Here is a 72,089-nt window from a genome sequence, read left to right as displayed (position 1 = left end):
CAACATCTACAAAAGAAATTTTAAAGAAATGCCTGTAAATAATCAGATATTGTGCACCAAGATCACTCTTGGTGATTGGCATGGGAGTCAGCCATAAACATGCAAAAGGTTTTGATCAGTCGGGGTCTGAGTTTTTAGATCCCTGCGATCACTAGAACAATCTGGAAAAAGCAAGTGGTTGAACATTTCTCTCCCTAGCTTACTGCAAGAGCTGGATACTATACTTACTATGTAGTAAGCCCCTCTTCTGCAGTAAGACAGAGATTGGAGAAACAGGGAGAGAAGTGCTCAGTAAATTCTGGAGACTGGTGAAGTTCTGAACACCCAGACTACTACTGAACTAAACTTTTGAAAAGTCTCTGTAATATTCAAAGAAAGTCCGAAAGTGTCCATTAGTGTTGAATAATCCTCAAGTTTTTATCGTTGGGAGTACTGCATGCTGCTCGGTTGCTTGTGTCCACAGCCTTAATACAGTGTATCTTTCAAAATTGGGCCTTCCGTACCAGCAGAGAGATCCTCTACTAATCCATAAGGTCGGGTCTCCATGGATACGGAGACACAGTCAGATGATGTATTATCATCTAACAGCATCTCCATATCCATGGAAACCCGACCTTCCGGATTAGCAGAGGATCTCTCTGCTGATACGGAGGGCCCGATTGTGAAAGGTATGCTTTAAACCACATAGGTGGGGAAGCCGGGGAAAGTATACTTACCGGAGCGTTCTTCTACCTGTCTTTACTGTCACAGCTTAGCCAATCGGCTGCTGATTGACTGAGAAGCAATAGTGAAGACAAATAGAAGATTGGAGCAGTAAGTATAATTTCGCAGCTCTCTCCCCTCCACCCAAACCAACAGAGCACAGTCTAGTCCACAGGGGGTTAACTTAAACCCCTGGGGGCCAGACTGTCACTTTCAGATTAACCAGGTACCCTCCGAGAAGGGGCACCTGGTTAAATACTTGGGTCTCCCACTGTTTTCAATGGGGCTTGAGCATTCAAGCCTTGAAAAATACTTGACTCTAGTAATGAGCATTTGCATTTTCTGTTACTCGCTCATCTCTATCCATTGGTGATAAAAAGTAAACGCTGAGGTTTTAAAACCCAGAATCTACACTACAAAAATCTAAAAAGCATTGGCTTTGTGAGACAACTCCTGTCTAGAGTAAAACCAGAAATGTTTGCTAAATCAACTAAAATGTAAAAATCTTTTGGAGACAACCTGTCAAACTTTCCTATGTATGCTTTAAATTTAGCTTTAATACTTGCAGCTCATGGCTATAACTGCAGGGAATGATATGATGTAACGCGTCTAATGATGAAGAAGGGAACATTAGATTCTACTATTTTAGTCATCCCTGTGATCTCTCCTACTTTATCAATCTATTTTGGCAGAAGTTCCAGTCATTAAATAGAAAAACAGGATGTGCAGCTACATATACTGTATGGTGTCTTGTTGACATGTACACATCATTAGGCTTAAAGCAATTTCAATGGTTTGTGCGGCTGTGACAAAAAGGAATCTGTGACACTGACCAATATGTTTATCTGCCAAGGCACATCGATAAATTCATTCATTACAGGAAGTTTAGCGTGGAGGAGCAATTCAAGGGAAAGTGAATATTTCATTGACAGTAGAGTTCTAATTAACTGGTTACCATAGAGACCAATTCGTAGTAGTCATCATCACTTTGGTAAGGGGATAGTCATGTCCTAAGGTGTTAGAGCAAAAAGAAAAAAGATCTATTGAGCAATGGAATAAATGCAGGCTATGTTAGATAATATCGAACCAAAAAAACGAAACATTTATGTTCTTCTATTGTTTCATGGTCCAGATCTAAAGCATATTTGCCCATTGTAGATGCTTTCAGCTGTAAACAAAGGTCAACATGGACAACCAGTCTTTGGCTACTTAAACTATCCACTGTAATCTGCAATACAATGAGCATTCTGACACCTTTATACCATAGCCAGTAGTAATTTCTATTATTTGTGTTACATCAGCACTTATGTAGGATTTGGCTGAATCTACGATTTGGACGTCCATGATGCTGTTGCATCCCGCTGCGAGTATGTAAATGTCGGCCCCCTTAATCTCCCAACGCCCGGAGCATACTTTACCTGCTCCGCGCTCTGGCTGCATCTGACGCTACCGGCTCCTGGAGGTCCCACCCAGCCAATCAGTGGCTGTGGCGGGGCTGTGCACTGATTGGCTGAGGGGGACCTACAGGGACCAGGAGCCTCAGATGCAGCCGGAGCGTGGAGCAGGTAATGTATATGCTCCTGGCGGTAGGGGGGTTAAGGGGGCCAGCATTTACATACTCCCAGCGGGATGAAAATCCCGCTGCAAGTATGTAATGTCATTAAAAATAACAGTTTGGTATCTGCAGCAGATGTCCCAATCTTAAATCCGCTGTGGATTTAGTTCGTAACAAATCTAGTTAAAATAACAATAACAAATAAAAGATCAAGGGGGTGTGTTTCCCCGAAACATGTAGGCCTACGTTTTTATCTTTTGTAACTTTTTATATGCCTCATAATAAAGACAACAAAACTTTTTTTGGACGCTGTGGATCTTCTCCTCCTTCTTACTATTATTACAGAGTTGTATAACTTTGAAATGTGTGTTATTCTGTGAATAATTTCTTAGCGCCGCACTACCCCTTTAAATTAGACTCCTCAGATATACCTGGGTGCGGCCTTATCAAAAATGTAATGTGACAGCTGTCTGTAAGTATCAACCAAGACACATAAAAGCAACTTCAGTGTTCAAGCTGATCTACTTTATTAAGTGAAAATCTCAGTTCATATCTTTACAATAAAGCTTAAAAAAATATTAGGAGAACCCCGTTTAGCCGCAACAAAAAAAGTTAAAAAAAAAAAAAGTCCAAAAAAAGTCCCATCACTGTCCCAGAAAAGAAAAGTCTCATCACTGCACAGTTTTGTAGAAAAATGTTGGCGACTCATTGGGATTCTTGGTGACCAAGACCGTGCACCCCAGTGCTGATGTCTGGTCCTTTAATTATGGGCAAGGGCAGTACATGTCTGTTACTGCCCTTTGGGTCAACATTCCCCCAGAAGACCATCAGAAAGTTCCTGTGTGCCATTTTCTTTGTTCACTGTTGAATGCCACTTTCTGGCTTTGTGTATTTGTGATGTAAGATGAAAAATTATTAAATAAAGAATGTTAAAAAAAAAAAGAAAGTTAGCTCATTCTTGCCACTGTCACCTCCCCGGTGCTTTAGGGGGCCAGTTCTGCAAAAGTTTTGCCTCCGCCAGCTTGCAACCATCCGCCGCTTTAAATGCAGTCCAACCTGCCCCGGTGTCTTACCATGGATGTCAGGCTGTCAGCTTTCAGGCTGTCCTCCATTTTGTGAGCCTGGGTGAACAGAGCCACAGTGGGCAGGAGCTCCTCCGGACCATCAGGTAGGAGATATATGAATGGCTGACCCCACGTCAGCTAATGGGAAGTGTTGTAGCCGACAATGGGAGGAACATTGTCTCTGCAGTGCAGCAGGGAGGGCTAAGTCATACCCACCTTGTATGGCACATGTAATAAAACTCATAGTGCACAGGTTTCTTCGAACATTTCCTGCCAATTGTTGATGCCTTTTGAGGACACAACTCTGTTTGTGAGCAGGCATGACTATGGGATCAACAACATTATCCCACTCGTCCGTGTTCTGGAACGTGCGTTAAACAACATCATCAGCGAGGATTCCCAGGCCACCACTCCAAGGCTGAACATCCTCCTCCGTCAATTTTTCTGTTCTGTTCTCAACCATACTGGCCTGTGTGCAATCAGGTACTGCCTTCTCCTCCTCCTCAAATTGTCTGTTCTCAACCATACTGGGCTGGGTGCAATCAAGTGCTGCTGCCTCCTCCTCCTCCTCCTCCTCCATAAATTGTCTGTTCTCAACCATACTGGGTCAAATACAGTACTACTACTGCTGCTGGTTCTACTGTCAAATGTCTGTTTTCCACCATACTGGGTCCAAGGAACTTTGTGTCCTATGTCTTACACCTTGGCTAATTTTTTTTTCACTATTTTTGCACTTTGATTTTTTTCCCCTTTTTTCATTGTAATAGCAACTGCAACTAAACAAAACTATACCCTATCAGACTCCCACTATCGTAGCTGCAATTATTCAGCCGTTATAGCAAGGTTCGTTTTAGGTTCGGTTCTTACGAATCCGAACTTCACGAAAGTTCGCCGGATCGAACCGAACTTTTCAAAAGTTGGCTCATCCTTAGTTTCTACGGTATATTATGATGGCTCAGTGTAGAACAGAAATGGGGAACCTTCGGCCCTCCAACAGTTGCAAAACCACAATAACCATCATGCCTAGAAAGCCAATGCTTTAGCTGGATTTATAGTTTTGCAACCACTGGAGGGTCAAAGGTTCCCCATTCCTGGTGTAGACAATGAACAATGTTTATCATTATAGTTTTTACTAAATAAATTGTCCTCTTCGTATATGTTATCAACAAGGCATTACCAAGAAATCATTTCCAATTTAGGCATACAGATTACTTCTACATAGATTACTATAGAATGAAGAACATGTGCCCACGTGACATAAATTATGGCTAACTATGGCAGAGATGACATATTTCAGTCCAGTATATATGCGTGCAGCCTACAACTGAGACTCATTAGCAATCTTCAAACCAATGCAGGAGATTGTCCTTCATGACTGCAACAGATTGCCATAAAATAATTTCAGCCGTCTCCATTGTTTCCAGAGATAACACATCATATCCCTAAACTCAAACAGATTTCATGCAGTACAGGGCTGAAGCCTTGACCTCTGCTCTGAGATAGAAATTAATGAGCTGTAAAGCATCTCCCGGCGGTTCTCCCGTATCTGACTCTAACTCAAATTAATAACACCCCCGGTCGTGAAAAATAAATTGGCACACATAGCCGCCTAATGCTTAAAATGCATATCTGATCTTCTCATGCCTACAAATAGGAAACAGGGCTTTCAAACAGACAGCATTTACCATCACACAATTCCTGACACATAAGGGCATGTCATTAGTTATTATCAGAACAGAAAGAAAACGTAAACCATTCGTAGCCTTATATTGTTGTATATTTCCTTTGTGTTTTAAAAATGCTAAATTTTTCTAAATACTTTAAAAAACTTGAAGATAAAATAACTGAGCATAAATGTATTTTAATTTATTCATAGATCAATAGTACAAGCAAATAATAGAAACATATGTAATATATCTTATCAGAGAAAAATGGTTTTTTTTTAATTTCCACACTGTTAAATTTTCACAGACCTAATTCTGTGCTGTGTTTACAACTAGCAGAGACAAGCAACTTATAGAGAGATTTGGTTACATGCTACCAATATAAGTCTATGGACAGATGAGGTGTGAGAAGAGGGATGAGTGGAGAGACCAGAAGTTGCAGAGACACACTGAAAGACAGCAAATACAAGTGCTTAGTAAGGTAAACTGCATTCCACTGTCTTCCATGCTGCTGCTGCTTCCTAAAATGTACTATAGAGGTATAGGAGAGCACGATGACCTCTTCCCTGTGTTTCCTGAAAATAACAGGTATACATTAAACTTACATCATAGGAAATTGCTTTAAAGAAATCCATATTGCCAACTATGCAAGAAATCTATTGCAACAATGTGACTTGTCAAGGCTTTACAGCAACATGGTGCTACCTTTCAGTTGTTTCCTCACACGGAATCATTTGTACTCACAAAGATAGTAATGCCATGATATTACACCCCGTGACAATGTGAAGTACCATATTGCATATTTACCAGCTACCATTTATACTTTGGAGTCTGAATCATTTTTATTGGGTCTCAGTGCTCTTTCCTTTAAATATACTACCAAAAAAAACAAAGTAACAGCATCTACTAGACATCTACTGCATCTTCTAAGTTTAAACCCATTCAGGGGTCTTTGTGAAGCATGGACACTGTATGGTTTGAAATGTTGCAATACATTTTGCTATAGAAAATTAAAGTTGTATAGCAGTTTTATGCTGCCCTATCTATGGGTAGCATAACCTAGTGACAAAAAAACTGAGTAGAATAATGTACAGTATCACTTACATTTTAAGTAATTCTCTCCATTATGTGCATGTGCTCAGCAGTCTTTGGTATTCATGAGCATCACTGGACTCTGATTGGCAGTGGTCTACCTATACTGTGTATAGGAAAACAGTTGTCAATCAGCAGCTGGAGGGCGGAGGGTGTGGTGCGGCACAAAGCCCATATCCTGCATATCAGGAGATCTGCTAAAACGAACAATTTTTGTTATAGATCGATCTGTTCAAAATTTCTGCCCCATTTAAGGTACCATAAACCTAGTGACAGATTCCCTTTAAGCCCTGAAATGTCAACCAGAAAAAATAACATAACTCCCACCTCGTTGTGATCTAGTTCAATGGACAGTCATGTAAAAATCAGAAATAGGTGTTCACTACGTACAAGCTACAGTTCTGAACTAGACAGTCAGAAACAAAAGAATCACAGGAATAGGCTATTCACTCTGCACCTACTGTAACACATGAGTTATCAATCACTTAAAAAGTTTGCTTTGGATACAGTAGTTTTAATACAGAGAAAGGAAGTTCTGAACAAGCAAAGAGAGTATAGAAAAAGGGAAGCAGAGCGGTGACTGTATTATACGCCTATTTAAACACTCTTCACAACAACATCACAATGCAAATACAACCAACACATAACAAACAGAGCAAAGAATCTGCTGTTTATGGAATGCTACTCTGCGGTTTACAGATAAAATGCTGTCCATTTACCTCAGTGTTCTCCTACATTTACAGTATGTTATTTACAGCTATTGTCGTGAAAGACATTCAATGGGTCACTTACTATGTGCACAGAAAACTTACGTAAAAGTGATGATATGGGGCTTGTCTGCGCATATTGTACAAAAGGTGTGATGGGAAAATTGTATCTGTCATGCTTAACATGAATGTCCAGAATGCTGGGATCTTCATAGTGGTCATGGTAACATCTTTCTTTGCTTAGAAAAAGTTTAAAGTGGGTTTTCTAGAGGTACAATATTGATGGTCTGTTTTTAGGAGAAGTCAAGATATTCACAGTGAAAGTCCATCGCCTTGTTCCCTGGTTATCAGCCAATTAAAGATTTTCAGAAACCTCTTTAAAATATAACTTCCTGGCTCTGCAGCTGCCACTAGAGTAAGGGTCCTATTCCACAGGCCGAGGAGGGCCAGATCAACGATGTAAACGAGCGGCGATCTGCTATTCCACGGCCCGATGATCGTTGAGCGAGGGCTGCAAGGACATCGTTACCGATGTCCTTGCAGCCCTTGCAGCATCATACGTTACCTGTCAGGTCTTCTCCGCGCTGTCTTCATCCCCGGGTCCCGCCCTCTCTATCTTCAGAATGGCCGGTCAGCTGACAGGCCTCACTCAGCCAATCACAGGCCACGGTGGTCCCGGTCTGTAATTGGCTGAGCGCTCCGTCAGCTGACCGACAATTCGGAAGGTAGAGCGCGCGGGACCTGGGGATGAAGACGGAGCGGAGGAGAAGACCTGACAGGTAATGTATGCTGTTGCTGCTTGTCAAATCGTCGGTCGCCCGCCGCGCACCGCTATTCAACCGTAGCGATGGCGGTGGGGGAACGATGATTTTAGGTCTGGCCCTAAATGAACGATCAGCCGATGACACGATCATCGGCTGATCGTTCTCTCTATTTCACCGAACGATAATCGGCCGAATCGGGCCAAATGGGGCCGATCTGGACGATTATCGTTACTGTGGAATAGGGCCATAAGCCAAGCAGTTTTTTGGTGTGTTTTGTGGTATTATTACTTTTGTGTCCAACAGTATGCAGTATGCTCCTAATCAAAGGATGTTTTTTTAAGAAAAAAAATGTACGTGGGATACATTGCGTATGAATAAAGTGGAAGAAAAGTCCACATCCCACCGTGTGCGTTTTTTTTAAATAATTCGGACGCAGCAGTGATTTTTGGCCGAATTTAAAAAGGCCAAGGCACAGAAGGCTCGATCAAAGGATGTTTTTTTAAATGTATGTTGAGCAATGGGATACAATGCATACGAAAAAGGGGAAGAAAATTCCATATCCCGCCGCTGTATTGCGTTGTATTTTTTTTATTTTATTTATTTTAGCCATTTTCTTCTATGATTAAAGAGAACCTGTAATAACTTTCATACTGCCTGAATCACAAGTTATAAGGCTATGTGCACACTATGTGAGAGACCGGCCGTTCCGTGATCCGGCCAGGTCACGGAACGGCCGGTCTCTGCAAAGATCATTCCGGCCGGTACTTAAGTACCAGCCGGATGATCTTTCCGGCCGCAGTGTTCTGATACGGGCACATGAGCACGCGCCTGCATCAGAACTTCCCATAGCGCACAATAAAGCAACCGGCCGGAGCCGCTCGCTTCATTGTGTGAACTGACAGATCTTTCTACGGCCACTATTCACTGAAGTGCGGCTGCAGAAAACTGACATGTCAGTTCTTTGCAGGTCCGTATGGGATCCCGGCTGGAGCGTATATGATGTGTATACGCTCCTGCGGGATCCCATAGAACAATAGGCAGTGTTACATCCTGCACAAAGTACGTCCGTTGTTGCCGATGGCAATTGCAAAAATCCAATTAAAAGTCCGGCTATCGTCTTTCTTCCTTATTTAGTTATTGACTGGAAAGGAACTCCGTTTACCAGAAGGAGGAGATAGGAAAGAGATAAAATCCCACTCTTTAAATTTTACTTTACAAAGTGTGTGTGTGTGTGTGTGTGTGTGTGTGTGCACTAGTCCATTGGTTTGATATTCAGTGAATACACTAAATTCCTGCTCTGGGTATATTTGTATACAGTCCTTGTTGATGGCGTATTAATATTACATCCCAAAAAACACTTTTTCTGTCACTGTATTTTGGTCACAACTGGAAAACGCCTATATCTGTTCCCCACCTTATATATGATCTTTTTATATCAAGTATATAGTAAGAAATTAAATAAGGCAATAACATAACTAGGATAGGTCATATAGTCTGTGTAAAGCATTTTCAGATGTCATATTTATTCCAAGCATTTTTGTCTTTTTTTTTTTTTTTTGTCTGCTGAAAGGTTTGAAGGAATCCGGGTTATGAAGATACTCATTTCTTTTCAGATTAGATTAGGGACAGTTATCTGCTGAATCAGGCCAATTTGGGCAGCTATCTCTCTGTGTAATAAAGACAACAAGCCGATCATCGGCCGATCATTGTCCTTCAGCATATTTAGAAAACATCAGCCGCCAGCCACACATCACTACATGTAATAGTGATGCAAGGCTGATGGCTGATGGCAAGGTAAAGGGTAAAAAAAAATTAAAGAACATGCTTACCTGTCCACACTCACACCAGTGTCCTCGCTGACCACAGCCGCTGCTTATGCTTCTGTCTGTGAAGTGAAAGGCCGCTCAGCCAATCACTGGGTGAGCAGCCTGTCGCTTTAGAGATGGCTTCAGAAGCAGCAGAAGGGCAACTGCAGTGAGCAAGGAATCCTCAGCATAGGCAGAAGGACACTAGAAAAACCTGGAGAGGTAAGTATAATTATGTTTTTATATACTTTCATCAGCAAGGGCTACACAGACATGATTAATGATGTCTATGCAGCCCTTGCTGCACGATCATCAGGCTGTGTAATAGGCTCTGTAAGTGAGTGCTTATCTAGCAGGTCAATGCTCGCTTACACAATATATCGGACTGTGTAATATAGCCCTAAAGGGGTTTTCCAGTTCAAAATATTAATAACTTACTATCAATATTCGAATGAGGTGTTGTTGACCCCCTAATCAGCTTTTTTGAATAGTGGCATTAGCAGGTTACAGCTCAGCTCCTGTTGCACTAAGTGGGAGCTAAGCTGCAGTAACCCGGCACAGTCACCACACAGTCAATGGAAACAACTGCTTCTATTCCCGATCATCCCCCCTCACAAAAAAAATGGTTGATTAGGGAGTCTATATTGACCGTCTATCTTGAGGCTAGGTCATGAGTATTTGGAAGAAGAAAACCCTTTTAAGGGTGGCTCCTAATAAGACACTGTAAAATGTATGATTCTTAAATGGAACTTCAGAATATTTTTCTGATGTACAGTAGTGGATTCTAATATAAGGAGGTAATCTGATCACACATAATTATAATATATCCACAGGGAGTGTCTCTGACCACCTCCGTTCACTTTAATTGGAGTTAAAAAAAAACAGATCAGAAAGCTTTCCCAATTGCCATTGAAGTGAATGGAGACACAAACATAACACTATATTGGATGCAGAGGCTGGAGGCCACCTCAACAGGCAGGAGAGGGATCAGAGAATTTTCCAATCGCAGAGGTAGACCATTTATGTATACCTTGTCGATACGCCATACTGTAAGTGTCTGTCATGGGAATATCCCTCTAAGAACTAAAATAGTTTAAAAGAAATCTTTAGTGGAAATGTTCTATTCTGAGTAAATTGGCTTCAGCCTTCTGGGAGCAACTGACCAGGACCCTTCTCTGATCAAATAACATCAGTTAAATGGATTATCACAAGTGTGTGATAAGAATTATGAACTTCCATGTCTCATGAAATGAGGGACATGTAGTCCTGATCACAATGGTGTGTTAAGGTCATAGTCAGGGACTCTAATCTTATATTTTACAGCGTTTTTTAAAATTAAAGTTTCTCTAGCAGATTGGATTCTCCTATAGACCTTACCCAGGGGAACATCTCAATCACAGTCCATAAATGATAGGTGAATAGACAGAATTGTATCTTCCCACGATAGCTTCCAGTCTGTTATTCTCAATAGGTTTTTTACTGGTGTTTGTTCCGTAATGTTAAAAATGTTTAATCCTGGGGAAAAGATTTATAGACTAACCTGTAAAGTTGCAACCTATTGATTTAGTACTTGTAAAGCCTGTGAAGCTCATTTACAATGACCAAAGATTTATCTTGCCTTTTCTTGGTGTGACTTTGTCGTATGTAATCCATATTTCTTCTGAAGGGCATTCATTTAAATTATAATAAAATGACGGAAAATGGATTTATAATTTGTTACTCATTTAGATTCTGTTCACACAGAAATTTGTTTCAGTGGGGGGCGTACTCTTTAATCTGCTATTTAATTCTATTCAGAGTCATACAGTAGAAGGGACTGCTATAAAATGAGCAGCAAGGGATACTCTGCATGCCCCACTGCTGACTTAAAGGGGTATTCTGGTGGGGAAAAATAGTTTTCAAATCAACTGGTGTCAGCAAGTCATACAGATTTGTAAATTACTTCTATTTAAAAATCTCAAGCCTTCCAGAACTTATCATCTGCTGTATGTCCTGCAGGAAGTGGTGTATTCTTTTCAGTCTGACACAGTGCTCTCTGCTGCCACTTCCATACGTGACAAGAACTGTCCAGAGCTGTAGAAGTTTTTTATGGGGATTTGCTACTGCTATGAACAGTTCCTGTCACAGTGTAATTTATTCAGACCTCTAGTAAAAATAAACATGTAAACTTGACTTTGCTCTTTTTGTGCAGTAGCTGTACCCATACTTTATCCTATAGGCTTCAGTGTCAGGGACAAGTAGTAGGTAACAGGTCCAATTCACTCTAAAGTTATATGCACATTGAATAATTTTCACGGAAAACTCAGTGGGGAATCCACCGCTGGCTCCCCTTTGCTCTCACTTGAATTCCCCCCCCCCCCATTATATGCTCGGGCGGATTCCATCGTCGGCACAAAGAAATAACATTCTTTGGGCAGACAACGTAATCCGCCTGACCATAGAATGGAGTCTATGGAGGCGGCGGGGAGGGAAGCGGGAGCGCGCGGGGAAGAGTGGCGGATTCCGCACGGAGTTCTCCACAAGAATTACTCTATGTGCATATACCCTAAAGGAGCTATGTTTCCTCTTTTAAAGTCACTTAAAGCGATATTCCCACCAACTTTTAGTCCCCATAGTCAATCGTATTAATCTCACTGAGCAAAGAAAGACATGAAAGAAACCTGATCGGTGAGGCAATGTATATTCATCCATCAGGAATGTGTCAGACTGACCAGAGGCTTCACCCTTATTTACAGCCAATAAGGTTCCCAAACAAGTTGAAAACAAAGACTCCTTGAAAGTGATGGCCAGTGATGTATTAGATGAGGGAGAAAGTAGCTCATTTCTTTTTCTATGAAATGAATATAGCTGCTAGTCTGAGACATAACTGCATGTCCATGTAGGTATAACCACAGCAGGTAGTGCTATCTGCTATTGTTACTGTTACAAGCTGGAGATTCCTATCATATTTATTTACTGAGTCCTTTAGATTCCCAAGGCACTTTGCTTGTAAGCATGACAAGAATGCATGATCATATGAATTATGTAGGATTAAGAGGGTAGTGTGTCTCCTTGAGGATATAACCAAACTGGCGTATGAAAACCTAAAAACCATGCAGCGCTCTACTGGACAAAAGTATACAAAGTTTCCAGATCACAAGTGGTGCATACTTACCTTCTGCACTGCTTGTGATCCGCCATCCTGTGTTCCAGCTCTGCCAACCAGCTCCTGCCCCTTCCTCCTCAGGCTGTCAATAATTCTGGAGGAGGTGGCAGCCTGAAGATACAGCAGCGGCTAGGGGATGGAAGAGCAAGATGCCAGATCACAAGTAGGACTGCTTTGCATTGCACCTGGCCCATATTCAACCCATGTAAAAGGCCCTGTAGTGTCCAATAATATTGTTAAAGGGAACATGGCAGGTCCCCTAAGCCCTGTCAACTCTCCCCAGTACATTGATAATTTAGGGCACATCATTTAGGTGCTGAGCTCATATGCTTCCTCTGACTATAGTAATAACTTTTATCTCCATCCCATGCTGCTGGGTAAGCAGACATAGGGAATATAGTCACTCTAAAGCCCCCCCAGCCCCCCATGCCTCTTTGACACACTAAGTGCCAGGCTTAGCATGCCTACGGCCACTGTCACACAGCAGTATTTGGGTCACTATTCTATCGATACACAGTAATTGGGTCAGTGTTTTATCCATAGTTTGCTTTTATAGGACATCAATATTACAAATCTAAATGAGGATCTACAACATGCTGTAAGATTGTATCTACAATGTATAGTATACTGACACAATATTAACATAAATGCTAAGCTGAAAACAACACAAAACAATTCTGACCAGTGTTCTTAGTGCTAAAATACCTAGAAAGTATATTTCCCATTATTATAAAGTGATGGAAAAACCCTGACAAAGGCAAATTGGTACAAGATGTGAGGTGCTATAATTTCTCTTTTATGATTGTTATCCTTAAAAGCGAAGGGATGAGACTGTTTCAATGTTATGTTTTCAAAATCGGGAAGATCAGGAAGATGCATGCAACTTTGTCTGTGTAGGAGCAAGAGCTCACACAGACATTATAAACCATCCCAGCTAAAATAACAAGACAAATCCCCGGCTGTCCAGCCTACAGCTCTCCCATGTCTTGCATCTTCTCAGCGTGTTACTCTGTCTGCAGGAAGGGGCAAGGGACATTAAAAGCATAGTGAGGAAAATCCATTGTGCGTCAGCTGGCTATATTGTTTAAATCATGGGCCACCAGTCATGTTTGCTTTAGGCTTCTCAGATGGCAGATCCAGTCTTCACTTCTTTTCATAACTACTCTTAACTTGACCTAACAAGTGATTTAAGGAGGTCTTGGTCATGGCTGTCTGGAGAAATATAAATTCTCTTTCCTATGAGATTAACAGACAGATCATATGACTGACTATGTCACTTTCAGTGAATTATTTGGGTCTTAAGAACTGATTAAATAAAATCTGGGATTTAATAGGTAGACCAAGCTGTAGGTATTAGTTTGTATTCGTCTAGATAAATATTAAAGGAGTTATCCTGGGATAGCCCATACATAGCTGATTGACAGGGAGCTAATACCCCTATTGATCAGCTGTTCTGCACCGAAATGTGAACAATGTATGAAGGCAGAAGTCTCAGCTCCATATACCGTGTAGTGGTGGCACTGCACTGCAGTAATCCAATGACAGCACTATACAATATACAGACCTAAGGCTTCCAACTCTGTACATTGTTTATCTTGTTTTTTACATTGCCTATGTATGATATTTATCAAAAGTTCTAATTTTCATGGATCCAAATAATGGAAGAATTAAACCAGTGGGGTGAAGTATGTACAAATGCTTTCAAATCACCATGAGGTAGAATAGATGTTTCATAGATACATAGTTAATAAGGTTGAAAAAAGTCCATCAAGTTCAACCTACAGAAACCCTACTGTGCTGAAGGCAAAAAAGCCTATGAGGCAGATGACAATTGCCCCATCACAGGGAGAAAATTCCTTCCCGACTCCAATGGCAATCAGAATAATCCCTGGATCAGCATCCTATCACATGAAATTTAATGTCCATAACATGTAATATTATATTTTTTAATAAAAGCACCCTGGCCTCCCTTGAGCTTAGGTAATGAATCAGCCTTGATAACCTCATGTGGCAGAGAGTTCCACAGTCTTACCGCTCGTACAGTAAAGAACCCGCGTAATGATGATGAAATCTTCTTTCCTCTAGACGTAGAGGATGCCCCCTAGTCATCGTTACAGACCTAGGAGTAAAAAGATCACTACAATGATCTCTGTACTGTCCATTCATATATTTGTACATTGTGATCAGATTGTGCCCCTGAGACGACTTTTTTTCTAAACTAAATAACCCCAAGCTTGATAACCTGTCTTGGTACTGTAACCCACCCATGTGTACACAAAATGCCTGTGGATCCATACTGTGAGATGTAGGTATGTTTTATGTAGTCATACAATGCTCAATAAGGCAGCATATTATAGGATAATTCTCATCTTCAAGCAAAATGCTCCAAATGGAGAGTAACAGTACTCTAAGGCCAGGTTCAGACTATGTAACTGTGCGGCTGTATTTGCGGCTGTAATTGTGCGGCGGTATTTTTGGTGGTTCATGCGTACGCTGGAAAGTATACGATATACGGCTGCACAGTGCACACTATGTATGAATCTACGGCCCTATCGTAAACGGACCCGTAAAAAATGAACAAGACCATTGTTTGCGGCTGGAAATGCGGCCGTGGATTGACAGGCTGTCCGTACGGAGTACTTCAAAAATAGCCGGCAATGATGCCGAATGCCGATGCCTCTAATAGTTAATATATTAAATTAATAAAACACATTTTCTTTGTAATAAAGTCCCTTTCGTTGTTCAATAATTTAATTCTAACGAATCCATCATTTTGCAATTAAATATACTGTTAAAATAAATATATATATAAATAAATGTATATTTATATATATATTTATTTTTTGACAGTATATTTAATTGCACAATGATGGATTCGTTAGAATTAAATTATTGAACAACGAAACTGATTTTATTTTAACGAAAATGTGTTTTATTAATTAAATATTAATTAGTACAGGAAGCTCCATAAGCCGTTAATTCATATTGCCGGCAATAGAGCATTCTGTACTAATCATCACTTTACTTTAATTAAAACATCAAATGTTTCTTCTAATTATGTTATCACAATAGCATTATTAGAGGAAACATTTAGAATTATATGTGCGCTCAGCTGATTGGCTGATCGGCTGAGCGTACATATAATTTGCGGGTCCGCAGCACAGTGACTTCATTGTGCTGCGGACCAGCGAAGAGGACACATCGGTGTGAGTATAGAGCTCTCCCCACCCCCTCCCCAGCACTGCCCCCCCCCCCAGCAAGGAAGGGGGGGTCACTTAACCCCTTCCTTGCTGGGATGGGTGCAGTCTGACATCAGTCTGGCCCCCAAGGGGTTAAGGGGGATGCAATACATCCTCCCTTAACCCTTTTGGGGGCCAGACTGTAAGCAGCGATCTGTAAAGATGCTGCATACTGTAAGAAGCACAACACCGCTCACAATGATGGGTGTTGTGCTCCTGTTTGTGTGTTTTTTGTGTGTTTCTCCCTTTTTGTTTTTCAGATATCGGTATCCTGGGGATTACGTCGGATTCCGTGGACTACGTCGATGACCAGCGGTTGTTTGTTGTATTTTTTTTAATAAAATGGTCAATGAGGGGTGTGGGGGTGTATTTATTGTGTCTTGTCTTTATTTCTTTACTTTATAGACTTAGTAGTGGAAGCCGTCTAATAGACGGAATCCATTACTAAGTTGGGGCCTAGTGTTAGCCGGTATAAAATGGCTAACACTAACCCCCCATTATTAACCCAGTACCCAATGCCACCAGGGGTACTGGGAAGAGCCGGGTGCCAGTGGTCCCGGAGCGTCAAAATCGGCGCTCCTGGACCGGGCGGCAGCAGGCTGGTAATATTTAGGCTGGGGAGGGCCTAAACCAATGGCTCTTCTCACCCTGGTGTTACCAGGCTGCTGTCGTTTGGTTTTTAACCGAGCTGGTTATGAAAAAATAGGGGGGACCCTATGCGTTTTTTTTTTTTAATTTATTTATTATTCCCAGTACCCCTGGTGGCATTGGGTACTGGGGTAATAATAGGGGGTTAGTGTTAGCCATTTTATACCTGCTAACACTAGGCCCCGACTTAGTAATGGATTCCGTCTATTAGACGGCTTCCACTACTAAGTCTATAAAGTAAAGAAATAAAGACAAGACACAAGTTAAAAATTTTTTTATTCAAATAAAAACACCCCCACACCCCTCATTGACCATTTTATTAAAAAAATACAACAAACAACCGCTGGTCATCGACGTAGTCCAGGAATCCGACGTAATCCCCAGGATACCGATATCTGAAAAACAAAAAGGGAGAAACACACAAAAAACACACAAACAGGAGCACAACACCCATCATTGTGAGCGGTGTTGTGCTCCTTACAGTATGCAGCATCTTTACAGATCGCTGCTTACAGTCTGGCCCCCAAGGGGTTAAGGGAGGATGTATTGCATCCCCCTTAGCCCCTTGGGGGCCAGACTGATGTCAGACTGCACCCATCCCAGCAAGGAAGGGGTTAAGTGACCCCCCCTTCCTTGCTGGGAGGGGTGCAGTGCAGGGGAGGGGGTGGGGAGAGCTCTATACTCACACCGATGTGTCCTCTTCGCTGGTCCGCAGCACAATGAAGTGACTGTACTGCGGACCGGCTCATTATATGTGCGATCAGCCGATCAGCCAATCAGCTGAGCGCACATATAATTCTAAATGTTTCTTCTAATAATGCTATTGTGATAACATAATTAGAAGAAACATTTGATGTTTTAAGTAAAGTAAAGTGATGATTAGTACAGAATGCTCTTTTGCCGGCAATATGAATTAACGGCTTATGGAGCTTCCTGTACTAATTAATATTTAATTAATAAAACACATTTTCGTTGAAATAAAATCAGTTTCCTTGTTCAATAATTTGATTTAAACGAATCCATCATTGTGCAATTAAATATACTGTCAAAAAATAAATATATATATATAAATATACATTTATTTATATATATATTTATTTTAACAGTATATTTAATTGCAAAATGATGGATTCGTTAGAATTAAATTATTGAACAACTAAAGGGCCTTTATTACAAAGAAAATGTGTTTTATTAATTCAATATATTAACCATGAGAGGCATCGGCATCGGCATACTGCAGAGAATCGCAAACCCCGGTAATAGCGATTCCTGTAAACTGTTTCCCTGCTTTCCCAGATGCATCCAGAGGTGTTTGCATCACTTTCTTAAGATTTTATTTGTTATTTTTAGTTGAACCAGATTTCCAAGTAAATGACCGTATGTTTTCAGCCGCATGTCTATTTTTTCCCACGGCCGTAGTTTCATCCGCACATTTACAGCCGCATAAAAAATACAGCCGCACACATACATAGTGTGAACATAGCCTAAATCTGTAGAATGCTACAAATACGTGGCGGTATATAAAGATACAGCCTGTTACATTAATCTTCTCTTATCTGTGTCTAGAACAAGCATTTTCTTAAGAATTTGCCTTTGTCACATGGCAGTGACTGGCATTTTTTTTTTACTATGGAGGCTGTATGTGGGTTTTTTTTTTGTTTTTTTTTTAGAAAGGGCTCTAGGTGCTATCAAAATAAAGAGAGAAAAAAAACATACTCCCTGTGCTGTTCCCCTACCACCCCACGTAAACTATAAACACATAACCGGAAGCAGACAGAAGCCATGCTTCATGCCCAGACAACCAATTACCTTTCTGTACAATTAACCTTCTGGCACATACATCATTACAGGTTGCTGTTTTTGTTTTTTGCAGTTTTTTTTTTCTTTCTTTTTTTTTTCATTTTTGTAGCTTACCCTTATTTAATACCCCTGAGTATTGATTATATATTAGCTTCTATTTTGCTCATAAGGCAATTAAGGAATTCTTATATAGATTCCGTAACATGCCAGATTAAATGGTAGTCCGTATGTTTTTTTCATATGTTACAGACAGGCTGGGCACTACTATGCTTCAGTCTTGAAACTGAAACATTTTACAAATCCCTTCTATCAGCAGTCATTATGCATTGTTTAATTATGTCATCGGCTCCATTAAGACCACCACCACACCAGCAGGTGCCTCAAGCAGGTTTTACCTGTAATGGTTTTTTGCCATCCACTTCAACAGCTGTGAATGATGTTGTTTAAATAATGGTTTCAAGTGGTTTGCCCACGCTAGTGACCCATGACTGAGCCATCTGTGTGTTTATACTAAAGTAAAGCTGGTAACCTTGTAGAGCTGGTCTTGAGGTGGTACATAGTCAGAGCAGGTCATAACAATCAGACATAGCTCATCAATTACCTCTCAAGAGATGCATTTGTTTGTTGACATACGAAAGTTGACAGGTCCAATACTGGAGTGGAGTTATATTTTGCCTTGGTTTAAGCAAGTTCTGCCTTTTTGTAAGAGCTAAAAACTGTTTATATTTTGGGTGTAAGCCAAAGACTTTTTAGACAAGTGAAAACAAAACTTTCAAAACAACGAACCTTCAAAAACAGATACAAAGAGTTACTGCAGTTTTTAAGCAAAAGCCGAAAATGGATCCAGCAGGAAGCAGAAGTATAAGGGCCCTATTTCACAAGACGATTATCGTTCGCATAATCGTTAACGATAAACGATTCAAACGACCGCTATTGCAAAAATCGTTAACCCATTTACATGGAACGATAATCGTTACTTATGATAGTTCTTGCGGTCGTTTTGTCGTCACTATTGCGTTCGACACTACTGCGAACGACCGAACGACATCTTATTCAATGCAAACGAGCAACGATAAAAATTGGTCCAGGTCTTTATAAACGATCAATGATTTCTCCTTTTGATCGTTAATCGTTAACTGCTATTCAACCAAGCGATTATTGCTTAGATTGGAACGACTTAACGATAATCTGAACGATAATCATCCCATGGAATAGGGCCCTAAGGCCTTACACACACGTCCCGTAATTTACGAATGCGTATTTCCATATACGAGTTAAAGCATATTGATGTCTATTAGGCTGTTCACACTGTAGATTACAAGGACGCAAACCAATGCTGGAAAAAAGGACATGTCCTAGTGCGGAGCCAGATATTTTACGCATTCTCTCATAGAAACCAATGGGATCCGCAAATTTTTACGGATTGTAACCTGTTTGCCATCCGTATTTCCGTAAAGAAAAAAAAGAATACGGATGACTCATAGGTAGAGATGAGCAAACCTCGAGCATGCTCGAGTCCATCCGAACCCGATCGTTCGGCATTTGATTAGCGGTGGCTGCTGAAGTTGGATAAAGCCCTAAGGCTATGTGGAAAACATGGATATAGTCATTGACTGTATCCATGTTTTCCAGACAACCTTAGAGCTTTATCCAAGTTTAGCAGCCCCCCGCTAATCAAATGCCAAACGTTCGGGTTCGGATGGACTCGAACCCGAACCCGGTTCGCTTATCTCTACTCATAGGTCATAAGGTTGTGTTTCTAAGCAACCACAACCAGGAAGAAGGAACTGCATAGGCACATGTGCTTGCAAACAGAAAGAGAATTAACTAATAAATTTACAGAACTGTCTCACAGTAAAGCAAACCAAAAATGGCAAAGTAAAATGGTTGACATGTGACTTTTTGGTGCTTGGGCATACATGGATTGTACGCGTGGATAGCGGGAGGACTGTACAGACTTGAAAACAATACTGAACGTGTGAATAAGGCCTAAGTCCTCCATTTATAGTTCCTGTTTCTTTTAAATCCACGCTTAGTTTTGGCACAATAACTGTGGCAGTTTTCCCCAAAAAACTGCTATGTTTGACGGCAGCCTAATAACATAAATATGTCTGCAGGTAAAAGGAGAAGTGCTTACAGATCTTACTGATCTGTAAATCTTACTGGAAAAAAAAACAAAACATGGCCCAAACAAGCGACCTGTAAAATTTAACTCCTTCAGGATGGAAATCTAACATTTAGTGTGGCAAAAGATGTTGGTTGTTCCTAGTACTATTGTTTACTATTTGCAAAAATATGTTACTTGACGAAATATAGTTTTACCTATATTAGTTTAATGGAAATATCTGTCAAATGCAAACATATAAAATTCTCTATAAAGTCTGTCAATAACTGTGACAGAGCTGAATGAAATTAACATGTAGAAAATTCAAATGAAAACCAACATTAACATTTAGGGCCCTTGCACACTGAGGAAATCAAGCGGATAAGCTCTAGCGGATTCCATGCGCGCTGCCACTTAAACATCTGGCCGTCCCATAGAGTCCATTCTATCTTCGGGCGGATTCTGTTGTCTGCCCAAAGAATTGACATGCCACTTCTTTAGACGGAGGATGAAATCCGCCAGACTATAGAATGGAGCCTATGGAACCAGCAAAGCGTCAAGCGGGAGCAAGCGATGGAATCCGCTGGAGCTTATCCGCATAATTTACTCCATGTGCAAGGGCCCTAAACCTGAAAAAAGCATGTGATTATGGAATGTGGAGGATTGGATGAAAGTGATATTCGGTGGTTAATCACTAGAGATGAGCGAACTTTTCAAAAGTTAATTCAGACCGGACTTCGGTTCGACCGAATTTCGGATTTCTTCGGATTTCATAGTTTAAAGCATCTATATGATACAGGGGTAGTGTATTTGCTTGAATTTACGGCTGTACATGTCAGTAACATCGTTATTTTTTTCAATATCTCAAAGTCATTTTTTTTTTAGACTTCAATATTTACCGTTACAGGGTCTATGCTAGAAATTCACCATTACAGGGTCTATGCAGGAAATTCACCATTACAGGGTCTATGCAGGAAAAAGGTCACAAATGCAGTGAAGGAGCAGCAGTAGTCATTGGAGGGCAGTGGAGGTCCAGCAATAGTCATTTGAGGCCAGTACAGGAGCTGCAGTAGTCAACATGGAGGCCAGGCGGGAGCAGCAGGAGCCAACATAGAGGCTAGGCAGGAGCAACATTAGCCAACATGGAGGGCAGGCAGGAACAACAGTAGTCAACATGGAGGGCAGGCAGGATCAGCAGTAGCCGACATGGAGGCCAGGCAGGAGCAGCAATAGCCAGCATAGAGGCCAGACAGGAGCAGCAGTAGCCAACATGGAGGCCAGGCAGGAGCAACAGTAGTCAACATGGAGGCCAGGCAGGAGCAGCAGTAGCCAACATGGAGGCCAGGCAGGATCAACAGTAGCCAACATGGAGGCCAGGCAGGATCAACAGTAGCCAACATGGAGGCCATGCAGGAGCAGCAGTAGCCAACATGGAGGCCAGGCAGGAGCAGCAGTAGCCAACATGGAGGCCAGTCAGGAGCAGCAGTAGCCTACATGGAGGCAAGGCAGGAGCAGCAGTAGCCAACATGGAGGCCAGGCAGGAGCAGCAGTAGCCGACATGGAGGCCAGGCAGGAGCAGCAATAGCCAGCATAGAGGCCAGACAGGAGCAGCAGTAGCCAACATGGAGGCTAGGCAGGAGCAACAGTAGTCAACATGGAGGCCAGGCAGGATCAGCAGTAGCCAACATGGAGGCCAGGCAGGATCAGCAGTAGCCAACATGGAGGCCAGGCAGGAGCAGCAGTAGCCAACATGGAGGCCAGGCAGGAGCAGCAGTAGCCAACATGGAGGCTGGCAACAAAGGTGCCGAGTCGACAACTTTAAACGGCAGAGCCTGGAGCAACGGCAACTTGGCCAGGTGGGCGTTCAGCTTGACTGCTGCGCGATTGCTAGGTGCATATGTCTGCCTCCAGTATAGGGACTCCATGATGCCAGGCTGCCTACTGCTAGCAACACAGGGGCCACCAGCCAAAAAAGGGAGTGAAGCCACACTCCCTTCCACAGAGGAGGTCTGACTCTGTGAAAGGCCCCCCTGACTACTGCTGCTTCCTGCTGCTGTTGACCACTGCTCTGCCTGGGCCTGCTGTGACTCACTATCACCCCGTTTCTCCCAGGCGAAAAGGTGGTGTCGCTTCATATGGGCAGCCATGGCGCTGGTGCCAGGATGGCAACTGTTGCCTCTTTTAATGCGCCTGTTGCACAGGCGACAGATGATCACATAGGTATCCTCCGGGCACTTTTTAAAAAACTGCCACACAGGCGAGGTGTAGAGTCTAGTACCGACAGGCTGCGAGGATGGGCAGGCACTGCCGATACTAGGACCTGCAGTGGAGGAGGTTTCCCCAGTGGCCATCTGCTTGTCCCGGCTACGCTTCCGACTTGTTTTTAGTTGTGGCAGGCCTGCTGGCAGATGGATTCCCGGTTGACGAATCCGTCGAATAAGCCAAATCCTGCCGTGGATCCCATGTAGCATACGATGTAGCATCATCCTGTTTCAGAATGATGCTATCATCCTCATCAGGCTCCTGCCCAGCCCTCTCTCGTCTACTGCCTACTGCTCTCCTGGCAGGCCTAACCTGGGCCTGCTCTGATATCGCCTCCGACACAGCTTTGCCCTGCACTTGATTGTCCCCTGTCTCTTCCCCCACATGCTCATCGTCATCAAAGAGCAGTTGGCTGCTCATAGACGCCAACAGTTCCCTTGCAGGCGGCGGGTCAAAAGTTAGCGGGATGTTGCTGAGGATGTCAGAAGGAGGACGTGGGGGAATTGCTGCGTGCCCGTGCCAAGTCAGGGTCGTGTCCGAGGTACCCACAGATACCTGGATGGCTGTCTCACTACTCATCCTTGTGGACGTCGAAGTGTGAGCCAGCCACTCCAGGACAGTGGAATTAGACATGTAGATACGACCCTGGTGTGACAAAAGAAGCTCAGGCCTGCCACTTGACCCTCTTCCTGCGCTACTTCCTCTTCTGCCCCTTGAGCCAGACTCTCTACCCTGCCCTCTGCCTGAAACGCTTTGTGAGGTTTCCTCCTGCCGCTGAGCCATGACTTTATATAATAAAATTCTTATTTCTACACTTGGTAGATGAGAACAGTATTTTCTGTAATATATAGGACTTGTATATATATATATATAGGACCTGTAATATATAGGACAAGTATAGAAATTGTCTATATATATATCACTTTTTTAAAGATATAATGCTATACACCTGCACCAGGTATTTTTGTCTCTAAGGATAAGACGGATGTGATATACACACTATCAGAATCGTCCAAGTATAGAAATTGCCTGAAATATCTGTACAGCAGGTTTTTGTTCCGTGCACCCTTTGCTGTCCTATGCCTAATCTATCTATCTTTCGCCCTCTCTATATTTCTCTCTTAATCCCTAGATGTTTCTCCTCTCCGCTTTCCTAATCTTTCCTTTCCTTTCCTGCAATATCTTTTCAGTAGTCTGTAGCACACAACAGCAGCAGCACCAGCAGCGTTTTGTCAATGATGAGCTCTGTGCACCGCTAACAGTATGCTTCCTCTCTCTCTCTCTCTCTCTCTCTCTCCACATGGTGTGGTCATGTGACCGCTCCTCTTAAAGCAATACCGACGTCACACAGGGGGTGAGCTAGTTCAAGATCCCTGCTGATTGGATGTGTTCCGGGCATCATGGGAAAGCGCTTTTCCTGTCCGGAACACTCCCTGCTTTCTAGAATGGCGGCTGCCATTTTAGAAAGCAAAAAAAAAAAAAATCTGAGCAGATTTCCAAAAATCCGAATCCGATCGGACTCCGAACCGGATCCCATACCGGCCGAACCGGTTCGCTCATCTCTATTAATCACCAATATGCATCGACCAATTAGATGACGCTGAAACTTTTTTCTGGTGCTGTTCTAAAGTAACATCGAATCATTAAACCTAAAAAAAAAAAAACTATTACCCCAATCATTAGTAGGGTTACATATCAGGTAGGACCAGGTCATTACCTAAACAGTCAATGTACACATTTACATAGAAATTTTGGACATGTTTTTTATTCTACAGAGAGAACTAGGGTTGGTGATGATGAAGTCATTTTTCAGGATGAAAATGCATCTTGCTACCCAGTAAAGAATGTTGAGGATTTTGGCCAGGAAAAGCATATCATCTCAATGACAGCCAGCACACGGTCAGGATCTCAGACTGATTGAAAATTTTAGTTTAAATTAAAAACATTGGGCCATGACAAGACCTCATCCTGCAAAGCTGATCTGTCTCTGCTCTTCAAGAAAGTTGGAATTCGCTTGATGTAGAATATTGTTTATCATTAGTGAAGTCCAGGCTTCAAAAAATTAATATATAAAAGCCCTCGGAGGAGCAACAAAGTACTATGTAGATTTTTTGTTGTTGTTGTTATAGTTTTCTTTTTTATTATTCTTCTACTTCTGGTAAAACATATGTCATCGCTTAATATAATTTTTTTTTCATTTGAATCATGAAGCCAGAATGTTCAGCCATTAAACAAACATTGTTTGTGAAAAATTTGTAATTTGTATATTTGCTATGAAGTGAAAAGCAGGGTGAACTGTGCTGTTTCCATATGGTTTCCATATATTATTCACTCTGCTGTGTCCCAGAACCCGTGTGACACTGCTGGGTACGCACATATGTAGGTCAGCATTAAGTTATGTGTATTTAAGGGTGTTCTGTAGATAAAGGTGTGTACTGCATTTTGCTTTTCTTTTGTAGCAAGCATATGTTGAGGGATGCTAAAGGGGTTAAAGGGGTTGTCCAGCAAAAATCTTTTTCTTTCAAATCAACTGGCGTCAGAAAGTTATATAGATTTGTAATTTACTTCTATTAAAAAATCGAAGTCTTCCCATATTCATCAGCTACTTAATGTCATGCAGGAAATGTTGTTTTATTTTCAGTCTGACACAGTGCTCTCTGCTGACATCTCTGGCAGAGATAGGAACTGTCCAGAGCTGGAGAGGTTTCCTATTGGGATTCATAGAAAACCGAGAAAGAGTTCCTGTCTCGGCCAGAGATGTCAGCAGAGAGCACTGTGTCAGACTGAAAATAAAACATTTCCTGCATGACATTTTGTTGCTGATAAGTATGGGAAGACTTTCTAGTAGAAGTAAATTACAAATCTATATACCTTGTGATATCAGTTAATTTGAAAGATTTTGCTGGACAACCCCTTTAATAGCACATGTGACAGTTTTAAGTGCTTTAAGGGAACCTGTCAGCCGGAATGCCTTGGCGGAGCCAACCTAAACCCCCGGTGGAGCTCGGCATACTTAACCCTCCCTGGAAGTCCCGCTGCTGAACCCGATCCCTGGGCGGAGAAATCAGGCCCCAAAGCTGAGCGCACGCGTTATGCAAAGCAGTAGAGATAAGTCGAAATCTATAGAAAGTGACTGGGTGCTGGGTGTGCATTATAGGAAGTCACTGGCTGCGGGATGTGCATTATAGGAAGTCACTGGCTGCTGGGTGTGCATTATAGGAAGTCACTGGCTGCGGGGTGTGCATTATAGGAAGTCACTGGCTGCGGGGTGTGCATTATAGGAAGTCACTGGCTGCGGGGTGTGCATTATAGGAAGTCACTGGCTGCGGGGTGTGCATTATAGGAAGTCACTGGCTGCTGGGTGTGCATTATAGGAAGTCACTGGCTGCGGGGTGTGCATTATAGGAAGTCACTGGCTGCGGGGTGTGCATTATAGGAAGTCACTGGCTGCGGGGTGTGCATTATAGGAAGTCACTGGCTGCTGGGTGTGCATTATAGGAAGTCACTGGCTGCGGGGTGTGCATTATAGGAAGTCACTGGCTGCGGGGTGTGCATTATAGGAAGTCACTGGGTGCTGAATGTGCATTATACCAAGTCACTGGCTGCTGGGTGTGCATTATAGGAAGTCACTGGCTGCAGGGTGTGCATTATAGGAAGTCACTGGCTGCGGGGTGTGCATTATAGGAAGTCACTGGGTGCTGAATGTGCATTATACCAAGTCACTGGCTGCTGGGTGTGCATTATAGGAAGTGGAGTGGACACAGTGGAGACAGTGTCCATCTTAATAACTCACTGGGTGCTCATTTACCAATGTCAACTGCTGTCCTGGGAGAAAATTTATATTAGGCCGCTGATCCACCAACGTCCATTACTGTCCATGGTGGAAATTGAATGATTGACAGGCTGATTGACACTTTAAAAAAAATTTACATTTTCCAATTTTAACACTGTCACAGAAACAGCTGTTCAAATAAAAAACAGTTTGCCTGTTTTGAAAAAAAATTGTTTGTATGTTATTTGCAAATATTCCCACATTTCGCAATAATCGCAAACTCCGCAAAAAGAATTTCTGAGTGGTTCGCTCATCTTTAGTTGTAATGATGAGCCTTTAATTATTCTTTAAGCATTATGCCTTATATTGTCTTTGAGGTCGAGAAAGTACTTGAAGTGCAACACATTGATTTGAAATGACAAAAACCAAAAAGAATTGATCTCTTTTACCATATTATTAAATATCTATACTGCTCTTAGGTAACTATATCTACTATATCACATACCAATGGTGTTATCATCAAGTTTTCTGTTGTGCATCAGCAGGTGGATATTTAGGAACATTTACTTTGTTGAGTACTTTAGACAATGATGGCCATTGCCTGTTTCTTTTGTTCATGTTTGCCAAACAGTTCTAAAATAACTACAAATAATGGTGTATATAACTTTACCTTCTTTATCTGGAGATAAGAAGCTTTCCACCCCATCATAGAAGGGAGTCTTTACTGTAAAAGCAGTGAGAGACTGTAAGAGGAAGTTCATATAAGTCATATGTAGTAGGTTAATGGAGTTTGATCACTGATGCAGAAATGTAGACCTGGATTTTTATGTTAAATAATTAAAATTGTTGAAGGAATGGGGTAGTGCCCTTTTGTAGATTAACATCATAAGAGAACTGGTTAAGTGAGATGGAGTGACCACTTTTTTCAACTTTACCAATGTATACAGATTGAAAGGTTTGTTTAGGATAAAAACAATATGGTTGTTTGTAGTTGAGCTCCATTCACTACAATAGAGCTAAGCTACAATACCAGACACAACCTGTGGACAGGAGTAGTGCTGTGTTTATCTTTCTTTAATCCTGGACAATCCCTTTAAGTTTAGATGCAAACCTTAACTAGACCCTCTTGAGGGACTCTATTGGAGTCACATGTTCAGCCTCTATAATCTATATGCCTTTGAATATAGCAAGCATCTACCATATAAAACTACTGATTCTTATCTTTTTCTTTAAATTTTTTCTCCATTCTCTTCTCTCTATATAGAACAAGTCTTAGCTATATAAATAATAGTTTTTCACATGCCAAAACAAAGTTCTTAAATTTAATACTCCTAAAGATAGTGGCTTCTTTGGGGCTTTGAAGCAGAAATTATTTAATGAATGTTTGCTAAGCCTCCCCTGTGATCCTCCACCCAATGACATCCTGATCATAAAGGTTAGACTGAAGCTAAAACAAAGATTTACAGGAAGGACACATTTGTCACAGCTCGCTAATTTAAAGTAATTCTGCCTTTCCTGTTCCAATTATGAAGGATTTCTTTCTGCTTTTATAAAAAAGTTTTTGGCAATATATTCTAGCCAGCTGTCACATCAAACGTCAAGACATAAAACCATGCTGAATCATTTCTGGTGACCCTGAAAAGATATAGCAAAAGTGTATATATTGTCATATGTTACGCTAGTGGATAGTGTGTGTGTGTGTGTGTGTGTGTGTGTGTGATCATGCACTATGTGCTAATGGTGAGGCCAGTTCTCAGACTTTTTATTATAAGGGTGAGGATTAGAGGTTATTCCATTGACAGGTTTACTGTATAAATAATTAATATTTAGATAGATAAAATATTGTGATAAAAGAACATTTATACAGAAACTAAATAGATATTATTTATATGTTCCTGCCAAACTTTTTTTTTTTTTGTCAAAAATCACATTTTAAGCATATTTTTACTGGACAAGGAGCCAGTTGGCCTCAGTTCTTTTCACTGATGAAAGTTGATTCACGCTGAGCATAAATGGTGGCCGCCAATGATGTTGGAGATGTCAAGTAGGGTGCTATGTATCAGTCCCTAGTGCCAGTGGTTATTGTGGTGTTAGAGTGTGGGCAGGTGTGTATAGTCAATACAGAACTGCCCTACTGTGAATGATACAGTGACAAACCCATACTACCTGAATAACATCATTAATCTAGTCATTGTGACTAAATAAACAACACAGGCCTAATGTCATCTTCATAGACAACAATGCTCCAGCATATCAAAGTCACATCATTAACCCTTTGAGGACCAGGCTTAAAATGACCCAGTGGACCGCGCAAATTTTGATCATTGCGCTTTAGTTTTTCCCTCCTCCCCTTCTAAGAGCTCTAGCACTGTCAGTTTTGTATCTACAGGCCATGTAATGGCTTGTTTTTTACAGGAATAGTTGTACTGTGTAATGGCGTCTTTCATTTTACCATAACACGTATGACGGAATTCCAAATATATTATTTATGAAGATATAAATTGGTGAAATTGCAAAAAAGAATGCAATATGGTAACGTTTAAGGGGTTCCTGTGTCTACGTAATGCACTATATGGTAAAAGCGACATGACACTATTACTCTATAGGTCAGCCCGAACACAACCATATGCAGGTTTACACAGATTCTCTAATGTTATATATATTTTTTTTTATTAAATCCTTTTTTTGGGGCAATTAGTAACTAATATAATGGCCCTATTGTGACGCTTATAACGGTTTTATTTTTTCCCCCATGGAGCTGTATGGGGCGTCATTTTTCCGCCATGATCTCTAGTTTTTATTAATACCATATTTGTGAAGATCTGACTTTTTGATCACTTTTTATGAATTCTTTTATATATATAATGTAACATAAAATGGGTAATCCGCTCACTTTTTTCCCTATTTTCGTGTACGCTATTCTCCATTCGCAATGACGCTTGTTATACTTTAATAGATCGGACAATTACGCACGCTACGGTATATTATATGTTTATTTATTTTTATATGTTTTATTTATATAATGGGAAAGGGGGGTGATTTCAACTTTTATTGGGGGAGGGGTTTTGGGGTAGTGTAATAGTGTTTTTAACTTTTTTTTTTTTACACATTTGAAGTCCCTTTGAGGGACTTTTACATTCAATACTTTGATTTCTACACTGACCATTGCTATGCCATAGGTATAGCATTGATCAGTGTTATCGGCGATCTGCTCATTAAGCCTGCCTGTGCAGGCTTAGTGCAGCAGATCGCCGATCGGACCGCACGGAGGAAGGTGAGAGACCTCCAGTGGTCCGTTTTAACGATTGGGACCCCCGTAGTCACACTGCGGGGGTCCCGATCGGTAAGTGACACGGGACTCCCTCTGTCACTTACACTTAAACGCCACGGTCGCGCTGCGATCGCGGCGTTTAAGGGGTTAATGACACGCGGCAGCGTGTCATTACCGGTGAGGCCCCCACCTGCTGTGAAGCTCGCTCCGCTCCGGAGCGCGCTTCATAGCCGGAGAAACACCCAGGACGTAGAGTTACGCCCAGGGTCATCTGGTGACAGACTTCCATGACATAACTCTACGTCCTGGGTCGTCTAGGGGTTAAGGAACGCCACTTTCTCCAGACCAAATCCCTTAGAAAACCTATGGGATCAGCTGAGTAGCCATATAGAGGCTCAAAGGGCCGCCCTTCAAGAAGAGTGAGATACCAAGGGCACATTAGAAGTTATTGAGGCACTGTTGTTGGCTTCCGTTTCAATAAATTGTTTCAGATGAGAAAATCACCATTGCTGCTTCTATTTAAATGCCATACTTTCATGAAAAAAGATTACTGTGGTGTGAACTTTCCATATTTTCACCCACAAGCCAAATATCCTTCACTTTTTGTGAGTAGTGTATGTTTTGGAATTTGTGACTGCAATAGGTGTCTATGGCATTCATTTGGGAGTAGCTTAAAATGGTATTTCCAACTATCCTATCACTGGGATATGATATAGTGACCATATAACCAGTTGGGGTCCATTCTTTGGAATCTGTTTATCACAAGAATCAAAGGTTCAGTGTCCCTTTAGCTTATAACCTGCACAGAATTGTTCCTGGCTTCCCAATATTCACCGGAAGGCCATGTTCCCAGCCGGGTCTCAGAAAGGCCGGTGTCAGAGAAGATCATCCCAGCTGGTACTGCAGAACGGGCCGGATGATCTTCACTTCTGATGAATTAGGATGCGAATGCACGGATGCGCACCCACATCCCAATTCGCCACTGCAATAGTTTTTTTTTATTGTTAGGGTAGTATATATATATATATATATATATATATATATATATATATGGGCCTGAACATTAATAATAAATGTCATTATTTTATTTAACAAACCAATCCCCTCAGTCATATTTAACTCAATTCCATTTCAATTATGGAGACTAATACATCAGCAAAAGCCATTAAAGACTTATTCTGTCTTCTTTAACAACATCCAAGTAACAAACATCAATGAATGAGGCAAACTGCCAAGTGTAAATTGACCACCTGTCTGTCCTGTCAAACAGTTTGAGAAAAACAATTGCATTGTGGGAGATTGAATTCCTTTGAGAAGCCATCAAGTATTTGACGCAAGTAGTAATTCAGCATGAATCTTGTTCAGAAGAAGCCTTTCTGGAGACATTTTGGAAGAGCTGAAGCGTTGGCAATGGATGGCATTATTTGTAATTGGCTACATAATGTTTATGTGTTTTATGCCCAGCAGTAAATGTTTTATTATTCTTTGCTCGGCTGGGTCTTTGCAGTTTGTCTTTTGTTCTTCCACATTCTTCCGCTACCTATTGTCTAAGGCTCCTTTGTTTCTCTTGCATCTTAATTATCTGAAATCCTGCAGATGTAATAACAACTCTCTGATTACTAAACCAAACACTGACAAATTTTTTTCTAGACAACCAAAACTAGGGTTATATTCTGTACTGCACTGTAGCCTGCTATTTAGCAAACAAGGTACTTTCTCATTGTGTGCTGGTGACAGAAGCCTTATTCTCTTTATAAAGTAAAGCAAATGTTTATTATTTAGTTACATTTGGCAGACCAGAAAAAAAAATAAATACAACCATTTAGTGCCCAAATAGCTCTGGTGGCCATTTTCTGTAATCAATCAGTCTGAGCGCAAAGCCAGGCAGTAAAGCGCGCAGCCACATACTTCACTCGGCTATAACTAACAATCAGAGGGGGTCATCCTCTCAGCAGCCACAGCCCACACAGCTCTGGGAGTCGGGGCGTGACATCACCATGTTATCCAGGAAGTGAAGCCTTGATACAGTAGTAAGTGCACTTTATAAGCATTTCCCATAATAAGTGTATATTGGTGATTTGTATAACTTTGAGGGGGGGCAATACAATACTTTAATAAAAATGAAAAAAATTTCGCTAGACCTCTCCTTTAATGAAGAATATTGAGAAATTATTATTTTTACATTCAGACTAAGGGCCCTATTCCACTGGACGATTATCGTTTGCATATTCGTTACCGATTAACGATCTCAAACGACCGCTATTGTGAAAGACCTGAAAATGTTCACTCATTTCCATGGAACGATAATCGTTACTTATGATCGTAATTGCGATAGTTTTTTTCTTCGCTATTTATTCGTTATTGCGTTCGTATTTATTGCGAATGACCGAACGATGTATTATTTAATGCGAATGAGCAACGATAAAAATAGGTCCAGGTCTTCTAAAGCGATCAACGATTTCTCAATCGGTCGTTAATTGTTAACTGCATTTCAACCGAACGTTTAGATCGTTATCGTTTAGATTCGAACGATTTAATGATAATCTGAACGATATGGTCAGGTGGAATAGGGCCCTAACAATGTAATGAGATAATCCAAAAAAGTACAAATAAGTTCATATTGTAGAATTATGTTGCCAATTCTAACCAGAGCACTCTTTAGGTAGTAAAAGTTTCCATTCCAATAGAACAACCCCTGTCCTTATTCACTGTCAGCAGTAGTGCAGGAGTAAAAGGTTCTGTATTTTTGACAATTATTTAAACAAATACATTGAATTTATTATGTGAGTGCCACAGTTTTACTTAACTTGGTGGACTTAGAATATGCTGTGCTGTTACTGCTGAGCACCACCTGGTGCCACTGGCGAGGAAACCCATGGAGTGAATAATGTTGAATAGTGTCCACCCTTTTTCTGTTCTTCTACAAGTTTTCTAAGTTAACCCTTTGATGCACAAAAGTCTGGGTCAAAATAATGCAATGTTCCTCCCCGCCTTCTAAGAGCCATAGCTCTTTTATTTTTCCATCTACAGGGCTGGTCGGCATGTCATTTTTTGCGCCATGATCTCTAGTTTTTATTAATATCATATTGGTGTAACAGAAACATTTTGATCGCTTTTTATTAATTTTTTTTCTGAGGTATAATTTATTAAAATCAGCAATCCTGGTGTGTTTTTCTCTTCGTTTACGCCGTTTACCATGAGGGAACAATAATGTAATATTTTAATAGATGTAATATGTTTATTTATTTTTTAATATTTTTATTTTTATAATGGGCAAGGTGGGTATTTTAAACTTTTATTGGGAGGGGGGTTTATAAGGGTTTTATAATACTTTTAAAAACTTTTTTTTATTACACTTTTTATCACTGTAAATCATGCAATCAATAGATTGCATGTTCTGAGCTATAGCATAGCATAGATCAGTGTTATCAGCGATCTATGTAGAGAGCCTACCTGAGAGCAGACTCTATCCATAGATGGCCAATCCGACAGGACGGAGGTAAGTGTCTTACCCCCGCCTGTAGGCACAAGCGATTGGTACCCCCACAGCGTGGCTGTTGGGGTCCTAATCACTAAGTGACAAAAGCTTGTTCTGTCACTGAGAAACTTAAATGCCGCGATCGCTATAGATCACAGCATTTAAGGGGTTAATGAGACGCGGCTGCGTCGTATTAACTCTGGCCCCAGACACACTGATGTGTGCGGGACTGCTCTCACTGCGCCTCAGTCAGGAACGTATATACACATTCCTACTGCACAGGGTATGTGCAGTAGGAAAGTATATATACAGATTACTGACGAGAAGGGGTTAAAGAGGTTGTCCAATTGGATCAACTCTTTTAACAGCCCAACATTTCTCCTCTTGTAATCTCCCCTACATATTCATGGTAAACCTTTTCTTGGAAGACAGTTGTAATGTTCATGAAAACAACTGCAGTGCCACTTATGGTCAAAAAGTGGCAATGCAGGGGTCATCCACTTACGTTGTGTGTAGAGTATATAGGGTCAAGGTTGATTGTATTATGTAAACATATGCAAAAGTAGGGAGCCCCTACTTCCCCTGCCCTTATTGCCCCTATGGCCCAATATTATTTGTTACACAGTCCTAAAACGATCAATGATTTCTACCTCTCATGGCAGAGTGTTATGGGAACCAACTGAAGAAAAACAGGTTAATTCAGTTGTTGGGGCTTTACAAGGATTTACAGTAATTTGCTTCAGCTGGGAAGAGAAAAAGATTGTTTTGGATTCGGCCGCCTTAATTACCTTTGCATCAGTAACTTTGTCAATAACCGTGAATTCATGGACGTGCCTTCTTAAACTCGACTCTTTCTGTTACTGTACCACTAATAGCCATCTTTACAAAGAAACACTAAGCCTTAAATGAACTATTTTAATGTGTGCAGTAATGATGGGTTATGGATACAAAGGAGAGACATTAGAACCTACTATAACACATAACATGTAATGTAGTCTGCTTGCTTTTTGTTGAATATTTTAGTCCCACTCTTTTGTGGCAGGAAACATTTGCTGAATTTCTTGTGTTATAACTGATACTGTATCTAGCTTCTTACCAGTGCAGCTGGCTGTGACTCTCAAAGTATTAAATCACTGGTCATTGCCGGTGTAAAAAAAGCTGCCTTGAAACTTTTCAAAACTATCTAGTAAAGTGCAAAAAGTGTCTATGACAAAAACATGACATGATTTTTTTTTACCACAAATTGAGCCAGAACTCTGCCATATTTAGCTTAGAAAATCTATTCCAGTAGCTAGGGCCAGATGACACCGGACCAAAAGCTGTGGGGGATCAGCGGAGGTGAGTATATTTAATTATTATTTATTTTAATACCTCCAAGCTTTATATAGGAACATATGTGCCACTGCTGATTGTCTGGTACTGTCAGTAGGTACTGAGGTAGTGTTTTCACCTATATTTTTCATAGAAACTTTTCCAGAAAGTCGTACTCATTTTTGGACACAAGATGTCACCACTGATAATATTGTATTGTATTGCCAGCACATTGCAGTGAATGGGTATTAATTAATGGGTAATACTTTGTTCCTGTGTACCTCATGAATTATGGCCTGCTAAGTCTTAAGCAGGGGCAACCACCAGCATAGGGGAATATACCTGTTCTCGTCTGGATGGAGTGTTCCAATTTGTCTCAGCAAATCCTAAAGTCTCAAAGGATTGTCCCCGGTGGTTGGAAAAGTAGCAAGTACCAATAACATTCGCTCAATCCTCGAGGAGTACACAGAGGGGGTCTATACTATGTGGGGGTCTACACAGGGGGCCTATATTAAGTGGGGGCTGCACAGGAGGGCCGATACTATGTGGGGCTACACAGGAGGGGCTATATTATGTTGGGCTGCACAGAGGGCCTATACTATGTGGGCGTTGCTGCACATTGGAGGCTATAGTATATTGGGATGTTGCACAGGGAGGCCTACAGTATATGGGGACTGCTGCACAGGAGGGCCTATAGTATATAGGGACTTCTGCACAGTGGGGCCTACAGTATATGGGGATGCTGCATAGGGGTCCTATACTGTATAGTAACTGTTGCACATTCAGCCTATAGTATATATGGACTGCTGCACAGGGGGCCTGTGCTATATAGCTACTGCTGCATAGGGATTGCATAGAGGAGCTTATACTATATGGATTCTGCACAGAGGGTCTTGACACTATATGGGGACTGCACAGACAGGCCTATACTATGTGGGGACCTTACTACTATATAAGTGCTTAGAGCATACCTTACTATTATGTTAGAGCACAGGGTAACCTTAAAACTATAGAGGGGCTCAGAGGAGCTTAACTACTATACTGTATGTGCTAGAGCAAGAAACCTTAAATGTTTCTCTGACACATTCTGGAGTAAGGATTTACGGCCTGGAGAAGTCCTCAAGACTGCCTGGCCAGGATGGAAAAGAAAATTTGATCAGATAAGATGCCCCATGTGAGTTACTGGATGTAACTTCACTGAAATAAATTGAAGATGCTGATCTGATGCTGTGTAAACCAGTATGGCTATGCTCACACAACATCAAAAATTGAGAAAAGGCGCCCGATTTTGATATTTAAAAAATGTCTGTTTTGCCGCAACTTAACTGACTGCAATGGCAACGCATTGAAGCCAATGGGAAGACAGATGTCCAATGCACACAATGCATTGAATAACAGACGTTTTTCCTGCGGACGGCTAAATAATGAACGTGATCATTATTTTCGGACGTCTTTTGCAAACAGCGGACATTTTTTATTAGTTGTTCACACAGTTTTTTTTTGTCACCGTTCTTTCTCCTTTTACTATTAAACTCAATGGACTTTTCAATTACCGTATTTTTCGCTTTATAGGACGCACCTTTTGATAAGACGCACCCCTGATTTTAGGGGAGAAAAATAGAAAAAAAAAATTTTGCTCATTGTCACAGTTTGGAGATAGCATATAGTGCCCACATAGTAGCCAATCCCCCATAAAGTGCCCCACATAGTAGCCAGTGCCCCCCATAGTAGCCAGTGCCCCCCATAGTAGCCAATCCCCCCATAGTAGCCAGTGCCCCTCATAGTAGCCAATCCCCTCATAGTAGCCAATCCCCCCATAGTAGCCAGTGCCCCTCATAGTAGCCAGTGCCCCTCATAGTAGCCAATCCCCCCATAGTAGCCAATCCCCCCATAGTAGCCAGTGCCCCCATAGTAGCCAGTGACCCCCATAGTAGCCAGTGACCCCCATAGTAGCCAGTGACCCCCATAGTAGCCAGTGCCCCCATAGTAGCCAATCCCCCCATAGTAGCCAGTGCCCCCATAGTAGCCAGTGACCCCCATAGTAGCCAGTGACCCCCATAGTAGACAGTGACCCCCATAGTAGCCAGTGACCCCCTTAGTACCCTGTGCCCCCCCATAGCAGCCATTTCCCCCCCTAAAACAACAAACTAGTAACTCACCTGTCCGGCGGCCCCAGCAGCTCATGTCTCCCGTCGGCCGCGCGCACTTCCGACATCCTCCGGGCACAGGCAGCGGGGTACAGAGACGCTGCCTGTGCCGGAAGTGTCCTGCAACCTCTATCATGAATGATAGAGGCTGCAGAACACATCCAGGACACAGGCAGTCTCTGTACCCCGCTGCCTGTGCCCGGAGGATGTCGGAAGTGCGCGCGGCCGACGGGAGACAGGAGCTGCTGGGGCCGCCGGACAGGTGAGTTCCGGGACCACCTCCGCCCGCTCGCTCAGCTGACAGCCGATCAGGAGCCCAGGAAAGTGCTGCTCATTGCACTTTCCCGGGCTTCTGATCAGCTCAGCTGAGCGGCGATGGAGGGGCAGGCTGGGCGGGCGGAGGGGATAGCTCAGAGCCGCTCACTATGCATATGCATAGTGAGCGGCAATACAGGGGGCGGGCGGGACGGCTTCCTTGCGGTGCTCTGCACTGCTTGGGAGCCGTCTTCGCTTTATAAGACGCACTTAGATTTTCCTCTCACTTTGGGAGGAAAAAAAGTGCGTCTTATAAAGCGAAAAATACGGTAAGCCACATACAAAGGCCAATTAGTAATCCCAAACTAGAATAATGTACAAACACCAGTCATTGCACTAAGGGGGGGCAAGGCTGCTAAATGACATCTGTTATTTTAGACTGAAAAAACGTTGTGTGAACATAGCCTATAACTAAATTCTTAAATATTGCATCAAATTTGCAACAGATGTACATGTGAACGTACGCTAACTTATTACTATCTTGCCATTGCTTATAACAACTAAAATTTTTTGGTCTATGGGGCTATTTGACATGTCATTTTTTGTCATTTAATGTCAATGTTAATAACTTTTATTCAAATTTTTCTGGATGTGATGTGACCAAAAATAAGCAATTTTGCACTTTGGCCAATTTAATTGCTTATGCCGTTTACTGTGTGAGATCTGGAATGTTATAAAATAATAGTTTGGGTACCGTCTCTCTTACAGAAATTATACCCGACAGTCCCTGATCTCTGCTGGAGATGTGGGGAGGCGAGGGGTACAATGGTACATATTTGGTGGGGGTGTAGGCGGCTCCAACCATTCTGGCTGATTGTCATAAAACTCATCCACTCCCTCACGGGGATCCAGCTTGACAATGACCCGGCTCCCCTCCTCCTGTCCATAATCCTGGGCAGGATGAAGCTTCTGTCCACAGGGCTTCTGAGATTCCTCCTACAGGCCGCCAGATCTGTAATTCTGCGCTTGTGGAAAACCGACAGGGCCCCTAGTGTCACAGAGTGGTTCAGGGAGATCCTCTATCTCTGCCGTATGGAGGAATTGGTGTTAGACACAAAGGACAAAGCTGGTCGTCACTATAAAGTGTGGCGTCGTTGGCTGGAGTTTGTTGATTCGCCTGAGTACCTCTCAGCCTTCTCGGATAACCCGTGATCACTTTTTTCTCCCCTCTTCCTCCCTTCCCCCCCATCCTAATCCCTCTCCCCTTTGGCCTCTCTGTTTGTACTCACTGACGGAAGTCCGCCCTGACAACCTTCACTCGTTAGTGTGTGTCACTAGTTAAGTTCTTGTGTTGCTAGGTCCTAGTTGGACCTTTTCTTTTGGCCAGATATCATTCTAAGAGACCCATTTTTTTTTTTGCTTGATCCTTTAACATTGTCGCAAAATGCCTCAAGCGCCACTGAAATGATACCCAGCCCTACTTGACTAGGTCTCTTGTGTTAATTTACACATGCTGCCTCCTGTTTGCCTGGCACTTTTGTTTGTGGTTTGCTTTTTCTTATTTGTGTTCAAATGTTCTACCATCCCTTTGCACTCTTGTACCATATTTTCTGAAAATAAAATACGCTTTTAATAGAAAAAAAAATAATAGTTTGGGCGATCCCACACACGGTGATAGCAAATATGTTTATTTTTATTAATAAAATGGGAAAAGGGAGGTGATTCAAACTTACTATGGAAGGGATTTTTTTTATTTATGGAAAAACTTTTTTTACACTCATTTGTAGTTCCCCAGTGGACTCCTATGAGCAATACCATGATTGCTCATAGGGATCAATGCAGTACATAGGTACTGTATTGATCAATGTTATCTATGCTTGATAACTAAGGGCTTTTGAAGCCCCTAGTAATCGATTACCAAGCCGGAACCAGTGTGATTACATTGCTCAGGCCCAGCCCAGTAAGTATAATGTATTCGCTTCTAACAATCACGTGGTCAGAAGGCGCTGCCCCCACTGGACCACCATGTCAGTTTTGACATTGAATTTAAATGGTTAATTAGCCAATCCGAACAATCGGTTCACGGCAGCTAATAGCCACGTCTTGAGCCCTCTCTGTACCCTCTTAACAGCGGCATGACGAGTATACTCAGTATCTGTCGTTAAAGGGTTAAACATCTAATTAGCCATGAAATGAGCGTTTACCCATTCATCGGCCGATTGCTGGACCTGTTGCACAGGGCAATAGCAGCCCGTTTGGCCAAGAATAAGAGGAAAAGTACCAGGACTTCACCTAGCCTAGATCAGTGACATAAAGGTCAGGTATATCCGCAGTGAGTTGCATTAGCATGTGTAATGAAGGTTTAGTGATTGGCCATATGAATGTGAATATAACAACTGATATTTTTTTCACTGCACTTATCACATTTTCTTTACAGTAGGGATCACTTAGCAGCTTGTGTACCTCTCACTGTTCCATTAATGGTAATCAGTATTTATAGATATAGAGATATCCCAGCTTTATTTAACATTACTCATAAATTGGTGCCATAAACCTGGAAAGGGCATAAGAGGTGAAAGCATTTTACATTGCCAAATGCTGTGGGAAAATTTACTTGATCTACTTCAGGCTTGTAAATGTCAACTCACTCATAATCATCCTAAACTTCACTGTGTAACTAAAATCATTTGATCTTTCAGTTATAGTGTATGTGTATGATAGGTGTATGTGTATGATAAGTGATTGAGTAACTTGGTAATTGTAAAGTGCTGGTATTTCAGAAACACCCTGGGCACACTTGCTTTGTGTTATGTATTTATGCGATACACTCCCCAAGACAACAAATTGCATAAATGCAAACATTACAAGCATTTAGTTCTATGAAAATCTATAAAGATAGATACTGAGCAAACACTTAAATAGGCAATGTCACTTTAAAAAAAGACTGGTGATTACTAAAACTAGGAGAAGTGTATTTGAAGCACATTCTTTACCAGCTGTATGCCATGTGATGGAACTGGACAGTCAATTTAAGTCTACAAGACTACATGGCTATGACTGATCTGTCGATGCTGGCCAAGTGCACAGAGTGTTATGTCCAGTAGTACTGGCCCTGGTTTACACGACTGGGCAGAGTTAGTGCCCTAACATTGACTAAGGGAACCAAGCAGGAAACAGCGGGGCATGTTGGCTAATAGCGCTTCCCCAACTGCTTAAAAAATTTCCTAATTCAGACTTGTAGGACTTCAGAAGACTTACGTGCATTATCCCCTAATCCTCAACAACATGAATAGGTGTAACCCCACACACACACACACACACACACACTTTATCAGGCCATAGGCTTGCTTTCAGGAACTTGTGGGAATAGGGTTACGTTTTTAATTGCTTCAAGCACTGGCCGCAGGGCCAGGCCCTGGAAGGGACATCCTTTGGATATACTGCTCCGATGTGCTCTTGTCATTGGAACCAGAACTACATGTAATTTGGAACTAATCTGAGCACATGGCCCTAACCAAACTAGGATCGAGCAGGCTCTGTGGTAACTTGTCACCTCAAGTGCAGAACTGGAGGGAAACTTTGATAGGGCTGTGATAGGCCCAGAGGTAGGGAGGCAGCTAGTAAACTTACTCTTAGGCACTTACAATCTGTCACATACCCGTAGAGTGTCACTGTTGTTGTCACTGAGAAACAGGAGACTTCTTGTGTTCTTGTGAAAAAAAGAGTCTAAATACAAGAATTGCTGTGTTCCCCATGATAACTTGATATTTCACTTCTACTGTTGATTTAGAATTTGAAAGTTATAATGCCAGTGACACTTTAACCCCTGCAGCATGCTTTAGCCTGTGCTCACTATTTGAGAAAACAGTTAGTGCCATCTAGTGGCCAAAATGTAGTTAACACCTTTATCCACAGAATACCCTGAAATACACAACATTAGTGCCGACCTACATACATGTACACCCAGCAGTGGTACTCAGGTTCTAGGATACAGCATCCTAGGATACAGGATCTCATCCCCAAAAAATCAAACCTAGACAACATTTTCTATAGGAAACGATTGAAGAGTTCTACAAGTTCTAAAAAAGAGATAGGGATTGAGCAAAGAATCTGTACAAGAGCCCCATAGCATGCTAGGCCATTTGAAGGCCTCAAGCCACTACTGCTCCCAGCCATACCACAGGTGTTTCCCCTGCTGCTGAGTAAGCCTTATTTCCCTCTGTTATATGGAGACTGGACACTGTCAGTCACAAGGAGTGTTATTCTGCTTATTCTACTTAATGTGCAGGGCTCATTTTTCACATTTACCCACTTGCAGGCTTCTATTATTATGCTATATAAGTTTCTTATAATTTTCCTCTCCACACCCTAGCATCAGTCATCCCTCTGGGCATGACAATAGTGAGCTATTTATCTTTAATACCAACAAATACATCATTCATTATTTCAGTAATAAATGTCCTGACATGGGTTCATATTTTTATACTGTAATTGCCCCTGACCCTCATTTGAGAAGAAGCTAATAAAATCATACAATCACTGGGAATATTACCACCTGCACCAGTCTAACCAGTTCCTCTAGAAGAGCCAGCTTGTACAACAAGAGTTGACTATACGAAACTATGCCTTTGTTCTCGCAGAATCAGATAAACACAAATCACTCCATAGGCAAATATAGGAGACACCATTGATCTTCTAAAGCAATTTACAGTTTGCTCTTGGAACGTGGTAAAAGCTCTGTGGCAATCCTAATCATTCTTCCCTGCAAGCATCCAAACAACGAACCTATTACATAGATGACTACATCAAACATGGCAGCAGTTCTCAGCCAATTTACATAATTGATGTGTAATTATTTCTATGATAAAATGGTCACTGTAGAGTAAAGGAACACAGGGTAAGCAGCGAGTTGTAATCTCCAATGCTGTAATTGCTGAGTGCAGCCTTTTAAGTCGTACTGAAGACAACAGCAGAGATCTTGGAAACAGTAGTGTCACACAGAATATTGACAGGACAGTCGTTATACAAGACATATATTGTCAGCAGTTCTGTACACATTCATTGTATTGATAATTGTATAATGGCTTCAATAGAACTTGGGCCTCATCCTACTGCCATGTACAGGATAAGTCTCTGGAGTGTAAAGATGAAGAGGCAAATGTGTGAGAATTAAAGCAGGCAATGTTTTTGAGCTGGTGTAGGGTTAAACATGACCAGACCCAAAGCCCAAAATACACCTGGAGTTATAATGTATGCTATTAGCACAGTATATAGGACCTGGCTAAAAATCTTAGGCATTGTATGGCAGGTTAAAGAGTCTAATGGAGTCAACAAAGGCAAATATATACAGCATACCAATAAACAAAGATAATGATGGAAAAACCTAAAATCATGTATTTACTGGCTTCCAGCATGACTCCCCTCTAATTTCTTGTCCCCATCATGGTTATCCGTCTCATTCCTAGTCCCCAGTATGGTTCCCTATCTAATTCCTGGCCCCTAGCAGGGTTCATCTCCCCAGCAAGGATACCCTCTTATAACTACTCCCTAGTATGACCACCATTCCTTGTCTTCTGCATGGATTCCCTGCAAGGCCTTAATCCCATCATGGCTCCTCAGCATGCCTCCTCTTATATCTGGTCCCTAACATACTTCCTCTTATATCTGGTCCCTAGCATAACTCCTCTTACTGTATATCTGGTCCCTAGCATAACTTCTCTTATATCTGGTCCATAGCATAACTCCTCTTACTGTATATCTGGTCCCTAGCATAACTTCTCTTATATCTGGTCCCTAGCATAACTCCTCTTATATCTGGTCCCTAGCATAACTTCTCTTATATCTGGTCCCTAGCATAACTCCTCTTATATCTGGTCCCTAGCATAACTCCTCTTATATCTGGTCCCTAGCATAACTCCTCTTATATCTGGTCCCTAGCATAACTCCTCTTATATCTGGTCCCTAGCATAACTCCTCTTATATCTGGTCCCTAGCATAACTCCTCTTATATCTGGTCCCTAGCATAACTCCTCTTATAGCTGGTCCCTAGCATAACTCCTCTTATATCTTGTCCCTAGCATAACTCCTCTTATATCTGGTCCCTAGCATAACTCCCCTATATCTGGTCCCTAGCATAACTCCCCTATATCTGGTCCCCAGCATAACTCCCCTATATCTGGTCCCCAGCATAACTCCTCTTATATCTGGTCCCCAGCATGCCTACTCTTATATCTAGTCCTCAGCATGGCCCCCCTCTTATTCTTGTCCAAGGGATGGATTCTTATCTGATTCCTAGTCTCCAGTATGCATGCCCATCCCATTTCTGCTTCTGGTTCATTTCTGGCCCAAACATGGTTTTCCTTCTAATTCCTTGTCCCTTTCTCAGACAGTCCTCAACACAGTTCCCCATCTTATTCCCAGTGCACAGCATGGCTCCTATCTTATTTCTAGTCCCCATGGCCTCTCCTTTTCTTTACTAGTTCCCAAAATAGTTTCACCTCTCATTTTTGGTTCCTAACATGACACTTCTCTCATTCCTGATCCCCTGCATGGCTCCCTCTTTTTCTCTAATTCCCAGCATGGATTCCTAATAATTTCTTATTTCTCGGCATGGCTCCTTGCTCACACCCGTTCACAGCATAACTCACTGCTATTTTTCAGAACCCAGCATGACTTTTCTTTCATTCCTGCCCTCCCAGCATGGCAAGCCCTCTCTTTCCTAATCCCCAGCATGGCTACTCTCCCCATTGTATAATGACGGGGGCTACACCTTCCCCTTCTCTGACAGTCTCTACTCTTCTTCTCCTGCAATGTCCTATGCTGTTGAAAACAGGGGTGTAGCAAAGATTCATGGGGTCCCATAGCTAAAAAAACGTACAGGGCCCCATGGATCCTGTATACCTGCCCCCCATACATGGTCTATGGTGGTTACCAACTCCCGAACACACACAATGACACACGTATACACACACAAACTAACGCTCATACATACACACACAGAGGTACCATTAACATATATACAGATACACTGATACACACATACACTGGAATGTGATTACATTAGTGCAGGTGTACACACCATGAATAGACTGTACACAGGGAAATCTTCCAAATGTAATAAGAACTATTGAACCAGAAATAATATCTTTATCGGCAGATCTTTCAATCATCAGATTGTTGGAATGAGAGACAGAATATGCTGGGAAGAATTTTCTTTTAGTGGTGGGTTCTCTTATAAGAGCCCAGCAATAATAGAAGCTGCTGCAAAACATCTTTGAGAGCAAAGCTGTCTATCACTTGAGACTCTGCTGACACAAACACATATACCACTGTCACAGACACTACTGACATAGTGTCACTACTGACAGAGATACATACCCACACTGACACACATACATAGCCACAGGACTTACAGCTCTGAGACTGCCCCCCACCCCCACACACACACTCCTGTAGTCAGCTGATCTCCACTCAGTGGTATTGAGGACCTGCAGGTCATATGATGAGGTACCTCAATATTTTCCTCTGTGTGCAGGACAATGGCAGGTCCTGCTCCTCTGTTCCTCTGCTAATGTTTAGCCCGCTCAATCTGCACTACTGTGAGCAGGCTGAACAGTACAGTGGCAGGTCCCACTCCCTCTCTGGGCCTCTGGGTGGGGTGGGGACGTGGTGGGTTGCTGTAAGTAGCATACCATGAAGGCATTCCACGCTGTCCCAGGCCCCCTTACTGCCCGGGCCCCATAGCAGTCCCATGGCCTGCCTTCATGGTAGCTACACCACTGGTTGAAAATGTTCTTACTCCTGTGCTTCCTGTGTTTTTATTTGAAAATATCTTTACTAATCCATATGTGTTTTTACTGGTATTATATTTATGTTTCTTTTATGACAATTAGATTTGATAGTATGTTTTTAAAATGTAACCCTCTCTTCATAGTCTGTAAGCTTCTGCAAGCAGGGCCCTCACTCCACAAGTCTGACTTCATGGTTACCTGTGTATCTCTGTAATGTCTGTGTAATGTATGTACCCCCAGAAATGCAAAGTGCTGCAGAATATGCTGGTGCTATATACATAACAAAAAATATTCAAGTCAATTCATATTAAATTGTAAATGACAAAAAGAACCACAATTTGCCTGATGAACTTTGACTTCTAACTGATGGCTGCCTAGACCTGACAGTGTCTGGTTCGGGAATAAAATGTGTAGTTTTTGAGATCAGTTATATCCTTTGCGTTTTTGTATTGTATATCAATAAATTATTAAGTGTTTATTTAGAACTTTTATTCCATGATACTGCTGACAGATGTCCTTCAAGCCGATAGATAGATAGATAGATAGATAGATAGATAGATAGATAGATAGATAGATAGATAGGATAGAATTTTATTAAGCATTCTCGAGAAAGTCAAGAGTCAATTATGTACATGATCTCCTCATTCCAATTTTCTAGCTTCAGTTCACCATCTGGTCTTAATGTATTTTGTGTTTTCAATGAGAAAAATAACAGGAAGCTATTATCCTATTTATACATATGAAGAACAGCTTTATTGATAGGGCTGTGTGTCCAGCATCACTTTTCCTGTAGTCCAGCATGACTTCCTGTGAGAGGCATGTGGTGCGGTGACCTCATCTGACTCTACGCTGATAATATGGCTTTGGCTCTTAGCATGCATGGGAACAAGACTGTCAGAAAATGACATTCATCTAGCGCCCCAAGTAGATTGCAGCTTCCCAGGCTTCCTCTGAAAGAGATGGGATTTAGTTTTTCATGGCCCACTAGAGTAAGTTAAATGGTCAAAAATAAAAGGGCATTGACCTGTGTATTTCCTGGAGGCCATAGGGGTGCCCTGGCTTCATCATGGCTCTCTGCAGCACAGCTCAGGGATCAGAAAGACGTAAAGGTCAGTGACCCTGGGGCATATAAATTCAGACACAAAAAAAGGAAAACAGTTGGTGCATTTACCATTCCCTTTATTTGTATCACACGGGTGAGATAAATAGTGACCTTTGTTCACATGTTTCTGTAATTGCTTTTTTCCTTAAAGCAGATAAATACATGGCATTGTAATGGTCATAAATTAATCTTAAAGCAAATACACTATCAAAGTCCATTAATAAAACAAACTATGGACAATGGAATGGTTATAAACTCAGCATGGCCATTATACATAGGCATATCAATTGTAAATAGGGAGGAAAATCCACCCTCTCCATCAGTCAGTAGGTTTTAGAATAACACAATTGTATTTCAACTTATTGTAACAGTATACCAATGCAAAGTCATTTTATTTCAACATCCTTATTATAATATTTAAAGGGGGAGTTCAGGCATATAAAAACATGTCAGCTTTCTTCTAGAAACAGCACCTCTGCTGGTGTCACTTTGCAGCTAAATTCCGTTAAAGTGAATGGAGCTAAGTTGTAATACCACACACAACCTGAGGACAGTAGTTGTGGTTTTTTTTCTAATATTCAAACCCCTTTGAAGGGAGATTGCTGGCTTTCTTAAAATGTCTGTATAGGTAAGCACTGCATTTCTCCAATTTTAAAGTTTTTTTTTTTTTTTCGAACTCTATGTTGTACCATCTCTGATACATATGAATGTGTTCACAACTGGGTAATATTATTACTACCTTAGTAGGCTGTGTCCGTAAAAGCCAGAACATTATTCAGTTAGTGTTAGAGTGCATAGTAAGGGCTCTTGTACAGCATTGTTTTAATGATAATTGGACTTGACACTTTAAAGTGCACCTGTCACTTTAAGAAAATGTTGACATGTGGTAGAGACATGCCAAATGTTTTGATCAGTTGTGGCCCCTATTGATCATAAGAACAAACAGGGATAGGAGGGCATGGCACGCCATTTTTCCCCACTCTCTCTGCCTGTCACTGAGGTAGACTTACATTGGGATTTTGTTTCCTTAAAGTGGCACAGAGTCAGGAGAGAATGCACTAAGCAAATATTTCAATAGTTCTAATTCTAGAGATTGGTCAGGGTCTGAACACTGAACTCTGAATTAATCAAAACCTTTGACATGTTTCTGTGACATCAACATTTGTTTGTTAGTTTGTTAGACACAGTGCCCATTTAAGTAATGGAAAATGGCAAGGACTGGGCATATAAGACAACCCCTGACTTTTAAGAAGATTCTCAGGGGTTCGCCATATACGCCGGAAAATGTTAACTCATCTGAGAGGCTCGTAGACACTCGGCTGCCGGGAGAGCTTCGGGAGAATGAGAGAGGCTTCGGGAACTTCCGGCACCTCTCTCATTCTGCCAAAGCTATCCCGGCAGCCGAGCGTCTCCGAGCCTCTCTGATAAGAAGCTCGGCTGCCCGGGAAAGGTTCATCGATCTCAGACTCTGGCGTAGGTAGTCTACGTCACACTGCCTGCGCCGGGAATGGTATGGGAGGAGCGCAGATGCCAGCAACGGGCCCAAGGTGAGTTAAATGTTTGTTAGTTTGTTTTATTGTGGTCGCCCCATATGGTGGGGATGAATCCATTTTTGAGCCCCCTCGCCGTATGTTGCGACCATACATGGCGTTTAAGACGACCCCCAACTTCTCAGAAGATTTTTCGGGGTTAAAAAGTCGTCTTATATGCTGGAAAATACGGTACTACAAGAACAAACATGAGGTTTCTATGAGGGGAAGAATCGGGGACAGATGCTCTTTTCCTGAATAAGAGAAAACTGAAATTATGAAGGGGGGGGACTTGTCGGGAGGGGTAGGGTTGAATTGTTTTTGGAATATTTAAAGGGGATGTACTGATATGTTATTTGTAAAATGTTGTTCTTTATACGATAAAATTGAAAAAAAAAGCTATGTCATTTTGCAACAGCTGCACAAGAATCTTAATCTAATTCTGCTCCGATAGACCTGATGAGATAACAAGGGTTTAATGCCACGTATCTTGGCAGACACGCATAGAAAGCACACGCCAGTGTTTCTTATCTAAATGTGAGAGATTTGGGAAAAAAGGCTAGAAATATGGGTAAACAACAGACTAGAAGAAGACTAGACTATAAGCCACAGGGTGAATTTTATAGGAGGGCAAAGCACATTAATTACAGAGCTGAAGGAAAAATTGCCCCTTACTATACAATAGTTGACATGTATTCTTTATATATTTTAAGCCAAAAAGAAGTACCAGACCTGTTGTGTGGTGGATATATCACATGATTGATAACATTCTCATGTGATACGAGGGTGACAAGCATTTTTATCCATTTATTCTAAACACTAGGTCGGATACTAATAATAGTAATGTGTTTTCAAAAGTTTGGTCCCACCAGTTTGCATGCCTGTGTGTCTTGTGATGACTGTGACCATCTTTAGCAGTACCCATGGAGTGAACCTCCTACTGTAGTTATAGCTTTAATGCTACGCTTACAATGTACCTATGCTTTCTTACAATGTACACTACTGAAGGGTGAAAATACAAAATAGCTTACAAACTATTATGTATTTTTGCATGAGATGCCTTTAAACAATGGTACTAAGGCTGGTACTTTAAGAGACACTGTCACCCCCTTTTTGCATTCTGACTTTTCTACACAGGTGTAAAAGGTAAATTTAGCAGTTTTCATACCTTATTTTATATCATACGTCATGGTGCTTGTTCAAGTAAAAAGTGATCTTTTTTGAACGGCAGATTGTGGTAAGTGGGCGGGGCTTCACAGCAACATCGCCACTTAGCCCGCCAACAGCACCACTGTTGGACCACCTCTTCATGATATCATTGGCACATGGACCGTGCCCCTCGCCGACCATTGGAACAGGCTGGCCTAAAGGTCTAGGCCCCACTCCCTCTAGGTCGGCCCATACTAATGGCCGCCGAGGGGGCGGGGCCTATGTGTCTATGACGTCACATTGGGGCAGAGCCAACGGTGGCGCTGTTACCGTGAAGCCCTGCCCACTTAGCACAATCTGCAGTTGATAAAAGATCACTTTTTACTTGAACAAGCACCACAATGTATGATATAAAATAAGGTATGAAAACTGCTAAATTTACCCATTACACCTGTGTAGAGAAGTAATAATGCTAAAAGGCGGTGACAGTGTCACTTTAAGGCTACATTCCCACAACAGAAAAAGTAGCTTTCCATTGATAATGGCAGGTGCAAATAATTATCATGCCTTTCCCCGGTAAATCACGTCACATTCCTGTAGTGTAGCCCCAGAGTAGAAGTTATCTTCACACATAAAGGGGTACTCCGAAGGAAGCCCGGAAGGCATTTCCCCCTAGTTGTGATGACATCACGGCTGAGAGGAAAAAGCCTGTCCTGGCTGATGGACTGGACACCCAGCCAATCGATGACTGGAGCAGCGTCCTTCCCCGGTCACTTGCTGGCTGAGAGGCCAGTCCATTAGCCAGGTAGTGATGCGTAAGCTCTGGATCCTAGCGTGGGTCCCAAGGCCCATCCCACCACTCACCGCGGGCACTGGAACAGGTAGGTCAATGCTTGTAATCAGTTTCCTCCCTGCCGGCTGACAGATTTTATAAATTGCTGGGCTTCACCTTTAAATGGGTTGTCCAGAAAGCAGAAAAGGTCTGTCCTGTACTGTTCCCTGGTGCTCACTTCTTCCCTTTGCTCCTCTTGAAAGTCTCATCACGTGATATGGTCACACATGGGTGGTCACTCACCTTCCATTATAGTCTATAGGTGATTTAGAAACATTCTAGTTATTACTTCCAACTGTGCATAGAGAAAAGTGACTGCCTTATAGCTACTCCAAAGGATTATCGTGATAACATTACTGTATTTTATATCATTTTCTCATAATCCAAATTTGTATATTTATAATCCCTCCAAACTGAAACTTTCAAAATTTGTGCAATTCAATGTATTGAGTTGAAAAAGAAAAGTTGGAAATAATATAGGAAAGGGGGTTGGCTATGAATTGGCAGAAAGCTTGTTTTCAATGTGAGGTGTTTTTTTATACTTTCTATTATGTTCATTTTTTCCCCTGTATTTCAGTAGTCGTGCATATAGTTACAGAAGAATGTACAAAAAAATGAGACATAGTGAAGCACCTCTATATATGAGAGACAGCTCTGAGCACATTCCATCAAATTTAAATAGATTTTTCCAATTTGAAAATGAGGTCAGAGATAAGTGAGCGTCTCCTCCTGAGGATTGCTGATATACCAGGTAACGTGAAATGTCAAGTGCAATACATGAAGGTACATTTCAAATGTCTCGCAAGATATTTTAGAGATTTGATCTGATTTATGTAAAATCCCTCTATATAGAAAACTTCAGGTATTTTAGGAGACTCTGATCTCATGTCTAGGTATGAGTTTATCGGGTTAGCTTATATCTATATCTGAAAGAAAGAGGGGGAAAACATTGCACTGGCAGCTTTGGCATCTGTAGCCTATGTTGTATGTTGAAGACTGAAATGTGACACATCAGGTTATAGTGTATATGACAGCTGCTAGAGTTCTGTATTAAAGTGTTCATATCATCTTTAATATATGGCTGAGGGCACACTATAAATAAAAAAAAAGAAGTGATACCTACCCGTCCTTCTATCGCAATTTGTTCCTTCTTTGGAGCAAAGTTGTCTAAGTGGGACCTCCTTGCCCAACCAATCACTGAATGAGGTGGGACACCGCTGCAGCCAGTAATTGGCTAAGCAGTCAAATATTGCTTAAACAACTCAACTTGCAAGCAGGAACAAATGGTGACAAATGGAGAGCAGAAGGCGCTGGTATAGAAGATGCAAAGAACCAGTTTAGTTGACTATAACTTTTTTTTTTTTGTGTGCCCACAGTGATATATCAAAAACGTTCCCTTCCCTTTAAAGGAGAAATCCAACATTCCGGAAATTGATTTCAAGTATGCACTTACCACAGTGAGCGGCTGGAGGGGCTGCAGGACCCCGTCGGAAGTTAATTTCCCCAGAGTTGTGATGACGTCACGACTCGGGGGAACATGCCTGTCCCGGCTGATGGACTGGCCCCTCAGCCAATCAGTGACTGGAGCAGCATTCTGGACCCAATCACTGAGTGGCTGAGCTGCCAGTCCATCAGCCGGGTTGTGAGGTAGACACCTCAGAGATCCCCGATCCTAGCAGGGGTCCGGCAGTCGTTCCTGCTGTTCACCACGTGCACGGCGAGAGGTAAGTTGTAACTCCAAATGAATTTTCACCCAGGCTGCCAGCAGGCTAGAAGCATCTAGTAGTAGCAGTTTCTTTACTATGCTAATTAGATTTTTTGGTGCATTGGGGGCAGTGCTACCACCCTCAGAGCACCGATCAGCCCTGGCCGGCCAGCCCCTCCTTACAGTATTAGTTAGTCCAGTTGGGGCACTGAGGAAGGTAGTCCCGTCCCCAATGTACCAAAACACATAATTAGCATATGAAATAAACTGGTACTATCCCCCCAAAAAAGAAAGTTACCTTCATCCTCAGCACCCCGTGCCCTATAGGGACATATCAGCAAGTTAGATGCTTCCTTAAAGATCTTAAATGTCTTATATCAGTTTCTTTAAGGCTTACAACCACTACAATATTACAGTTCTGTATTGCATCTGAGGCTTACTGACAATAAAGCACCACAGAAGTGTGTGGGACCATACTTTACTTTTGTATGCCTGTAGTTACACATGGAAAGTTTTTTTCCTGTTTGAATTTTTATGCCTTCAACAGAAAAAAAACCTTGCCTCGTATTGCATGCCTTAAATAGGTGTAGAGAAATGTTTGTAATAAAACACCCTACAGGTGCACAATTGTGTTAACAGTCACATACAGTATACAGCAACATACACATGCAGGCTCCATTGATTTCAATGGACTATATATAGTCTGTTAATGACTACATCTTATCCAAGTGTATGTATAGTAGGACTACAGAGTCTCATGCACCCTTGGTTTGACCATACATAAAATACGCTGAAATATACACATTTGTGCAAATTTCCCCGAGAACATTGATCAACTATACTTTAGCACACATATAATAAGAGCACAGGGAAAACATAAAAAAACTGCAAGGGCCTATTCATTTTATGGTTGAATATGCTGATGTTTGGGTTTTAATGGAGCGGCATAATAGGTAATAAAATCCTCCTTTAAAGATGAGTCAGTGAAATTCGATATAACCCTTACCTAGCACGTGTGTCATTTTATCACAACTGAGTCCCGGCTTTAGTCTAAATGAAATATGTGTGTTTAGTGGTGTACCATGGGGTTGGTAACCCTAATTATACATCATTAAGTTGTCAGCATGAAACTTATTTGTAGAGCGCAGAATGCCTAAAGTCACAGATCGCTTATGGCCATTATGGCTGACTTAACCAGTTCCAGTTTTAGAAGTAGTTTTCTATTGTTTTGTCTGGATTTGTAACTTTTTTTTACATTTGTATTTAACCCCCTGGTGGTTTAATAACTGCATGCAAGGTGGCAACATTTTTGTACTGAAATGACCTAGTAATTCAGTGCATATTGGAGCACAGAGGGGTACTTTTTACTACTAGACATTTTTAAGCTAACTGGCCTGAAGTTACTGACATCCTCTCTACTATCCTTCAAGTAGATGGATATAACATTGGTCATTCACCAATCATCAGGGACACCTCCTGTTACAGATCAATCAGGGGGCTAGCAATCACAGATCTGACTTATTTAAGAACACTGGGGTGGACACCATCTGGACCTGTCGCCTTATTTAAAGGAGAAGTCCCAGGGAAGTGCAATAACTCCAGGCAGGCTGGTTGAGGCAAGAAAAATAATAAACAACTGAACTCACCTGTTCTCGTGCATCCAATGTGCCGCTTCCGGGTCCCATTTACATCAGCCGGCTGATTGATCGCCTGCCCAGCCAGTCAGTGACTGAGGTGGTGTCCTGCCCCAGTCACTGATTGGCTGGGCGGGCAATCACTCAGCCGGGGACGTGACAATGCAGCTTGCAGAGCTGCAAGTCACTGGCTAATGTAAACAGGACCCGGGACCAATGCATCAGACACACAAGGATGTGTAAGTTTTTTGTTACTTTCCTGCCCCCACCAGCCTGCCTGCAGTTTTTGTACTTACGTAAGACTTCTCCTTTATACAGGCAAGTTCTTCTGAAACATGGCATGTCATGACACTCTGGCAGTCTCCACTTAGTTGAAACATCTGTGCAAGTAAATAGGGCTTTGCTGCAGTTCCCTGCACAGCAGATGGTTGGTAGAATCATTGTGCAAGAATAAAGGGACAACATAGTTAGATCAATGCTGCAGCCCCTTTATAGTCTGGTCTGCTGGGGGGCCTAGAGGTTAGACCCCACCGATTAGGAAGCAATGGCATATCTTAGTAATATGCAAAAACTTTATAAGATAGCTAGGCTATAGTTGTGTTCTAAAAAAAATCGCTTTTGACCTTGACTCCTCCTTTTCTGATTACAGACTACAAAACTAAATAGGTGGACAAACAAGGACAACATCATTGTACATCCATCTAATCCATTTAGTGATGCCACATGCATGTGAGTCATTTACAAGACCGCAACACATTGCAACAATAACATGGAGAGAATATCACTATATTTTTTAGAAGAAAGACTTTGAAGTTTTAAAGAGGATGTACGTGTGTAATTGGTTGCATATGTGTGTAAGAGTCATTGTGCTTTTACAGAAAGTCATTTTATTTCTACTGGGAAAACTGTAGTTGCCGGAATCACTTTTACAATTTTTTTCCTAACACAATCTGACACTGTTCTGTCGACAGTGTTAGACTGGAGGGACATGCCCCATGCTCTAATAATTTTTGTTTTATAAGTAATCTAAAAATTAGAGACATAAGTAGTGCCCTGCACTGGAGGAGCATGCAGCCAGCTCCTGTAAGCACCGACGGCGTCCCTGATGACTGGCATGGCCGGTCGGTATGGGCGTGCAGGCAGGCGTCCTTGTGTGTTGCCGCGGCTGGGGCTTCCCTGCCCCCAGCGGGACAGCTGTAGGTGTTTCTAGTTAGGTGGTTATGACTGACAACTGACACTGCCAGTCAACTCTGGTCAGTGTAGCAGGCCAGATTAACCCTGTCCAGATTATACCTGGGTATAGTTTGGCCTGGGCCAGAGTATGCCCCGGGGTATAAAATAGCCTAGGCCAGTGTAAACCCCGGGGTATAAAATAGTCTAGGCCAAACTATACCCCTCCAGGCCAGAATATACCCCAGGGTATAAAATGGCCTAGGCCAGAGTATACTCCGGGCTATAAAAGGGCCCACGTCAAAGTATACCCTGGGGTATAAAATGGCCATGGCCAGAGTATACCCCAGGGTATAAAATAGCCTAGGCCAAACTATACCCGGTGAGTAAAATAGCCTAGATCAAACTATACCCCGGGTGTAAAACAGCCTAGTCCATGCTATATCCCTCCGGGCCATAATTTTATTACTTCACTGGATTTCTCACCCCTGGCCCAGGCCACAGTATACCACAGGGCATATATTTTCGTACCCAGGGTTGTAAAACAGCCTAGGCCATACTATAAACCTGGGTACAGTCTTGCCCAAGCCACAGTATACCCCAGGGGATAAACTCTATATTTAGGGGTGTGAAACAGTCTAGGCCAGACTATATACCTCCAAGTTATCATGTCACTGTTTTTCTCACTTCTGGCCCAGGCTACAGTATACCCCAGGGGATATATTCTATACCAGGGGTGTAAAATAGCCTAGGCCAGAGTTTATCCCTCCAGGTCATAATTTTATCACCTCACTGGTTTTCTTATTTTATCTCTAATTTGTTGAAAAGTGCGCAGATCTTTTTTTTTCATACTCAGATACACAGCTGCTTCATCTTGTTGGGAAATACAGTACAGTGGTTACATTGAGCTGACAGTAGATGGCGCTGTCCCATCACTGCATCATCTGCACTATTTTTTGAGCAGGAGGAAGTTTTTATCGGCTGTGCAAAATTTTACAGTTGTTGCGAAAAAATCATCATTAGACACAAGTGCATTGATACATCTTGCACAATTTATGCCAAAGAAATCAGTAGTATAAGCGATTTTAAGAAAATCTGTAATAGGTTTTATCAGCCAAAAAAGCCTCCTTCTGTACTCAAGAAGCAATCTCCCAGCCTCCCCCCCTGACTTATCTGTGCATTATCAGGCAAACATGTCTTCATTACAGAGAAGCCAGTGAAGACAGGCTCTGCTTTCTCCATTCTATCCTTATGGAGGGGGGAGGGGCTGGGGGAGATGAGGGAGCAGGAAGAGGTGACATGAAGGTCAGCTGTTTGTAGACTCTCTGGGCACCTAAAACGCAGGATTCTGGGGTCAGAAAGGTCAGTGCTTATCTATGAACTTACTGAGAGAAGATTGCAGGGTGTTGTGCTGTGCAGGACTGCTCCGTGCTCAGTCACTCCTAACAGCCCCTCCCCTCTCCATAGCCACATAATGGAAACAGAAATCCTGCTGCTTCTGATGGGAGATTGCTTTTTCAGTCCAGAAGGAAACTCTTTTAGTACATAAAACCTATTACAGAGTTTCTTAAAATCGCTTGAACTGTTGATATTTAATGTTTTCAAAAAAATGACCCTGAAATGATAGTTATGCTTTCAGCACACCAGTCTTAATAAATTCCCTCAAAGTCACCTGCCTACTTGCCTCAGTCGACCCTAGGCGGTCGCGGACAACCACAAACACGTTCCCTACGCTACGTAAGTGAACACACTGAACAGTACAGACAGACGAACACAATAAAGAGTAATGGAACAAGCCAGGTCAAACCACACGGGCAACAAAGTACAAAATCAGCAACACAACGGGATAGTCAAAAGTCAGGCGGAGGTCAGAACACGCGTACGTCAGGCAGAAAAGGAATAGGACAGGGTTCGCAGGAGTAGGACAAGGGGAGCTGGGACCAGGAGTGAACCTAATTAACCAGCACTGGAACTCTGCCTTAACTTTGCTTTATACTGAGCAAGAGCCCGGTCCGGATCCTCATTGGACCAGCGCTCTGATCCTCCAGGCTGCAGACAGGCAGAGAAACCAGTCAATCACAGAGACCAGACAGGTGTAAAATCAAGTCCAGAAGCTTCTCAGCTCCTGCATGTCCGGAAGCTGAGAAGCAATCGGGTGTGGCACACAAAAGCAAAACACCAGGCCCAGTTCAGACCAGGCTACTGCAGATTCCTGACATTAGGTTTGTTTCCTGACAGAGGACGATAAGGAATGAAAAATAAATTCACAGAGATAGAATAAATTCAGCTCACATCATTGAAAAAGTTTTTGTTACAAGTTCAAAATAGTTCAAAGGTAGGTGTAAGAACCAGTTCCTGACAGGACGCAGACAAGCTATAATGTTACTGTATATAGGGGAAGGGAAGGAAGTTCACAGGTGCAATATACTCACGAACAACCTTTTTCATGCTTTTATTTATTATAGGGGTGAAATTGAGCTTTGAGCATTTCTGAACTGTTCAATGAGGCTACAGAAATGTCTTTGTTTTTTTTTCCTTCTAGAAATAGTGCCACTTTTGTTTAAGAGATGTGTCTGATACTGCAGCTCAGCTCCATAATAAGGCCTCCTAAAGAGTTCAAAAAATTAGAGTTTATATATCATTTTATAGTCTTGGGGGCCCTAATTCCAAATGTATTTTTACATTCTTGTTTGAAGGTAAAAAGTTCACTGTGAATTATAATTTTAAATTTGAAATATTTTTTTGTTTTTTTTTTAACTCAGAATAGCCATTCTACAACAGGAGAAACAAGAATACCAAATAGCTGAAGGGATAAAAAAAAAAAAAAAAAAACATGAATGACATTTAACATTGGCGCTGTCATACTTCCATATAACAGCATTTGTGAAATATGTGATGCTTATTCCTAGAATGTGGAAAATAATTTTAGATACAAGAATAGGCCTTACTTCTGACAGTTTCATTGGGTCATGAACAAGAAGTCAGAGCTTACATCAGTGAATCTGTCTCCTTGATCTTATTTGACAACATTAAGATTGGTTATAGCAGATCTAAACTATTCTTCTTTATATCCTCATTCCTTTTAGATCTAACCTTAGTTCTGGCTCAAAAACTGCAGCGCCAAGCAGATGTCAAATTGCAGACAGGTACATTTGTAAGAAAAAGAAACATGCTGATCTATTACATGCTATATTATATATATATATATTTTTTATTTATTTATTTATTTTTTTTGCCTAAATTTAGACTTTGGTACATTGCCTCATAGAGGCTCCATACTGCAAAACCTAGAGTACCTAGAAGTCCCTACTATGGACTTAAAATTGTTCAAGAAAAAAATTAATTATCTTACTTACATTTCTCAATTAAAGTCAGTCCACTGATCAGCTGATTGACATTGGTGTAACTTGAAGGACTTGAAGACAATCAGGAGCCTTCAGGGAAGTGTTGCCGTTCTGAAAGCAAGAGGTGCTCATTCAAGGTTTAGCTACATCAGGTGCAAAGGTACTGTAACAGTTAGGCCATATTCACACGTTCAGTAATATTTTCTAGTCCTGAAACAACCCGCTAAAAATTACGGATTGGACATCCGTAGTACATCCGTATTGCATCCGTATTACATTTTTATTACGGGAATACGGAAATACGGATGCCAAACATGTTGCAATCCGTAAACAATCTGTAAACAGAGGAACCAGAAAAAAAATCTGGGTCCGCACTGGGTCCACACTAGGACATGTCCTTTTTTTTTTTTCGGCATTGATTTTCATCCGTTTCATCTACTGATAGTGTGAATAGCCCAATAGACATCAATGTGCACTAACTCGAATACGGAAATACGGATCCATAAATTACGGGACGTGTGAACAAGGCCTTACATTCAGGCCCTGTCCCCTAAAGAGAGACATATAGTAGACCCATCTACCATGTAAGAAAACACTGAGCTCCCTTCAAAACACTGGTAGACAGGTTGGCTACAGTTCTGTACTCTTCACTTATAAAGGGGGCCCCAAGGCGAGGTCTCCACATTGATCCCTAAGAGAACATATGGAAATGGGTTGGAATTAGAGATGAGCAAGTAGTGAAATATTAGACTTTCGAGAATTCGAATCAAATAGGCACCGAGATTCGAGTATTCCAACAAATATTCAATCCCATTATAATCTATAGGAAAAAAATTCTCGGCACTTGGAAATCAAAATTCGACCACTTGGTCGAATTAGGGGGAGCATGCCTGGGTGCACCCAACACCCCAAAATCGCAGTATAATGCCACTCTCCGCAGTTGCAAAGGAAAAATATTTGCGAATGCTTTATGGCAATGTTCACACATTTCGTTTGTATTTCTTGCGCAGCGTTAATTACATGATTCCAATGTGCGTCTGTAGGGCGTCATGTTATTCGCGCATATCATGAATCATGCTGTACGAACGTTACTGGAACAGTATGTATGACTTGCCTTTTGTGGGCTACTGGAACAATATGTATCACGTGCCTTTTACTGGGCTACTGGCACAATAGGTATAAGGTTAACGTGCCCCTAGTGGGCTAAACCAGGGACACTATAGGTCACTTGTACACACAGGGTACTGGAATGAATACAGCTGATGCTGATGCTGCTGTTATATCATCTATTTCTTAGCACTGAGATGCAGACTCCAGAGATTACTTTTCACTGGATCTTAGCCCTGAAAGGACTTTTGGGTTCTGTAGTAAGCCTGCCTAACCAAAACGCTATTAAATGCTATCTCTCCCTGCTTGAAGAACTCTCCCTGACTAGGTTGAAAGCGCATCTGCGGTCGAGAGGCAGAAGTCAAGTCTTAAATATTCGAGGTCATGTGGTTCAGCCATCCAATGAGGGTAGACGCCATTTTTGCTCCCAGGGTCCCTCCCAGGGTCCCTCACGGCCTCCCTGCATGGTGATTGGATTAAAAAATGCGCCAAGTGCGATGGGAGGGCTTTCGAATGTTTGCCGCGTATTCTACACACTACTCGATTGTATTCGAATCTTTGGAATACCACAATATTCGATCAAATACCTACTCAATCAAATCGTATTTGCTCATCTCTAGTTGTAATGAAGAAAAAAACTTAAAAGACATACATTTTTTTTACATATATAACTAAAGGTACGTTAAACATAAAATCTAGGTTATACTCACCTACCCCAATCCCACACAGCTCCCGTTCTAATGGCTTCCAGAGGTGCAACCTTGCCTCAGTCTTGTCCTGTCCCAGTCATTGACTGGCAAATTAAGCAGTTCCTGCTGAGCCAGCTCATCACAGGAACCAAGAGGAAGCTGGACTTTTGCAACAGTAGTTTTGGGGGGATCAAAGCAGGTGAGTATAGCTTCTTTTTTATGTTTAAAAGGCCCCTAGCCGTATAATTATTTTTTTACAGACCTGCCCTTTAAGGTAGAATTTCTGATAATGGATGTACTGTATGTTATGCATTTGCTTTCTCTGCTGAACGTTATTATGCTGGTACTATAACCATGAATGGGAGATATTTCATTTCTATATATCATACACTGAATATTTTCTTCCTCCACCTTGTTTTGCTGTAACTGTAAATTATTAGTGATTATTTCTTGCTGTGATGATATCTGTCACAGTACACTGTAATATATGTATTTATATAGGGTCGCTCTCAGCTTAGCAGAAATTGCCCCAGTGAGATTAATCTCCGCTGACCTTCTGAATGAATAATGAACAAAGACAACGGTCTAGCAATGAAACTAATATGTTTTCCTCAGTAACCCAAGATTCTGCATCACTTCAAACACTTCTATCAAGTGGACAGTGAGGGCTTTACTGTTGATTCCTTCACTCCATCATCCTTGACATATTGATATTCTGAATGCTAATGGGGCATTTAAAGCCCGCTCCTGTATTGTTGCATGATGATTTGCAATCCTCATAAACCATTTGTAGAACTAAGCAGCTGAAAAAACAGGTCTTGAGAAAAAGTTTTAATTATTTACTGTGCATTGATTTTCTTTCCTTGGACAATATTTCATACTTTTATAGGATGGAAAATTAAAAAAAGATAATTAAAGTTTTAATTTATTTAGTGACAGGGATATCAAGATGCAAGAGAAGGGCGGGGGAGGGGTGAGCAATGTTCTCCATCCCAAAGCACCAGTCATACTCCCACCTTCTCTGCTTACAATAGTACTTTGGATAGAGGTGAACTCCTCATCAGACCTGTATTTTTCTTGTAAATCAGTGGGAATTGTCTATAGAGTGTAAAAAGACAGAAAGCAGTGTGATCAGGGTTGACCAAATGCAGACATCTCTGACTGCAGTGCTTAGGAAAATAGATACATAGATACAGAAATATAGTATAGGAGCATAGTAATACTAATGACAAAAATGATTTTTTTTTTCACAGGCACCATTTTTAAAAATGTATGTAGATTTAAAGGTGGACTTCAACATTTTTTTCCCTTTCATTTCAACTGGTACCAGAAAGTTATAGAAACTTGTAATTTACAGTGGTACCTTGGGTTAAGAGTAACTTTGATTGAGAGCGCTTTGCAAGAAGAGCTCACATTTTTTTCAAAATTGTAACTTGGTTTAAAAGCATTATTTTGGTTTAAGAGCTCCCTGTACTTAGTGGGAGGGGGAGTGGGGGAGGTGCATGGTCTGCATAGCGAGGTCTACAGCACTGTATACCGACACAGGAAGTCTCCCTCACCTTCCAAATCATGGCAGATCCATAGCTGTAACCCCTCTATGTGCCAACATATGCCCTGCGTATTCCTTCATGCTCCCTGCAATCTCTGTCAGCCCTTGTGTTTCCCCATCCTCTCCATTCCTGCTATAATGTGCCTGCACTTACACTCAGCTATACTATACACACTGCTGCTATAATGTGCCTGCACTTACACTCAGCCATTCGCACTTTTGTACAGAAAAGTTTCTGTCAGTGTCCTCCTGCACAGCTGTGATTCTCTCCTGATTGGTCCCTGCTGGACGCACCCCCATTGCTGTCATGTGACCACACAGACCTCGGACAGCAGCCCTCCTTCTTTATTCTAGCCTGTTGTACTACGCTACAGCATTATGGGGATCTGCAGCTCCATCCTGTATCTACAAACTGCTGTTGTTTTTTCAGGTTTATGCACTTACTATACATTATACACCACATGCTGACTGCTATGCTGTACAGTAACTTATAATATGGCATATTCGGGTGTTTCTCATTGTTTGTTTCATTTGTTTTACATGTTATTCAGAATAAAAAATCATCATTTTGGGGTGTGAAACCAATTTTCTGCATTTTAATGATTTGTTATGGGAAAAGTTACTTTGGTTAAAGAGAGATTTTAATTACAAGCACAGTCCCGGAACAAAATATGATTTTAATCCAAGGCACCACTGTACTTCCATTTAAGTGTATTCTTGGAAGTGGAAATATATTCTTGTATATACATGGAAGTGTATTCTTTCCAGTCTGACACAGTGCTCTCTGCTGCCACTTCTGTCCCTCACAGAAACTGTCCAGAGCAGGAAAGGTTTTTTATGGGGATTTCCCACTACACATGCAGTTCTAGGCAGTGCAGGAAACACGGATGCGGCCATAGGACTTCGTAGGGCTGCATTAAAATTCTGTAGCCATTCAAATACTGAATGATCGGACTCATGCTCAGTAGTGGATTATAATAGGTCCTTTTCGGGCGGTAGCCCGGGGCCCTGAGCTCCCGGGGAGCCCATGGCCACCCTAAAAGACTTATACTTTCAGTGATGTATTGTCTCCTGGCTACAGTTCTGACATGATTTGCAAAAAATTGCTGCTTTTTAGCGCAATTTTGCACACATGAAATTATCTATCCTATACTATGAATGCCACGCTAGTTCTGCCATAGTTACAGTAGGGTGGGGGGGGGGTCAGGCTCGGTGAATAGCCCGGGGCCTATGGTGAAGTTAATCCGCCCCTGCTCATGCTTGAGTTGGGATCATCTTTAATGACTATCATTCAGAAATATATGGTTACAAATACATTCATGTTTATTAGGGATAAAAAGACTTGGACTGGGCTGATATATCTTAGCGTACCAGTTCCATAATAAGGTAATATCCAAGGACAATGTACTGATAAAGCATACCTGCCATGTTTGAATAGCTGTTTATAATATGTTTTAGGATGGTTCTGATGTGAAAACAAGACATGTCTTGGGGATTATACCCGTTTAGATCCCTGCATTGGCTATGATGTGCAGTTGCACAAGGGCTCAGTAGGTAAAGGCATGCACTGTCCCCCAAAAAGTAGCCTCCTATTATTTATAGATTTTATATTTGAGCTAATTAATTTCTGACTTTTGAAACTTTTGAAAGCAAGGGGCATATATTCTGGCTTTGCATGTGGGTCATCTGCCATCTGTGTCTGTCCTCACTTTACAACCCTAGCCTACAATTAGTAATATAACTATACTACATGTGACAAGCCAGTAAATATTAACGTACAACCCGACTTATATGGTTCTCAAAGGTAATGTTACTGTTAACCTGACACCTCTGTGAAAAACTACTACAAACCCTATGCTCTAGAAACCGTCATATTTCTGTCAGCTTTAGGGAAATAATGTTGAGAGAGGGGAACATCTGGGAATGACAAGCTGTACTATGCTTCCCATCAGCTGCTATGATCTTACAATCCTGTGGTTTTCTCCTTGTGACTACAAACACAGGTCACCGGATAGAAGCCAGCAGGGGGCCGGGAATTCATCCTGATGAGAGGAAGAGACTTAGTCATTGAATCAGTGTAATGGTAACATAGGAAATCTACTACAGACATATCCCAAGGATATTTTCCATGTGAAATTAGCTTTACACTTTATATTCCAGAGATAAAGTATGTAAAGTTCTACTGTCAACCCCTTACTTTACTATAGATTTATTATAGATGTCTTGGTGCTTGGTCCACGGAAAAATGCTTTTTATCATCGGTGGTTTGTGCCACCTGGGCGGGGCTTCACGCCTGAAAGCACCACTTAGCCCCGCCCACACCTGCACCATAGCTCCCCCTTTGTGATGTCATTGGTGTCTGGCCCCCATCGCCCAGAGCAGTTGGAAAGGTCTAGGCCCCATCCCCTCTAGGTCAGACCATTCCAATAACCAACCAAGGGGGAGGGTCTAGATGTTGATGACATCATGGAGGGAGGGGCCTATGGTCCCAATGGGGGCAGGACTAAGTGGCACTGTTGCCATGAAGCCCTGCCCTAGGTGGCACAATCCACCAAGGATAAAAAGCATTTTTCACTGGACCAAGCACTAAGAAATCTATAATAAAGTAAGGTATGAAAACTGCAGAATTTAGGCTTTACAGCTGTGCAGAAAAGTCCTCATACAGACGGGGGTGACAGTGTTAGTGACAGTGTAAATCATAATCAGTTTACAGTAATGACAATAGTTTATGCTGCAATGGAAAGCCACCTCTATAGAATGTAGCTATAACAAATATTATTGATCCAACTGTCCCATCACAATGCACAGGTGACATAAATGAGCAGTTAAAGGGTGACTTTAGCTACAATATATAACTACGTTCTAATCTATTACATAGTCGATAATCCTTTAGTTTATCTGTGAAACTATTCCTGAGCCTGGCCATGCAATCATTATCGAGCCTCATGAAAACTACTGTATACCATAACTGGATGTGTGACCAATAACAACCAGTCTAATCAATGATTTTATTTTAGATTTGCTTTGAAAAGCTATAATAATCTGGAAAACCTCTCCTGTTGCTGATAGTAGTCTTCATATACAAGTTTCATCATGCTATGGTAGCGGCTATCTCATCCATTAGTAGTGATTTTCGGCCCTGGTTTTAGCTTCACGAAATATAAAAAGCTTTGAAGAGATATGCATTATGGCAAGCCCTATAGACCACAGGCAACAATAGAAAGGACCTGTCCCATTCAGATGAGAAAGACTTCAGAGCATGCTCAATGACCTTTATAGAGCTCATCCTGCAGTGAGGGGGAGTTGTGAACCACAGCAATTGTGTTTACCTCTTTTATCTATATACTGACGTCACTTGTTACTCCTGACCATGTTGATAAGGAGGGCACTGCTGGGAAATGACCTGTACAGAACAGGAAATTTCAAATTAGTTTTAGGCCTAGTGACCAGAATAGAAACTACAAGATTTCAGCATTATTTCAAAAAATAGATAGCAGAATTAGAAACAAAATCACAAAATTAATTATAAAATGTTTAACATAAAACCTTAAAGTGTCACTGTCGTTATAACTTTGAAAATCTAAATCAGCAGTAGATGTGATATAAAGCAAGTTTGCAATTTATATTCATTACTTTTTTTTTTTGGTTATCATGGAAAACACGGCACTTCCTGTTTTCTGACTCTTTTTTTCTAAAAAAAAAACAGGAAACAGTCAGAAAACAGGAAGTTCTGTGTATCCCAGGCCATCTGAGCGCTCACAGAGAGAAGGCAGTCATGTGACTGATGGACACATCGAGCCGTGACTCTCTGTACTGTCCAGACTTCCTGCGTTTAGTCTGTTTTCTTTACACAGCACAAGTCAGAAAATCTGCCATCAGGAGACTGGGCCTGGATTTCTGGTTAGTTCAGCCTTGTATTACAGTATGATAACAACAAAAACATAATGAATGTATATGGCAAATTTGCTTTATGTCACGTCTGCTGTTGATCTAGATTTTGAAAGTTAGAACGACAGTGACACTTTAAACAATAGGTTGTTTTCAAATGACACTCTCGCTTTAAAGATCAAGGAAGTTAATACTCATGGCAGGGGTTGATTCACTAAAAGAACCCCATCTGGGATCAAATCTCCTCTAGTGCTGAACTTATTTATTACCATATAATGTTTGTGATAGACGTAAAAATTGTTTATTTTAAGAGGCAGGAGTTTTATACTATTTTTGCTCTAAACAAAACATTTTCAAACATAGCTGCCTTTTACATGATAATAAAACATTCGTGTGAAATATCCCTTGGGAGGAGATCCATCAGGTGGAAGGAATTATAAGGAATTATAGAAGTAAGAATGAGTAATTTGTTATTTTCTTTGTAACCCAACTAACCCTGAAACCATTTTCCTATGGTTTTAGGTGGAGATAGCATTTTAGCACTTTATCTCTCTTCTTGCTTCATTGTTTGGCATTCTGTGTCATACTAGGCTTTTATGTTGACCACACATGATATTATAACTACATTTGGAAATAGGCCTGATATTGCAGCATTTTTACTGTATAATTACTCATAATGAACCTCGGGTAATTATTGTTCCCAGCAGTTGTGTTTATATTTATATAGAAGAACACATTTTATATATATATATATATATATATATATATATATATATATATATATATCCTGTGCTTCTCCAAAAATAAGACAGGGCTAGGTCTTATTTTCTGGGTAGGTCTTGTTTTCTGTAGTCCCACTCTATACAGTAGTTAGCCACCATACTGTATGTTCCACTGTTATTAGGCTGCTATACTATGAGTTACTTCCATACTATACTGCCCACCATACTATATACCCCCCTATAGTTCTTCCCCCATACTGTATACATCCCATCTCTGCAGTAAGGCTCCCATACTGTATACATCCCTCCCCCCCTCTGTAGTTTGTCCCCTTTAATGTATACATCCCTCCTCTGCAGTAAGGTCCCCCTTACTGTGTACCCCCCATAGTTGTTCCCTCATAATGTATACTTCCCCCTCTGCAAGTAGTCCCCTCTGTAATTGGCCCACGTACCTTCCGTCCCCCCCCATATTTAATGCTCCCTACTGTGCATCTTCTTACCACTCCTGCCTCCCCTGCAGCTTCTGTTGAACAGGTGGGGGAGGAGCATAATAAGTCTGGCACTGGCACACAGTCAGGGATCTCATCATGTGACTGTAGCTAGGGCTTGTTTTTGGGCTTTACATTACATTTCAAGCGTACTCCAAAAACCCTGCAAAATGAAGCTAGGTCTTTTTTTAGGATAGGTAAGTATGTTTATACAGTGAAGGAAATAATTATTTGATCCGTTGCTGATTTTGTAATTTTGTCCACTGACAAAGACATGAACAGTCTATGATTTTAGGGTAGGTAAATTTTAATAGTGAGAGATCAACTCATTACCTGCATTAAAGACAGCTGTCTTACATTGTCACCTGTATAAAAAAAAAAAACTCCTGTGCACAGACTCAACTGATCAGTCAGACTTTAACCTCTACAACATTGGCAAGATGAAAGAGCTTTCTAACAATGTCAGGGACAAGATCATAGACCTGCACAAGTCTGGAATGGGCTACAAAACCATAAGTGAGATACTTGGTGAGAAGGAGACAACTGTTGGTGCAATAGTAAGAAAATGAAAGAAATACAAAATGACTGCCAAACAACATCGATCTGGGGCTCCATGTAAAATCTCACCTCATGGGATATTCTGGATCATGAAGAAGGTGAGAGATCAGCCTAAAACTACACAGGGAGAACTTGTTAATGATCTCAAGGCAGATAGGACCACTGTCACCAAGAAACTCTTTGGTAAGGGTAGCTTCACACGTACCGGATCCACAGCGGATTTCTTGCTGCGAGTTTGCAGCGAAATCCGCTATGGATCCAGTAGTGTGAAGCTGTATGGTTCCCATACACGCTGCTTGTTTGGGGCCCGGCCCCTTTAACCCCCCCGGCCGCCCACAGCCCCGCCCACGATCATCCACTACCTGCTCGGCGCCGCGGCTGTGTGAAGCTCCCGGCTCAGCCAAACAGTGCACAGCAGGTAATGTATCCTCAGGGCCGGGGCTGCGGGCGGCTGGCGGCAGTGGGGTTAAAAGGGCCGGGTCCCATACACGCAGCGGATCCACTGCAGATCCGGTACGTGTGAAGCTACCCTAATACATTATGCCATAATGATTATAAAACCTGCAGTGCCCGCAAAGTCCCACTGCTGAAGAAGACACATATGCAGGCCCTTCTAAAGTTTCTCAATGAGCACCTGTATGATTCTGAGAGTGATTGGTAGAATGGACAGTGGTGAAATGAGACAAAAATTTAGCTCTTTGGCACTAACTCAACTCACCTTGTTTGGAGAAAGAGAAATGCTGCCTATGACCCAAAGAATACTGTCCCCACTGTCACTGTCTTCACTGTCGGAGGTGGAAACATTATGTTTTAGGGGTGTTTCTCTGCTAAAGGCACAGGGCTACTTCACTGCATCAGTGGGACAATGGATGAAGCCATGTACCGTGAAATCCTTCCTTTCCTCCTCCAGGACATTAAAAATGGGCCATGGCTGGGTCTTCCAGCACGACAATGACCCAAAACATACAGCCAAGGCAACAAAGGAGCGGCTCAAAAAGAAGCACATTAAGGTTATAGAGTGGCCTAGCCAGGCTCCAGAACTTAATGCCGTAAAAAACTTATGGAGGGAGCTGAGGCTCAGAGTTGCCAAGCAACAGCCTCAAAATCTTAATGATTTAAAGATGGTCTCCAAACAGCAGAGGACCACAATTCCTCCTGATATGTGTGCAATCCTCATCATCAACTACAAAAAACATCTGACTGCTGTGCTTGCCAACAAGGGTTTTGTCACCAAGTACTAAGTCTTGTTGGCCAGAGGGATCAAATACTTATTTCCCTATGCAAAATGCAAAAATAAATAAAGATAATTTATACAATGTGGTTTTATGGACTTTATTTTTGGTATTCTATCTCTTAACCTATCCTTTATAGTATAGAGTGCTCATGTCTTTGTCAGTGGGCAAAATTACAAAATCAAATATATATTTGGAATCAGGATGCATACACACTACAGTTGTGCATCCCAAAGCAAGGAATTTGACAAGGTGCAAACATATCTGTTCATGGACTGGTGTGGACTGAGTTTACCTTTGTGTCCTAAATGTAGTCAGAGAGTAATTCCAGTCATTACTCAAATGTATGCTTTGCTGTGCTTTTCAGTATATGTAATAACCTGTATACATGCAGCAAATAATCCAAATGTAATCACTAGTTAGGTTCAGACCACAGAAGTAAATGGATTCATGCTAGTCCATGCCCAGATACGCCAGCATCTGATTTTGACAGGTTGCTGAGGTGTCTGTGCTTCGAAAGGCACATTGGAGTGTAAACCCTGTTTCACTACCCTATAGTCCATTTTGGGGAGGCAAAACCACTAGTGTATGCACAGGTGAATCAGGTGCTAAAATATGGGAACACTAATGATGGCACTATATGTATTTATTGTTTTACTTTTCATTAAAAAAAATCTTCAACATATAAACTAAATATAATAAAGAAAACAGCAAGTGGAAAGAGAAAGAGGGAGATGAATCAAAGATCATAAATACAATTAATAATATCTTCAGGGGAGATGTCAGGGGAAATCTCTTGCCATCCTAAATACACCATAATGGTGCGTTCACACCTACAGGATCTGCAGCTGATTTTCTGCAGCAGATTTCATTTAAATAACTGAACACAGCATCAAATCTGCTGCAGATCTGCTGCAGATCCTGTAGGTGTGAACGCACCCTAAGGGAAACTCTGTGTAGAATCCACCGCTCGTCTTTGCGCATTCCTGTTTCCCTCTCCATTATATGCTCTGGCGGATTCTGCTGTCCGCCCAAATAATTGTCTTGTCAACTCTTTGGTTGGACGACCCAATCCGCCCGAGCATATAATGGAGCCTATGGAGCCGGCGGCGAGGGAAGCCGGATCACGCTGGGACAAGGGGTGGATTCTGACACAATTACTCCATGTGCATATACCCTAAAAGGATACTAACTTGCCCAAATATTTAAAGTGAGAGTGTACCTGTCATGAAAAAGACATGACAGGGAGACATGTCAAAAGTTTTTATCTGTCAGGGTTTGAATGTTCAGACCCTGACTGATCAGAGAAATTAGAGGGAAGACGACTGTACTGCTGCATAATGCCACAGTGTGCGGAGGATAGACTTTCCTTATGCGTCTGTCTTCTCACAGAGCCAGGAGAGAACGCGTAGATAGAGAGAGAGAGATATATGGGATATTACACATTTGTATACTTCAGATACACCCAGCTGGGGAGGCCATGACTTCAGGGAGTTGTTACTTTCATCCTCTATTTTCATTGGCCCCAACACAGAATGGTTGAGCTACATTCCGTAAGCATTGATGTCCTGGGAATATATAAACATCTTCCCTTCAGTGGAGACCTAGTGTAAAAAGAATTCAGTAATGCAAAGATTACATGAGTTATCTAATCACTGCGAGATCTAAAATATGTTAACATCTCTTTGAACTCGATGTGCTCATTCTCTTTGGAGAGAAAGTAATGAGTTGCACTTTATTGTATAAGGTAACAATAGATGAACACATTAATCTCCTGATGCCACCAAGGTTCAGCTATTTATCAACTTTTTTTTTTAATGACAGGAAGAAACTTTCAGAAGTACAGATGGTTTTATTAAACTTTTGGATCTACAGACAGTATTCATTGTCCGGACATTTTTACCCCTTAATAATAAACTTATTAAAGTTTGCTTTAAAGCTTTTTATTTGTGAGTCATTATGGCGGTATAAGCTCTTGTTTGAGTTGTTATCTTCGGTGGCATCAGTGGATTTAATTAGCTTTTAAAACAGATTTTTTAGTACAGAAAGAGGCTTTTTTGCCTAATAAAACCTATTACAGAGTTTTCAAAAAATCGCTTGTACTATTGATTTCTGCAAAAAAAATAAAAATGTAAAGGACAGTTAGGGTATGTGCACACTAAGAAAAAAACACATGGAGGACTTGCAGCGGATTCCGCCGCTCGTCCCTGTGGGCTTCCGCTTCACTCTCCGCCTGTGCCATAGACTTAATTCTATGCACAGGCAGATTCCGCCGTCTGCCCGAAGAATAAACCTATTCATACTTCAGACATGCGACAGAATCTGCCTGTGCATATAATGGAGTCTATGGCACAGGTGGAGAGCGAAGCGGGAGTGCACAGGGACAAGCGGCGGAATCCTCAGTGTGCACATACCCTTAGGGCCCTATTCCACGGGACGATTATCGTTCGCATAATCGTTAACGATAAATGATCCAAACTACAGCTATTGCGAAAGATCTGAAATCGTTCACCCATTTACATGGAAAGATAATCTTTACTTATGATTGTTCTTGCGGTCGTCTTGTCGTCGCTATTGCGTTCGTCACTACTGCAAACAACGTCTTATTCAATGCTAACAATTTGCGAACGAGCAACGATAAAAATAGGACCAGGTCTTATTAAACGATCAACGATTTCTCGTTCGGTCGTTTGTCGTTAACTGCTATTCAACCGAACGATTATCGTTAACGTATTACGTTTAGATTCGAACGATTTAACGATAACCTGAACGATAATTGTCCTGTGGAATAGGGCCCCTAAACTTTAAAGAGTACCTGTCAGTAAAAAAAAAAAAAGTTTTAATTGGTTGGGGTCTGAGTGTTCAGGCTCTGACCAATCAGAAAGATGAGCAGGAAAATGATGTCGCTGCCATGCACTTCTCTCCCCGCTCTTTGTATGCAACCTAGATAGACCCTTCCATTAATAATAAACTTTAATAATTTTGTATATCACATTTCTGTCAGCTGATCTGAAGAGTGGATAATAGCTTAGCTTTCTGCTATGAGCGGAAGATGCTTGTTAACAGGAGAAGGAAGCATTTTTGCCTGGTAAGATATAAAACATTGTTATTATATTTGCTTGTACTATTGATCTCTGAAAGGCTTGCCCACGTACGCAGTGCTTAAATATCAGAAAAATCTCCCAGTGTAGATTATCTACGTTATTTAATAGGACTGGAGTTTAGGGTCACATCTTTAGGCTGGGTTCACACTACGTATATTTCAGTCAGTATTGTGGTCCTCATATTGCAACCAAAACCAGGAGTGGATTGAAAACACAGAAAAGCTCTGTTCACACAATGTTGAAATTGAGTGGATGGCCGCCATATAGTGGCAAATATTTGCTGTTATTTTAGAACAACTGCCATCCACTCAATTTCAACATTGTGTGGACAGAGCCTTTATGTGTTTTTAATCCACTCCTGGTTTTGGTTGCAATATGAGGACCACAATACTGACTATATACGTGACAATATAAATGATGTTATACTATAATTTTACTAATAAAGAACTTCTGTATTTAATTTAAAAAGTTTATCCTACTCTGACGCAGTTGGAGCTGATGTGTGACATGTCAGGTCAAAGTTTCAAGGTGGAAATAACACGTATATACAGTACAAGTATATATTTTATGTGTCTACTCCCTCTGCTTAACTGGCAGCCCTCCCTTACTGCAGTGCTATGCCAAGAAGCTGCTCCCATATGATGGGATGTCTGGAGTACTGTTGCACAAAGCTTAATTCACATCTTTCATGAAGTCATCGATACAAATGACAATGCAATTGCGTTCTGACACCGGTGAGGTTTGTGTTACAGTGTAACATTATTATCGATATTATAGTCCAGGACACCTATAGTGTGGAAAGGCCCCATGCGAATCACGTTGCACTGTACTCATACTCTGCTGCCAAAAGGAAGGAAATATAATAATGCAGCTGTATTATTCTAATCCAATTCCATATCCAATACATTTCTCACCATGTGGTTGTCGCCAATTCATCTCCAATCTGATTTCCGTCTTATTTTACCCTATTTGTTTGCTTAAATGTATTTTGCGACGGTCCACCTACTGACAGCCGCAATGTTTAATGTTGTTACGGCTTATTCTACATTCTACATTGAAATAAACAATACTGCATTTATAAGACATTCTTCCCTTGTACAACATTCGTTTTAGCTTATGTTCACACAATATTGTATTGTCCTATTTTACTTTTTAATTTTATTTGACTTTTCAAATTATTCAGACATTTTGATGCTTATAAATATTGTATGTAAAATGAAAACTCATAATTGTGCTTGAAACATGGGCTATAGTTTTTCTCCTTGTAATGGTGGGATGTTTACAAGAGCCTATATCCAAATTCAGCCAGTACAGTTCTGTATGGGTCTTTGACAAGCAGATGACTACCTATACTGCTTGATGGGGTCCCCTGTCTGGGGCATTTTCCTCTATATGTTTCTAGCTCTCAGTCTGATGTCTACAGATTATTTGCAGGTATTAGGGCATTTCCAGATGAGATGTGTTTTGGAGTTGTGGAATTTCTCTCCATACAACTGAATGGTGCTGTCCTTAAAGGACAACTCCCGTGGGACCCCCCAAAAAAAAAAAAAAACACAGACACACACAGACACCATACTCACCATCCCTCCGGTGACGATCGCCACTCCATTCGCCCGCCGTCCGCCTCACCGTCACCGCCGTCCGCCGTCCAGCGATGTCTCTGATTTCCGGGTCCTGGGGATGGAAAAGGCTGCCAGTGCGCTTGCGCACCG

The 72,089-nt window shown here is 41.6% G+C and overlaps 1 long non-coding RNA gene across 1 annotated transcript; it reads right to left on the bottom strand.

The window, feature by feature from the left end:
* Positions 1-57,058: 57,058 nt before the first annotated feature.
* On the bottom strand, positions 57,059-67,046 carry LOC138787358 (uncharacterized). Its single transcript, XR_011362350.1, has 3 exons — positions 66,760-67,046; positions 63,715-63,788; positions 57,059-57,151 (listed from the first exon to the last, which is right to left on the bottom strand). It is a non-coding gene; the product is annotated as an uncharacterized lncRNA (long non-coding RNA).
* Positions 67,047-72,089: the final 5,043 nt, after the last annotated feature.

This window comes from Dendropsophus ebraccatus, chromosome 3 (assembly GCF_027789765.1).
Source record: "Dendropsophus ebraccatus isolate aDenEbr1 chromosome 3, aDenEbr1.pat, whole genome shotgun sequence".
NCBI lineage: Eukaryota > Metazoa > Chordata > Amphibia > Anura > Hylidae > Dendropsophus > Dendropsophus ebraccatus.
The sequence above is the reverse complement of the archived record's forward strand: the minus strand, read 5'-3'. Positions and strand labels throughout refer to the sequence as shown.